The 72089-nt window shown below is 38.4% G+C and overlaps 1 protein-coding gene across 2 annotated transcripts; it reads left to right on the top strand.

Moving 5' to 3' along the window:
- The first annotated feature begins 15132 nt into the window (after window positions 1-15132).
- On the top strand, window positions 15133-69105 carry MACC1 (MET transcriptional regulator MACC1). 2 transcript variants are annotated; one of them, XM_053655111.1, is made up of 6 exons: window positions 15133-15252; window positions 47638-47760; window positions 49416-51454; window positions 53503-53691; window positions 68057-68278; window positions 68470-69105. In XM_053655111.1, the coding sequence occupies exons 2-5, from the start codon at window positions 47646-47648 to the stop codon at window positions 68267-68269; spliced, it is 2556 nt and encodes an 851-aa protein (XP_053511086.1). In that variant the 5' UTR covers window positions 15133-15252; window positions 47638-47645; the 3' UTR covers window positions 68270-68278; window positions 68470-69105. The 2 variants fall into 2 exon arrangements, with proteins under 2 accessions (XP_053511086.1, XP_053511087.1); XM_053655112.1 differs by lacking the exon at window positions 68470-69105 and adding an exon at window positions 58823-58857 and having other exon boundaries at window positions 68057-68142.
- The last annotated feature ends 2984 nt before the right edge of the window (window positions 69106-72089 follow it).

Here is a 72089-nt window from a genome sequence, read left to right as displayed (position 1 = left end):
TTCCCAAGTAAAATGTCAGCAAGCTGGCTTTGCCTCGGGAGACATTTGATAGTGGTGATGATGACCATGCCGTTCCCCATGCAGTGAGCACTTACGACACATTAACCATGGGATGCACCAGGGCACAAGGGGAAGGGGGACCAATTTATGTGTCCCCACCACCGAGACACATTTGGCATCATCTGTCTTCTTATGGCTTACACTTTTCCTCTAGTCATCAAGGCCATCAAGTAACCCCCTGATTTTTGAGCAACAGCAGTTGTCTCTGCCTCCCCTGGCAGGAGATGAGGCCAGAACTGATGGGAACCTTCAGCTCACCTCCAGCTCCTGGTTTAATCTGACTGCACCCATGGAGGCTCGGCCTTGCCCAGTGGCTGCCCAAAGGTTCCAGGCAACACATTTCGGAGGTATGGGAATTAATGCCCTGTGGGGTGACTTGACTCATGAAAGAGAGAAGAGGGGAATAGAAAGATTCATTATTCACCTTTCTTTTTTTTAGATGGCCTGGTCTAATTCAGTAACAAATCACATGATATTTGCTTCACTCTTTTTCTACAATCATTTTACTTTCTCCTTCACTGTAGCTTCTTTGAGATTATGCTTCCAATTAAATATTTGTAGGTTACCTTTGCCTCAGGCACTGTATCTGAGAATCTAGGGCCCAGACGCAAGAAACACCATTTGTCCATAATAAGCTGATAATGTAGCTTAATAAACATAAACACTTTAACAATAATTTTATTTTTTTAAAGTATGTAACATTTTTAAAGGTTTTATTTATTTTTAGAGAGAGGAGAAGGGAGGGAGAAGGAGAGGGAGAGAAACCTCAGTGTGGGATTGCCACTTACATGCCCCCTACTGGGGACCTGGCTTGCAACCCAGGCATGTGCCCTGATTGGGAATCGAACTGGTGACCCTTTAGTTCACAGCTCGCACTCAGTCCACTGAGCTACACCAGCCAGGGCAATGATAATTTTAAAATAATGTGGTAATGGCTATTCTATTGCTGTGACAGAACAGAAATGTATTCCTCAAAAAGGAAGGAAACGTCAAGTAGATTTCCCTGAGAAGGAGACTTTTTAGAAGAATGAATAGTTTTTGAAGCGTGAATAAAGATGGGAAAGAAAGACAGAAAGAACAAATTGAGCAAGGACGAAGTTGTATGAACAAATGCAAACTTACATACTAGGACTAAGGGGTCCCGTATGATGGAAGCAGAGGGCAGGTGGAGAGAACCGGTCGGATGGGCAGGAAGTGTGTGCTGATTCAGACTGCGAAGTGTCTTGGATGCCACACTGAGGAGGAACTTCAGCATTATACTCTGTGTAAGAGGGAGCTTTCAAAACCTTTGAGCAGGGAGGTGATATGATCAGAATGTAAGTTATTACTGGCATAAAGTATTAGGGAAATTTTTCTTGATGGTCCAAGACAGAAATCATAAAATATTCCTAGGTTCAAAAAATACAGCTGATTTTGCTCTGTAGTACTGTTTTATTTGGGCTTAATAAAATAATGAAATATTTTTTAAAAACTAAGATAAGATATTGAAGGCAAGTAGCCTACTTAGGTGCCACTTACTACAGCCCACAGGTGGCCATAAGCACCTAATCTGAAAAAGTGGAGGGACTGGAAAGTGAAGGATGAAATATATGGCAGCAGTATCAAGAGGTCTTGTGGAGTGAGAGAGAGGAGTCGATGATGCTCAGATGGTAGCCACACAACAGCGTGAATGATGGGATCATTACCAAGATGGAGGCCAGAGGGAGACACAGTTTTGGAAAAGAAGCTAATGTTATAGTAACACAGTTAAGTTTCCTAATGACCATCTAGGTACTCGTTCCTAGAAATACTTGGAAATACCAGTTCAGACATAAAGAACATTGCTAATCTACAGATAGAGTTGACTGAAGACACTCACTGGTGATAGATTCCAAGGCTTTTTAGAAAGACAAATTTGAAAATATCAATTTAGCATATTATCCAAGCCTCCATTTGCCCCACCCTCCTAGCTAATGCATGAGACTGCAATGGAAAGCTCTAATAAGTTTGAATAAGGATGATGAATTGTATGATTAAGATGTAAATTCTCTAAGTCATTAGGTTCACTCTCATCTGAGCATCTGGGTTCTTCATAGAACATGGGAACAAAAAAAGAACAAAATTACTATGTTTTTGAGAACTTAAGGGTCCTTTATGAATATTAGAAATTGAGATGATTAAGAGTTATTTATAAATGTAAAAGACATTCATATTCAGATGATGAATGAAGGCAAAAAAAACAGGAAGAGTTTACAGAATGAAAATATTTATTAGGGATGGAAGGAAACCTCATAAACATTTATATTTAAGTAATGTGTGTCAATTTTATAAACAGCAATTAGCATCTTTTAAGACATTGTCATAACATGCTAGACACCATTGTAGGAACATTCCATGTGTTAACTATCTTCACCTTTGCAAATGTCTGATGATAAAGTATTATTGCCATCACTTTTGGTTACAGGAGGGTCTGAGATCATGTGGATTATGAGCCAGGTTTGGAAAAGGCAGTGCTGGGCCTGCCCCCTACCTTTCCCCACTATGTCATTTCACCTCCCTCAATGTCTAAGAGAGCACTGATCTTATTTACATTTGCCTAGCAATTTATAGTTACTGATGCATTATTTCACACTGACACAGAACAGACCTCTAATTCAGAAAATACAATTATTATTAAGGAAACTGAGGCTGAGAAGTTTGTATTTGGTAAGGCCAAATACAGCTTTTTTCACAGCTGACCTTGCGGGCAAGTACTGTCAAGGCCAAAGAGTCCCTACCTCTTACTAGAGAAAGTGAAAAATCCAAAGGTGCGTGAGCCTGCAGAATGGCAGTGGGAGAATACAATCTAGAAAGTGTGATTTTTTACTTCCTAGATTTGAAATGAGCTCCAGCAGCTTCCTTGGGGTCTGCTCCTTGGGAGAGAGAGCCCCACGTGCCAGACTCGTCTGTCGAACATGGTTTACTCCCACAGCTTTACCAGAGGCATAAGACAAATGAGTTCTGTGGGGTTGAACTGGAGGAGAAAGTGCCGAAAGTCATTTTATCCAGAGCCCACTGACTCAGTGGCAACCCCTTTGCCCCTCACTGCCCTGTGTAACCTGGCCTCAGGCATGCTTAGAAAATGGGCTCATTTTCTCTTTAATGCTCCAAGGAGGTTTTCTTGGTCTCTTTGTATAAATGCAAAAGGAATTGATGACCCTTCTTCATAAAATGAGCTTAACTAACATCATACTCTTAATGGTTTTCTGGTTTAGCTATTGACAGACAATTATAGAAGAAGATGGTTCATTCATTTATTCAACAAATACGTATGGTCAGTAAATTATAGCCTTTAGAAGAATGGACTCTGGAGCCAGCCTGAGTTCAAATCCTGACTCTGCTCTTTGCTGGCTGTGAGATCGATCAATGCCACAGGTTCCTTAACTGTAAATTGAGGCGAATCACAGCACCTAGCTCCTGGGTCATTATGGAGATGAGATGCCTGGCGTGGGCATGCTATGCAAGGATTATTGTATTACTGAGCACCAGACACTGCTGCAGGGACTGGAAATAAAATCGTAATGAAGGTAGACAAAAACCCTGACTTTGCATGGCCTAAATTCAGTTATTGTAGTCAGGCACACAGACTGCAAACAAGCATCAAGTTCAGTCTACATTATGATTTCAAGTTGTGATCTAAATTGCATGATGGCTGTACGTATTCATATGTTTAACTGTACAACACTTTGTATTCACTAACACTCTACCATTTTGAAGCACCTTCCACATCTCTTATGATCATTGCAATTATTCATTGTCCCAGAACTTATTCGGCACAATAATATTTTGAATCCTCCCCCAAATCCTGAAAGGTAAAGAACTGAAACTCATGCTTGTTTGCTAACATGGTAAATGGGGGAGTAAACGGCAAACCTCCATTTGTCTCTTTATGAAGTCAATGTCTTGTAAGTGTACTCTGCTGCCTCACAGCCAGAGACATGGTGGGATGGGAATCATACCACTTCCAGCTGAGAAAGGTGTGGCTCAGATGAGCTACCTTGAGTCAAGGTCATATTACGTAGGAAGTGGAAGAGCTGGGATGTGAATCCAGGTGTTTTGATTTCTATGCTAGTGTTTTATCTACTATAGCAAAATTGTCAAATTCCGCAAGTTTTTGAAGAATGGTCAGAAATGCCATCCACTCCTTCGAGCCACTTTCACACCTTTATTGCTATTATTCATATATTCCTTGAGCTCAAACTACATATACTTTTAAAAATCCTTATGAACTGTGTAAGTCAATTTTTTGGAACTGGGAATGCAACCTCTCAAACAAATAATATTTGAAATAGTTGTTAGGTTCTTAGACCACCCCACGAAAGTCTACTTAACATTCAGGAGCTTGGAAACACAATGTTAATGGAAGCCACCTGACACTGGTGATTTGCTAGTTTCTCTGGATCCATGTCAGTAGAGTTTCCCATCTAGGGCAATCTGAGAGCCCTGGGGCCAGTGCCCATTTGGGAAAGGAAAGATGGAGGGTGACTGTGGGGGAGAATCACCCTGTCATTCAGCGGTTCCTCTGTTAGTCAGGGAAAGCTTGCATTTTCATCTTCTGGAAAATGCTGTAACAGCATGAGCATAGATGATTTTTCTGTGACAATAGTCATATTCTCTATAGTTTTTACTTGTTAAAAAATAGCATGACAGTCTACTCAGACAGGGGTCTGTCCATCCCCCAATACCACTCCACAGTCCCCTCAAATAGATTATGTGTGAAAAGAATCTTTGAAAATTACTTGCAAATCTAGTATTTCACTGATTCACCCACATTCTCAGTGGTGTTGGGAAAGTCGATCAGGAGAGAGACAAATAGGCAAATCAATATTAGCAGCATGAATATAAAAGGAAATTGTGTGGTGACACCACAAACTTTCCTCCTAAGACCATTAAATTGTCCAGAAATATTCTTTTATATTATGTGGTTTACAGGCAAATGTACCCAAATGAGCTCCAGAGCTCTTTCAGATTTCAGAACTTTTACTTTCATCTACCCACCAATGAATATGAAAGGGACTTTTCTCTGTTGAATTTCTTCTTTGGAATCCTAAAGCATTTCCCTAAAGTGTTTTTGATCCTCAAATACTATTTTTGAAAATTATTGTTATTTTTTTACTGAATAGTTCCCCCTAACTACTTATATAAAACATTTATTTTAAAATAGGTGGTATTATTGTGTCCAGAGCGTTGGAACATTGATTATTCCAGAAATAAGATTATATTAAATGGCATTGTGTTAAAGTAGAAAAAACAGTGAATTAAAAGCCTGAGACTCAGGGTCCAGCCTGGTTCACTCACTAAATCCTTTGAGTCGCATTTGGTTGCAGGGCCTGCAGCATTGTTGTGTGTTATATAAATAAACAATATACGGATTTGCAAAATGAAGGTAGTCTTAACCTGAGAAATTCTAAGTAACCTGATGGTAAGAATGTCTCTTTAGATTGTACCTTAGCACCTTTCTAATAACTTTCATGATACCTAGGAGTGTATCATTAAAATGTTGTTCACTAAGGCCTTGCCTAGATAATGAGGAAATGATTTAGTCTTCTGCAAAAATGAATGGAATAGGGGCAAATCAATTTAATAAATTTTGACATCTATTTTATAGGCAAAAATATAGAGCAAAAATGTTTTTATAATAGCACCAAAATTCACTAAGGTATCTGCAAGAAGTTAATGCTTTAAAGTGCAAAAGAAAGTTCAGAATAATTTAATTACACAGAATAATTAATGTAATAGCTCTCTGAATTTAGTATGAAACATATTTGATATTTTGTCTCCCTTCGATATATTGAAATTCTTTTTGCCATGTCCATTTTAAAATGCTTTATTGATCATGCATAGACCTTAAAGATGGATTTACATCTAAAAATGTAAAATTTCCACTTTGTCCATTATTGAAAACTTAATTACTCAATTTCACATGCAAATTATCCCTTTAAGTGTGAAGAAACATTGATGTAGAACAGCATTTAAAATTCCACCAGAGGAACCTTGATAACTTAAAAGAGTTAATATATGTCCAAATTGAGATAAATTATTTCCTTTATACTGGCAGCTTCAGTTCTTAGGATGACTACCTTAAATTATCAGCCTGAAATGTAGGGTGACACATGACTGTAATCACTTGTGCAAAGCGTTACTTAATTCCATTTCCCAGAAATTCAGTGAAATCTGCCTTTTCAGGAAACACTCAACACTTGAGGGATGTGTGAGTAAGGAAGGATTCCAATGAGAGAAAGGACAGAATAGGAAAGAAAATAAAGTGATGATCGATGTTGAGTGTTTCCTGAAAAGGCAGGAAGTGTCTAATACAGGACAGGCCTGTATTAAATATGGCATTCATGACTTAAAACTCTTATTTTAGAAATTTACAAATTTCTTCTGAACTGTGTAGGGAAGAGAGCACTGCAACAGTGTTCCAGTTACTTTTTGTAAATAGAAATGGTTGTCTGGAATTGTGTCTAGTCTCTACCTAAAGTATCACCTTAGGAGATGGCCCATGAGAGATACAACTGTGCCTCTTTTATGAGGGAAGTTATCACTAATAATCTCAAAGCAAGTACATTTTAGCAAAATTCTCATCTATTCCTGAAAAAATATCTATTGATGTATTTTCTAGTGGTAAGGGCCTCACTCCCTCTTCTATCTTTTGCTTTTTGAGCAACTTTGAACAAAGATATGAATATGGACTCCACTAAAATTGAATAAACAAAGAAGTAGGAAATTTTCCATTCATACATTTACACTGTGTTTGACACACATGTGCCGTATCCCAGCCACTGTGCCGGCTGCTGGGAAAATAATGATGAAGACACGCAACCATAGGCTCCTGCCTGGTGGAGCTCGCCTGAACAACACAAAAATGGCTCATTCACAAAATTCATCATGGAATTGAAAACTTTGTATAAATGCTCAAAGGAAGGCTTGCCTGCGGATGGGCAAGATATAAAGGGAAGGAGCAGAGAGATGATTCCACTTAGAGGAAATGTGCAAAGACTCTGGTAGAAGAAGAATACTTGGAAAATTTCAGGAACTACAAGAAGTTTCCTCTGGAGAGAAGCAAATTATTGAGAATGGACAGATAGGAAGGGGGTTAAGGATCATGGAGGGCCTTACTGGCCAAATAGGGATTTTAGCTTTACCCTGACAGCAGGGGAAAGCTACTTAAGAATTTTAAGGTAGGGCATTATATTTACATTTTGGAAAAAAAATTCCATGTTCAACACAAAGAATGGATCTAAGAACATTAAAAGTGAGTAAGGAGAGGTCAGTTAAGCTATTGTTTAATTCCAAGAGAGGGATGTGGGTAGTTTGGAGTAGGGCAGTGACGGAGAATGTGGAGAGAGGACTATGGGATTAGTTACATGTAGGAGGGTAAACCTGACAGGGACTGATGGTAACACTACTTCCTAGCTGACCATGGGTACATGTGGCCATGTGTTTAGTTTGGGCTGAAGACTTATGTGCAAAAAGAATGTGTGTTGATTCTGGGCTGTACTTACCTATATGAAATTTATCAGGTACTCCTTCTACCAGGACAATGGGCAATGTTCCAAATAGAGGGTTCTCTGAAGGTCTAAAGCCCTGAGTGATTAAGATAAGCAAAGACCTTCTGCAAGCCCTTCTACAAGTCCTCAGGCAGAGTGAGCAAGAAAGAAACTTTTGTCATGGTAAGTCTGAGGTTTTAGAGTTGTTTCTGTTCTGCAGTATAATCTAGGTCATTCCGACTGACTTCAGTGTTAAAATGTACTGAGAGATGGAGAAAGATAAAGCTTGGAAAAAATCCATTGACAGTAAGGAGAGCTGGATGGAAGCAGAAGTCAGAGTAGAAACGGCCGTGAGGAGTGAGAAGATAAGGAAACTAACAGCAAGTGTATAGAAAGAGATTCTGTCAAAAGCTTATCAGTGATGGAGAGCAAAGGTTGTCATGGTTGCTGGAGAATGATGTAAAGGGTTGTTGTTTTTGTAAAATGGGGGAGACTTGAGGGATGTGTAAGGAAGGATTCCAATGAGAGAAAGGATAGAATAGAAGAGAAAATACAGAAGAAAATAAGTGATGATCGCTGTTGAGTGTTTTCCGAAAAGGCAGAAGTGATCTGCAGTGAGAACTACTCACAGAACTTGGCAAATTTTGACTAATCAGTAATTCTTGGTTCTTTAAAAAGAGAATCATTTATTGGGACAAAAACAAGTACATTAATTTAAAACATAACTAAATAAATAAAGAAGTCTCCTGCAAATAAGCAAATCAGAAACAGTGATGAAACCTTGATCATATTTAATTTACCTCAGTCTTTTTTTGTTTCCAAAGCTATCTATCTGCAGTAAAGGAGGTGCTCTTACTTCATCCCCTTCCAAGTGAGATTTCTTTTTTTTACATTTAGAACCAGCCTTTGGCAAAACTCTAAGTCATCATCTTTTAATGTGGGTCACATTAATTAAGCTCTTTCATGTCGCAAGAAATACAATGATGAGGATGTTGAAAGGACAGAGAACAAAGTATGGGGGCACAGGAAGTCACTGTGACATTTATATAGTCAGAAAGAACTCAAACATAGTTTAGGGTACAACTCGGTAGAATGTAGACTCCCTGAAGGCATGGATTTGAGTCTGTTTCCTTCACTGCAGTGTCGCCAGCTCTTAGAACAGTCTCCGGCACCTAGTAAGCACTCAGTAAGTATTTGCAGAATGTGAGAATGACTAACAGCTCATCACGCCTTGCCCTTGTAAATTTATGAATGCTTCTGAACTCTGTGGTTCTGCCATTCCTGTGACTTGCCTTTCTCTCATTCTGCTTCTTTCAGTCTTTTTACAGTCACCACCAATCACCAGCCCTTCACTCTGCTGCTCTCTCCTCCCACGGTCTCTACATATTACTCAGGCTTTTGACTACTTTGTGGTTTCCATTTTCCATCTTGTCAAGGTGTTTATCTTGATTTTGCAGCACTCCACAGCCTGGGAGTCTATTTGAAGGTTTTCGTTTGCAGGCCATAAAAGACATGATTTGATTGGTTAGTTAGTTACTATCCAATAGTAAAAAAAAAAACACACACACACACACACAAAACCCTGACAGTGCATAGCTCTCATGCCAGAATACATAATAAGACCCCAATTTAGCTGTGTAGCTTTTAGATTTGCCCACAGAGATGAAAACATTTTTGTGTTTGACCCAGTATGCAAACAGATACACAAACATATGCACACACACACAGACTGAAACAAACACTCATGAAACAACACTGACCCTTTTTAGTCAAATGCCTTCAAATCTATTCTAACATATTTTTGTTTTATTTGCTCCATTTTACCCCTTCTGCTCTGTTCCATTTCCATATCTTCCATTTTCATTTAGAAATGCTGATGAATTGATTCATGACCAAAAGGCAGGTCTAACATATGGTGTGAAAAATCCTGGTCTAGTTTACGTTTGGCCAACTTTGGTTTAGACATTAAATTTCAATCCAGTCATCTATGATTAATCATCAGTGGTCAATGAAGACAGTAGAGTCCTGTTACAGGCATGAGAAATTCCTTGTATATCTGTTGCTAGTCTTTCGTGAGATAGGAAGACACTCCTTTTTCATGTGGGTATGAGAGGCACTTTTCATACTCTTTCTGATACAGGCAAATTTCTTCTCCTCAATATAATGCTGCCTTTCTCCTTCTCCCACTCTGCCCATTTCACAAACTAACCCCTACTAAAATGTTGGTTGATGAGTCCTTGTACTGGGAACCTTTCTAAGGTGTATTTCGGTTTTAATATCATCTTAACTAACTTAACTGAATTGCTCTTGAGAGCACATCATGTTTAGAAATGATTCATGGGTCTCCTATGAAATAATGGTGACAGATAAGAAGCAGGTGATGTTCTGAGAACACAGGGACTTTTTTTATGCCTCTTTGATTATATATATTCTCCTAATACTGGTTCTCCATGCACATAAAAATATTGTATCTCAACTCTAATGGGAAGTTGGTGCAGGACCCAACTTCACCCCTAAAATACTATATAGAGCATTTCCAAAGGTAGAAATGCAGGGTAGTAGCCAAAATAAAGGCCCCTGAAAGAAGTCTGCATCCTAATTCCTGGAACGTGTGAACACGTTACCTGGTATGGCAAAAGGGACTTTGCAGATGGGATTAAAGGTCTAATTTAAGAGGGGTGGGTAGTATCTTCGGTTACCAGGGGTCCCAATGTAATCAGTGAGCCCTCTGCATGGAGGAAAGGGGTCCAAGCCGAGGAGCGTAGAGAAGTGGGCGGTCTAGCAGAAGCTGCACAGAGGGTTCTCTGTTGTCGATTGGCAGCGAAAGGGCAGCACAGAAACATCTCTAGTCATGCAGAATTGGCACATATTTCCTTGTGTTATACTGAAAGCAACGAATGAAAGAGAACACCGATGAACTTTTACACTGGGGGTCAATTTAGGATGATTCATCCTATGGTTCAGTAAAGAGCCAGAAAGATGTAATGAGGGAAAATAGGAAATTGTGAGAACAACTTGGCTCACTTTCATAATCCAGGAAAACAAGATCATTCTGACCTAAATTAACTTTGGCCCTAACATTTCATTATGATTTGAGCTATTCACTGAAATTAACTGGTAAATGGCACAGTTATTAACTATTTTTAGAAAGTCACAGTGTGATCATGACTCAGGGACAAAGTGAACCAGAAAACGGATGTCATCGGCAGACAGCCCAGGGGTCTGAGGGCCGATACATACTGAAACAGGACAGAGAAAAACTCCAAGGGGAACTTTCTTTTAAGGTTGCAAATGTGGCCTTTCTCTTTTCAAGATAAGCTCACACTGGGAAAAATCTGAGCACGCAGAGGGTATGGCTGCTTCCTATTGCTCTTTCTGGTATATTTGTACTGCAGGGACTGAACATGAGTGACATTTAACATAGGTCATTGAAGGATACCAGGAAAATCCCCTTTTAATTATTAAGTAACACCCTGGGCATATTTAAACCACTGCTTGTGTGTTTGATTTCCCCCTTTGGGTGCAAATGGTCACTTGCTTTGCTCGCTACTGGATAAAGATAGGGGATAAAGTCTAAACTTTCAATGAGCTCTGGCATTAAGAGAAAAAACCTGCCTCTGCATTAATAAGCAGCTGAGAGCTTCTGTGTGGTCAGAGAATTTTTAAGTTAGTAGGAAGTGTAAGCAAGACTTCTTTATTTTACTGGCCATTCCAATTTAGATCAATGCATATGTACTCTGGCCAGGCACTGTGGAGCTTTTGGATAGAAATTAAGTAAGATCCAGTCCTTGATCTGAGGGAATCTAAATATAGTGGGGGGGGGCAGAAGTGCTATCTGTTACAATGAGGTAAGGGCTATGTTAGATGTCTCAGAGTTTTTAGCTCCAAGCAATAGTAAATGATTTTGGCTAATATAAATCAAAAAACAGTACATCAAACTGCAGTTCCACAACTGCTGGGAAGGCTGGAGAATTAGGCAGAAAGCTTGGGAAGCCAGAGCAGCTGCCCAAATACTGTAAAGCTACTGGATAAATTAGTTGTTTCTGCTAAGCTCTAGAAACCACAGTTCATATGAGCATCACCCAAGGTCTGGGACTGGACTCTGCATGGCCGAGACTGCCACATCCAGAGCAGGACACTGTTTGCACAGCTGCCTCTGTTCACCTTGATACTGGGCTCTCTTCTGTATCTGCTTGTTTGTGTGGCCAGTTCCTAATTCCAGGTCCCTGAGAGTTGTGTCTGGTTGACCATTCTAAGTGCTTTCCTTCTCCCTTATCTACCAGGCTGGCCTGACAGTGAGTCACTGGCACTTCAGCTTCCATGCTGATTGTCGCCATTAGAGTGCAGCTGGGTAAAGCAGATTTTTAACTCACAACTTAGTACATTACAGTCTCTTTTAGCTTAAATGATCTTTTGGGTGAGTCCTTTTTAATTCTCAGTCTTTCATTTTCTCCCCCTCCTTGCCTGGTTTCTCTCCAAGTTGGTATCTGAGTATAAGGTGGGACAATGCCATGCCAGTATGGTGTGGGGAGAGAAGGGCGTCTGAAGCCCATGTGATGCCATCGGGGCCCCGGCTGGTCCCCAGCCGTGGAGGAGTCTAGTTTGATTCTGGTGCTGGACCAGTGTGCCTTTCTGGAACATCGTGCATGAGTGCCATCCATTGTGTATGATTTCCATCATTTTCTACGGGGTCGTGAAGGCACAGTGTAGCCTCTTTGCCCTAACCCTTGGCATCGGCAGGTCCACTGGCCCTCTCAGCACCTTCGAATTCCCACACAGGTGGGTGTGGGAGTCTCCCAGCTGGGGCAACGGTGAAGTCTGAGTGGCTGAACACAGAGGCCCTGCTCCCCATAGATCTCACTCTTCAGCACCTGCAGTGTGTTTTGCTGAAGCCCCCATACAGCTCCATTCAAACTCTGGCTTTCTTCTCCTAATGTACTGGGGCGGAGGGGACTGGCTTTCTGTACCCCTTTTATGTCTGTCAGGAATTAACTGATGCCCCTATTTTAGTTATTGTTTAGGCATAATAAATCTCGTGGTTGCAAATCATCATGATTTCAGGGGAGAAATGAACAGTGTCAACCTAGCCAGACAACTGTATAAATCAGTACAAGAAATGTGTAAGGGGCAAGGAAAGGGTCAAAAAAGACTTCTTTAAGGACGTAACCTGGCACCATGTGTTGAGGATGAACCCATGACCCATTTTAGATATCTTAGATTATACTCACATAGGCCAGCTAAGTGGCTAGGAGTCCTCATCATATCACAGAGAAGAGTTGGGAGGACTGTCCAGACAGCAGCCATTTACACCAGCCTGTCTTCAAGTCTGAGGGTCCACAGGAGTCTTGTTTTGAGTCAGCAATGTCTAGAAGGCTTGCTTCTTCTCGGTGGCTGGTGGCTTGAAGGCACAGCTGGGTGATTGAGGCCCTGGAGAAGCCCGTACAAGCCAAGGCCTGAGGAACCAACTGTGGGGAGATTTCCCTTGGCTGGCACGGGGCAGGGGTGGGGAGGTGCCGGAGGGGCTGGTGGGGGAAGATCAGTGATTAAACTATTTAAAGGAGTGCAAAGGGCAGAGTTTTCACATCAGAGCCAGGAGGCTAGATAAAAGGGGAAGGAAACCAGAAATGCTGGAGCTGGTGATCAAAAAATCATGGGCAAGGTCAAGGACAGTTCTCCAAGATGCAGCTGAGGTACTGAGGGCCATTCACTGAGAGGCAGAACTGGTGAAACAATTTGTACTGATCCCTGAGAACATTCATTTCAGGTGCTTTCAGGTTCAACTGATAGATTTAATACTTTACTTTTCTGCAAATAAAGGTTGTGGAGGCCTTCTCACACTGTGCCACAGGGGGATTGTGGTAACGGTATTCCAAGAGTTTTTAAAGTGCAAATATTTTCTGAGACAGATAAAGGTTGCATTAGGTATTAAAATCCAGCTTAGAGTTAATATCTCTGTTATTGGATCCATTGTTCATCCTCACTAACCCTACATGTAAATTACTGAGTTAGTGAGTTGGGAATAAAATAAGGTCTTGCCTTCAGATAAGAAGGCATCGTTGCCATGTGAACACACATATACACACAACAGGGTCCAAGGTATGAAATCTGTTATAAAAGGACTAGGTAAAATATTACAGAATTTATTAGGAGGGAGGGAATAATTCAGAGCAGGGCCAGAGTGAGGAAGGCTTCATAGAGAAGAGTGTTTATTCATTAAGCATCGATAGACATGAAAGAGCTGAACACTTAAAGACAGGCAAAAAAATGTTCTGGGAGAAGAAGCAGCATGGAGAACAAAAACCTGTAGGGTTTGTAGAAATGGAGATCATTTGTTTTCGAAAGGAATGTCAGTGATGGAAGAGCGCATTATTAGGTTCTAGTAAGGAGACTGAGGGTCCCGTGACAAAGGAGAATGGAGTGGTGCTGTTTGGAGTGGCGCGTGACCCCAGGGGGCGCATTACCGGGGCTCTGGGTAGATCATGTAGGTTGGGCAGCAGGAAGCCCGACTAGTATCGGGAGGTGGCAAGTAGGGAGGGAGGAGAGAACGTACACAAGAGGGAAATAAATGCCTCCTTTGTCATTATCCTGGTACCTCCTTACTGTAGCTGAATCCTCCCATTACATTTTTGGGCCCATCCCAAGCTGAGACCTTGTCTGTCCGATGCGTCTTCTGGGCTGTGTCTAACAGCAAATGAAAGGCTAGAGACAGATCTGATCTGACGAAATGGAAGAAACACTTTTCTTAGTTTTTGTTTCTTTGTTTTAAATACTCTGTGTTCTTGATGTTGCAAAGAAGTGAAACAATTATTGCACCTTTCATTTTATGCGTGTTTTAAAATTTACTTTTCCCCCTCCAAATGCATTTTTCTTAAATTTTGAGCAATCAGAAACAACCCTGGATTATAAAGAAGGAAAATACAAAATGAAGAAATGTCAAGGAAAGTGGAAGGAAATGTCAACAAGCGTTCTGTATTGCTCACATTTTTCAAAGGCAGGTTTTCAAAAAATCCAGGGCCTTTTGGAAGATGAAGGATAAAAGTTCTCCATTGTGTCTGTCGCTCCACTGACAGCAACCGTGCTGATGATGTGGGAGGTTTTTAGTCCTCACCTGGGAAGGCCTCATTCACCTGCCCTAGGCTGGCAGCCATCCTCCGCTCTGAATCACTGCAGTAGAATCTGGTAGGGCTGGTTCCACGGCTGCGCGAGGATTTGCAGGCAGGCATGAAGATTTTTTAGTTCTTGTCAACACTGAGGGTGTCTTTTTACTTCTTTGCAAATATCAAATCACTTCTGTTTCCTTTTATAGAAATAGGTCCATATTTATCAATTGTTCTTAGACATACCCACCTGTGATACATATGTATTTACTAATTGCTTTGCTTTTCCTTGTACTTACTCTTTCTTGCTAGGGTGAAACTGTAGACATCCACCCTCTTCTCTTGGTTTCAGGAAAGGAGTATGAATTGTGGGTGTTGTAGTTCTTGTGCCCGGGAGGGTTCCTGGTTGGGCAGCCTGGAGCTGTACTGGGAGGACTTCTAGTCCCAGGTGGCTTGGTAAACTGCAGTTTGGGTGCTGCAGACAGAGCAAGACACGTTTGGAGAGAGTCCTTGGTTTTCCTAGAGTGACTTCCATTCACTGACATAATGTTCCTGAACTGAAGAGGCTTGAGTTCATTTCCACAATTGTAAGTGTTGTTTTTAAAAATTAATATTTTCTTCACTACTGATATGTGTTCCACATAGGACATTGTGTGATTTCCAGAATAACTGAGGAAACTAAATGCTTCTTCCTTTCTCCCCAAGCTCTGCTTGAAAAGGAAAAAGGGAAGGTAATTGATATTCTATGTTGGTGGGACATGGTTTAAAATAAACTTGGATACATGGAATAGATTAATATTTGGGACATGTTATAAAATAATTTATAAAAAGAGGAGGAAGACATGCAACATTCAAAATCAAATGTAAAGGAAAAACACTTTGATTTGCTTCAAATATGTGGATGGTTGAAATCCTCTGAAAATTTTAAACATTTCAGAAGACAGCCAAGTGTGTTGAGAAGACTGCGGGCATTGAAGTCAGAGGAAGTTGGATTCAGTGGCCCCACCACTTTAAGTAGGTGACCTTTGAAAAGATGCTTCACCTGGTTGAACCTCAGATTCCTCATTTGTAAAAGTGGTATAAAACCTACTTCACTGGGTTACTAGAGTGAAACCAGCATAGTGCATTGCACCAAATAGACGTTTAGACAGTAACTGATGGAGGATAAACTTGGCTTCTTCCTAAATAAGTTTCAGTGGCATTTCAGAAACAGAATTAAGAGACAAAAACAGTGTATGATTCCACTACACGAGATAGCTAAAGTAGTCAAATTCCTAGGAACGCAAAGTAGAAATGAAATGGTGGTAGCCTGTGAGTGGGGGAAGGGAAAATAAGAGATGTTTAATGGCTATAGAGTTTCAGTTTTGCAATTTGAAAATATTCTGGAGTTTGGTTGCACAACATTGTAAATACACTTAACACCATTAAATTGTACACTTGTAAATGGTTAGATGCTAAGTTTTATGTTATGTATTTTTCACTATAATTTTTAAAAAGAAGACCAAAAAAAACTTAATGAAAATGCTGGTGTCTCCCATTTATGAAGGTATCTCTGACTCCTTAAAAATTGCTCAAGTCCATTTCCAATGGACCTAATTTCAGATTGAAATTGGATTACCTGTGTTCATGTGTAGTTTTAACATAAAAATAGTTAGTTGTGATTATGATGTATTTCCGGTTTATTCTTAGTCTTGACCTTGAATGACGGGTCAAGACTAAGAATATAGTCTTGGTCTTTGTGGTAATCCTTTTTATACTTTTCATAACTTAATTTTGTGATTATCTATGATTGATACTAGTTATCTTAGTATGATTTCATGGGTACTGTAAAGATATAGCAATTGTGAAGTCCTGATTAGTAGTTAAAACTTGAAAAGTTGAGATATGACCAAATATATTATTTATTCTGGTTTTCTCACATTCTCTGTAGCTTATTTTTTTTATTTTTAAAGATTTTATTTATTTATTTTTTTAGAGAGAGGGGAAAGGAGGAGAAAGAGAGAGAGAGAGAGGGAAACATCAATGTGTGGTTGCCTCTTGTGCACCCCCTACTGGGGACCTGTCCTGCAACCCAGGCATGTGCCCTGACTGGGAATTGAACTGGTGACCCTTGGGTTTACAGGTCCATGCTCAATCCACTGAGCTAACCCAGCCAGGGCCCTTTAGCTTATTTATAAATAGCTCATTTTTGTGTTGGTGATTTCAAAATAATATAGAGTATTAAGATAGGACCTGTTAAATACCATCTTATCTTAAAATGCATTAGGTAGTCTGGAAGACAAAAGACAATTTAGGGTTTTATTTATTTTAATCATGAAAGCATGTCATTATTGACTTTCTGGAAAATATTTTCTTAAAAAACAATTCATATGCCTGGCTGTCTATTAAAACTAAGTAACCTTTATGGTATTTGGTTACAGAAACCAAATGCCATAAACTTTGAAAACAAAGTTTTGCATATGATCTATTTAAATGAACATATTTAAAAGGCAACTCTCTGAGGAGCTATGTCAACAAGTCCAGGGAAGCATGAGAATGAACACACAGGGGAGGGAAAGCTGCAGAAGCACTTGATCAATATGGTTCTCTATCTGAAGGGGAAGCCCTGGGCTTGCTGTTGAATGTCCTACATGGTGTAGTCTCTCTAGGATGTGTCATTTATTCATTTAACAGTTTCCTTTAGTAATCCTACAATGTTCTTCCCCTTGACTTGGGGTTAAAGAGTGACTGAGTCACATGTAGTCCTTAAGGGTATCCCGGTCCACTAGAAAAGATACATACTCATAAAAAACCTAAAGGGAGGAAGTAGTAATCTGTGCATCACTCATGCCTTTCCTGGCATTACTGTTGGTTAATTCCCACTCCTTAGATGATATGCTCAATGTCATGGGATTAAAAGAAGCCTCCATAAATCTTCACTTGAACTGTAATAATTGGAGACCAGAAAAAGATAAATTTGAAAGCTTGTGTATGAGTCACTCAAAAGCAGAGTGAAGTAACTCCCCAAAACATGGAAGAAATATGTACCCAGCATTTCAGAGGAAGGGGAGGTCATGGTGTGTAAATATCTAGAAGACACTCTGGAAAATTACAGAGATTGAGCCAGGCCTGGAAGGATGTGCAGAGTTGAAATCGAGAGAAAACAATACAGAAAATATCTCCTCTGGAGCGATGCTTCCCAAAAATTTTACAGATGAAATGATTTTATGCAATATTAATAAAATCAACAACTGAGTTGCACAATGAGAAAGTTATATTTTTCATTCTACTTCTTAATTTTTCAAGGACATAGATGTATTGTTGTTCATATGACTTTAAAAGTTTTCTAACACACGTTTAATCCTCTTCGTAACTATAGAATTGTAACAAGCTCAATGATTTTAGCAGGCAAAACTTATTTAGTTGTAACTTAATAACTTTTAGAAAAACATTTTTTATTATAGTCATTGCCTATTTCTGTAATAGATACTGGTTTTTCCATTTATGTTACTGATAGAAATTTTCTATTAAAAGACTTATCTGAGCTAAAATGTGAAGGAATTTACAGAAAATAGTAAGTAAACATTAGTCTGGTACTTGGTAAGAGAAATATCATGAAGTGTTACCAGAAGGCCTGAAGTTTGGAAACCGTCAAAGTAGAGGCAATGTCAAGTACAGAAATTAGGAAGTGAAACTGAATAGGCTGTCTTTATGTACAGCTGGAAAGAAGGGGGGCACTGGTATTCTGTGGAGGGTGTCCTGGGGGCTTTGGATGATGGTGCTGGGATAAGGTTAAGACTGTGGAAGTTTAAAGGGATTCTGACTTCACCTTCCCCATGGTGGGGTTTCAAATGGGTCCCCACCCGGGGACAACATGTGAAGAGTTGTGCTTTAGGAAGATCATCCAAGGATTGGTCTGTAGGTAGGTTGGAGCACAAGGAGTGTGAATGTGGAGAGGGCACTTTGGAAATAGGCTTTCATAATCTGATCATGAATAAGTAACAGGTGCTAGGAATGAAAATGGAAGAGAGGGATGAGGAAGACCTTCAGTAAAAAAGAAAATATGATGATGATGATGATAAAAAATGACAGACAAGATGATCTTGAGTGTTTAAGCTTGGTGGCTTGAGAGAATGACAGGGACACTGAAGCAAAAGAGAGGGAGCTAGTTCTTGTGGGGGCAGATGTTCCTTTAACTTCGGGCAATTTGAAATGGCCTGATGGGCTGACCTTCCAGTGGAAAGGGAAACTGCACTGTTAATCATGTGGGATTGGAGTTAGCGAGAGAAATGCAGACCATGGGCACCTGATTAAAGGGCAGCGTAGTTCTGCTCTTCCCTCGGCCCATTCTAGGAGGAATGCTGAAGGAAGAGAGTGTCCAGGATCTACGGATAGCAAGGGCAAGGAAGAGCAGGTTGACTATTTCCTCCCAAGATTTTACTTTTCCTTTGGGAAGTTCTCTCTTCACTACTGTAGCTCCCACCTTAGTCAGTGGTGAAACATCTTTATAGGGTCCTTCCTCAGATTAAGCAAAAACATTTTTATTTCTATCCAGAATAGCCACCAGGTAGAATTTCCAGGAAGGGTAGAGGGGGCTTTGTGTCTTCTATTTCCACTGGGAAAAGCACTGAATCTAAATGGTTTTCCAAATAATACAATACACAGTAGATAGATATTTAAAGATAGAAAAATACCACAAGACTAGTGTGCTCACCTTCCAGCTTAACAAGTAAAATGTGCAAATTTTTAGATTTTTAAAATTGTTTATGGTATTAACATTTTGTCCCCATTTCTTCTAGAAATTTATTTAAGTGAAGAGCTCCCCTCATCCTGTTCTCCCCCTTTCACTTCAGTGGTTACTGCTATCCTCTCTTTGTAGATTTGCTCTTCTTTGTGTGTTTTTATTCTTTTATCTGTTTTTATTTTTGTCTTAGTCTTTCCATTGCAATCACCACACTGTTGTCCCTGCCTGCGAGTCCTTCACAATTGCCAAGATATGGAAGCAGCCCAAGTGTCCATCTGTAGATGAGTGGATAAAACAACTATGGGACAGTTATACAAGGAATACTCAGCTATAAAAAAAGAAGAAAATTTTTGGAGAACATTATGCTAAGTGAAATAAGCCAGTCAGAGAAAGACAAAAACCTGTGTAAACTTAATTCTAAACCTTCAGGCTAACGTGGTAGGAGGAGCCTCCTTACCCTTTGCTGACAACAACAAAGAAAACAGCAGGTCTCCAGCACAGGAAGCAGCCCCTGCTCGCAGGCATTCTCTTTGTGGAGGATTTTGATAAACTGAAAGTTCAGTAAAAAAAATATTACTTGACCTTGACTGTCAAGAATCAGGCATCATTTTCCAGATGTAAAGTGTTGGAATGTAGTTTTATGTTATGTCCGTAATCCAACCTATTTTTCTGTATTCTCCTGGGAAAAGAAAGCATGTTTGTCACAGGTCACCTACTTACTGAAAAATTTAGACAATTGTTCTGTCCCTGGTGTTTTATTCAAGTTACCAGAGGTCGATGTCACAAATGAGCTAGTTGATGACTTGGAAAGTGCATTGCACATCAACTAGGATTCAGACACAGTTGTTTCAGGATTTTAGGGCTTAAAAAATTGTTGGGGACTGTACCACCTAAAAAGACTTGAAAATAATATTAAACAATACTGAACTGTGGCTGGAGGCCTTAATAGGGACCTAAATCTATTTACAAAGATATTAGATTAAAACTTACGGTCATTCTTATATATAATTAAATAATTCAAATAATATAAAAGCATAAAGAATGAAAAGTAAGCCGAAATGCCAGGTTGCGGATTTCTGGCCGTGAGTCCCCTCCTAGGATGTGCAGTGTGGAAGCTTTCAGTTTCTTTGGAGTGCTTCCAGTGATAAATATTCTTAGCATGTGGAATGTCTAGTGTCTTTATTTTCTTATTTTGGTGATTGACCCATATCATTGCATAGGAAGATACCACATTATTTCTTACCACATGGGTATGGATGTGCCTGAGTTTGTTTATTGGTCTCGTGTTGATGATTTTTAAATGTAACTTCTGGTCTTTAGCTGCTATTAACACAGCTGCAATATAATAAAAGATGTTAAATTGGAAAATTTGGCTTACGATTCTGAGACAAGAGATTTCAGATACCAAAAAGATATATCTGACTAAAACCCCAACTGGGAATATTTTCACAATTCCTGATGTCCTCACCTGCTTCCAGGTTATAGAAAATAAAAAAGAGAAAAAACAAGGCGAGGATTTTGTGAGAATGATTTTGGAGAACTAACCTGATGTAGGGAGGTAGAAATGAAGGATGGTCCTTTTTTTTTTTTAACCTCAAGCTAGAAGAAACAGCTTTGTTGCACACTCCTGGAAAGCTAGGCATGCTTTCTGTTAGATACTCAGAGCCAAGGGAGGTGTAGGTGACAGAGGAATTAGATGCATTGCTCAATGCACAGGCAATTGTAAGCTCTGAGGGTATCCCAGAGCTCGCTCACGTACATAGGCATACACATACACACACATGTGCACACACACTGTATTAGCAATGGACATCACATCGGCCAAGCCACCTTACAATAAGAGCTGTAGCTTAAAAATGTTCTGTTTTTATTTATCCCTTTACTTTCTCATTCTACAACGTCAGAGGCTTCAGCAACAGGAGCTGGCAAATTGGGTGACGGAAGAGGTGGGGAAGAAAATGAGATGTGTCCTGTATTGTCCTCAGAAGGCTGCAGACTTACAGGGCACGCGGGCAATGGAACCTGTCATACACTGGAAGACTCACATGGCGATGGAAATATTGGACGGGGTATTTTAATTTATGAATCAAAACTGCATTTTGCAACTTAAATTAACCACAAGATTTTCTTTCAATCTGTGAGTGACCAGAAGATACATGGGACCAACTGGGGAATTTTCGTCAGTGGCATTAGAAAAAACTCCCTCCAGTGAGTACATTTTTAAGAGGAAAGCGGTGGACAAAAATATAATTGCATTCTGATTCATCTCACAAACTGTGTTTGGAGTGGCTACATACCTATCTTTGCTTACAGATCAGGGAAAAATTCATTCTTAAGCAAGGACAATATACTAACTTAAGGATTTCCAGGCACCAGAGAGTTAATTAACTGCCAGGAGGGATCATTGAAGCTCAAATCATGCTCTAGTGCTACATTTTCAATTTGGTAGTTACTAGCTACACATGTCTTTTACCATTTAAATTGTCCAATAAAAAATTTAATCTCTCAGTTGCACTATCCATATATTTCAAGTGTTCAATAGCTAAGTGTAGCTGCTGATTACCTGATTTGACAAAGGCAGATATAGAATATTCTCCAAACCACAGAACTTTTGGTCTTCATCACAGACATTAAACCATTTAAGTCTCCCAAAACATGGTAGAAAAGGTATATAATTATTATTCCTCATAATAGATGTAAGAATCAAGGTTCAGAGAGGTTCAGAAACTTGATCAAGAAAGTTGGTCTTTCCTCTAAACCACATTGGTTGACCCTCAAGTCACGTATAAAATGTAAAACTAACCTCACTCTACTTTCAAAATATATTGTGGAATATTCTAAAATCTCGAAATTCCTAAGGGAAGGAGGCTTTACTCATCTCTATATTGTTACTGGATTGGTGGGAAACACAGTCTCATGTCTACTTTCTAATGCCTCTATTTTATAAGCCATACAATTTATTCCCAGACGCAGACTCAACTAAAAGACTTTTGGTGAATGCAAAAGGTTTTAGTATGAATAGAGAAATACTAAATAATGGCATTTATCTATTTATCCCTTCACTTTGGTACATGGTTGTCTAAGAAAGTAATCATTGACTTGGTTATACATAGATTGTTTTGAGACCAGATTTATTTTCTGTTGTCTTTTGCAAATGAAGATAAATGAAATTCATAGTAAAACTATCACCTCCCACTGAGTATCTAGTAGTGTGTGGGGATAACTGATTTATTAGAGAGAGAAAACTCAGAAACAATTGAAAAAAGGTAAAGATAGTAGTCACTGGGCTATGCATACCCCCATTTCTTTACAGGAGGCCAAAGAGGTTCAGCGGGTGCTTGGACTAAGGGTGCTGCTTCTGAGTTGTGTGTCTCTAGAGGCTGAAGCTCAAAAATGCAGTCTGAGGGGGTCTTGAGTGCAAGGCCTCAAGGGATGACTTGAAGTCCTTAGGGAGCTTGGGAGTGGATGGCGAGGAACGAGCTGGGCTCTGCCCCTTGTCTCCACTCTCACCGCTACTTCCCTAGTTCAGGCTGCGGCTACTTCTCCTTGTTTCCAGGTCTGCTTCACCTTTTGCTTTCATTTTTCTAAAGTGTAAATCATAGATCGGATCACGTTATTTCCTGACTTTAAACTCTTCTGCGTCTTCTTTCTCAGAGGCTAAAGTTCAAGCTCCTGGGGAGGTCTCATAAGGCCACTCAAGGCCAGTCCCTGCTGGCCTTTGTGTTCTTTCCTCTTGCCACTTCCCCAGACCTCCTACCCCTGTGCCTGCCCCACCGCTGTGACCCGACCCAGCCTTCCTCAACTACTTCCTGTTTCCTGAATGACTGAGGTCACTCCCGTGTCCCTGATCCCTGATCTGTATACAATGTTCCTTTTATTTGAAACACTCTTTACCCTTCTCCCTACAAACCCGTTAGGGTAGAGGTGGCATTTGAACCCAGACAGCTCAACCTCCAGAGCCCATTTCATAAATACTACGTGCCGCCATAGGGCAGACTGGCTGAAGGGCCTCTCCCGGCCTCTGGTACTTCACAGCCCAACTGCTACGCTCATCCTCCCTTTTGTGTAACTGCAGATGGTGCCCGCCTTCCTGCGGGTCTGACCACACCCATTCAGGTCATCTTTGTTCCAGTGACATAGTGTCATTTCTCTCTTGTTAGAATATGTATTTTTAATAAAGAAATAGAAAAATAGAAATTCATCATAACAAATAATACCCAACATCTTTAAGACTTTTAAAAAAAGAGAGATGAACAACTTAGGCTGATACTTTACCGGATGCAGAGTGATATTACAAATATTCAGAAATGGTTATAGCATGGTCACGACCTGCCAGAATGGGTACTGGCCATTAGATGGTACCCAGTGTTCTCACCTAATATCCACTCTGCCGGGAAGCAGGGGATGGGCATGGAAACATTGCGTAGACCCGTGTTTCTGGACAGGCAGGGTGAAGGATGTCTTAACTGTGCATCAGTGGGAATTTCTCCTGGCTCAAGCAAAAAGGGAATTAGGGTCGGATTATTGAGTACATTGCTTCATCCTCCCTCTTATGTAATTGCTTGATCTCCTCACATCTTGAGTTGAGTTTGGCCATTTCCTAAAGTTGAAATTCCCTGTAATTAACCTATGTACTTATCCCTGTTGTGATTTGAGGACAGTTTACTTTCTTTTCCAGAATTGGTTGCTGTTGTCAGTAAATTGATTGAGAATGTTGATACCAGAGGTTTCTCAGTAACCTCCTTTTTTCTTGGATGTCATCGTGTTTTTTTAAATTCAGTTATTATTATTATTTTGAAATATAACTCAGTGCTTGTCAATGAGAGAGATATTTTTGTTTATTTGTAGATGATCATTTCTAGTAATCTTTTAAGTGTGTGTGTGTGTGTATGTGTGTGCGCAAAATGGTATAGTGACTTGCTTTTCCTTCAGTCTCTATCTTGCTAATGATTGTACAGGATGTAGTTAAGTCAAAACTGCTGTATAAAATTCTGTTTGAAAGGCCTTTTTCCTTTATGAAAATATGTATAATTCACAACTTTCTTACTGATTCATTTTATAGTGCATTTAGTATTATTTAATTGTAATATTTTTAAACAGGGCCATAAAATAATTATTTAAAAATAAGGTCCATTTTATCATTCCAAGAAGATGGTAAGGATTGAAAGTGGTTTCCAGAGTATTGTTTTTGAATGACGTTTTACATACTCTCGACTTGCCTCTGTGAGTTCCTCTTCGTTCAGGGTGCTGTTTAATTCTCACATTAGTAAGTGCTCTGTTCTTCCTGTGTGCTTCTTACTTCACTGGAGCAATCTCCCTTATCCCTCCTTTGAATTCATATTTCAGAACATGGTTCTGAAGTGACTGCTTTCCGATGATTGTGTGATGATCCCCCTGGTGGTGTTGGAAGGTGTGGTGGGCAGGCAAGGGGTGGGCTTCAGGCCAAGAACATGCCAGAATGTCCATTATGCCGAGCGAGGCAGGCCCAGGCGCTCACCTGTGTACTTCAGTGGTACCCCCTCCACTGAGTGGCTGCCTTTGAGCCCCCCTGGGCCTCAGACGTCTTCAGCTGGGATACTGCCTGCATTTGCATGCATCCGAATGGGAGAAGGTCAAAGGTGCCAACTCTTTATCTGTGGATCACATTCCCATCTTCATAGCTAATGATTTTTCCTTCTACTCCCAGTTTCCTTGCGCAAACCTTGTGTAAGCTACACAATCCGTCTGTGTCTCAATTCCTTATCTGCAAAAGGAGCTGGTAACATTGGCTACTTTTCCCATGAGTAGGCCTGAGAATGAACAAACTGGCGTTCAAAGCACAAGTGTCTGAGATGATAGGCCCTCCATAAATTTAGATTACTATTATTACCATCCTCCCTTTTTTACTGCCAGCAGAATAATAACTCACACGGGATCTGGTGTTTACAGAGGGTTTTGCATTTTAAACTATTTTATAACAATAATTTAGAAGAGCCTCTCTCTGCATAGTCTCAGCATCATACTTCTATGGACAAAAGATCCCCTGGAATTCTCTGTACATCGCTCTTTTTCATGAACTATTTGTTGTTTTTCCCATTCAGATTATTATTTTTTAGTCTGTTTCTGTGTCTCATTAGAAGGATTTGTTCTATGTCAAGCCTGCTTGGGGTACATGGGGTTTATTCTTCTGATTGAATTAATTGGATAATCTATATGTAATTCAACTTATCAGTTTGTGATCCTTATAAATATCTTGCTTCATTAAAGGGAATTGCAGAGCTTAAGATCAAGGCTGAGGTCAGAATGGAGAGCTCCAGAAGAGAGTGGAAGACTAGGGGCAGAATTCAGGGGCTTATCAAGACATCATTGCCTAACTGAAGGGTGGGGCCCAGACAGAGTATTTACTTGTCTGGATAAGCTGTAAATGTTCATGCTGGCCGTTAGTCCCCTTTCATCCCCTCCCGCCCACTGGGAGACCGCTATCCAATAAATTTGAGTCCTGGGCCATCCTGCTTTGTTCATTGTTTATTTCCTGAACTAATATGATACGCTTGGGCTCTTTATCCTTCTTGATCTCCCATCCAATGCCTAATTCTGGTTCAGAAAAGTCCCTGGGACTTTACCCAGGCACTGGTTTAGTTAGTGCCAGGTTTTTCCCAGCACTCATGAAAGGGGATCAGGCAGCGCTTTGATCAATATCTTCTTGGCAATGGTTTGCTTCTTTTCCCACCATTCTCCTCCAGGCCCCAGGTATCCTGTCAGAGACACCCAGATGTATGCAGTCTTCTTGAGGTTTCTTTGCGAATGCCCAGACTTTAGGCTGTCCTGCTATTCCCTGCTCTACCTGGTTGAGTTAGGGTTGTAACTGGAAGACATTGTGCCTTGAAGACTTTGCTGTTTCAGGATTTCACCATGAATGTGGTGTTTTTCATATGATCCTGGAAGTGTTTAACGTCAACATGGTTTTTATTAAAGAACTATTTCTATAAATGAAAGCACCTGTATATCCCAGTAGACAAAATAAGCCTATGTATTATAAGATATAAAAGTGAAAACAAACAATAAATAGTAGCTTCAGAAGCATTTCTCCTAAAAGCCATGACATTAAGTCTACAAAATTAGAATCAAACTTTTATGTAGTTTTCTGTTCCATCTGAAAAATTGATTGTGAAGAATTGTGACTTTGAAATTTGTAGCTCAAATGTGGCTTTTAAAATCTTTATATGGTATATCCAATGTTTATTTGAAATCTTAGTGCATCATATAATTACCTTCTACTTTTTTAGTTTTTGTCTGGAGACATTTGTAAATTAAGCCATGCTCCCAATCTTATTCAGTCCTCAGTTTGCTGATAGTGTGCACACAAGGACATGTGCAGCCTTTACTAACAAACAAAAGATTTGATATGTATAATGTTAGAAAATTAAAGTCAGGTCAATATTTAAAAATGGCCAAGAAAGAGAAACCATTTTTTCACTAAGACTCCACAGAATCTTTATGTTAGCTGTGCTTATTAAATATTAAAATGCAGGACCACATGCTTCTTTACTGAGATGGTAAAAAATTTTAGATACATTCATTTACTGATGGGCACCTAGGTTGCTTCCAGCTCTTGGCTATTGTAAATTGTGCTACTGTGAACATTGGGGTGCATAGGTTCTTTTGGATTGGTGTTTTAGGGTTCTTAGGATATAATCCTAGCAGTGGAATTCCTGGATCAAAAGGCAGGTCCATTTTCATTTTTTTTAGAAAATTCCATACTGTTTTCCACAGTGGTTGTACCAATCTGCAATCCCACCAATGACGGATTGGGGTCCCCTCTTCTCCACAACCTGTTCAGCACTTGTTGTTTGTTGCTTTGTTTATGATAGCCATTCTGACTGGTGTAAAGTGGTATCTCATTGTGGTTTTAATTTGCTAGGTGCCTGTCAGTAAATGAATGGATCAAAAAATTGTGGTACATATACACAATGGAATTCTATGCAGCAGAAAGAAAGAAGGAGCTCCTACCCTTTGCAACAGCATGGATGGAACTGGAAAGCATTATGCTGAGTGAAATAAGCCAGGTGTTGAAAGACAAATACCATATGATCTCACCTTTAACAGGAAGCTAAACAACAAAACAAACAAGCAAGCAAAATAAAAACAAATACACTGAAATAGAGAACAGGGGGAGAGTGACCAGAGGGGAGAGGGGAGGGAATTTCAGGGAGAAAAGGGGAAGGATTTACAGGAACTAGTATAAAGGACACATGGACAACAACTAAGGGGGGTGGAAATGGGAGGGACGTGGGGAGCACTGGGGGGTGGGGTGGGTTGGGATGGGAGTAAAAAACAGAAAACTGTACTTGAACAGTAATTAAATAAATTTTAAAAAATTAAAAAAAATTAGATACACTAGGTTTGCATAGGGAATAGACAAGGGCCAGAACCAGTTGAAAGCAAACCTGAGAAGAAGACAGGACAGCTCCTCAACTGGATAGGTTTGGAAGGAGAAAGAAAGAGAAAATGATGTTTGCATGCTTGTTGAGTTAAAAAAAAAATCTTAGACTGTCTTTATTTTTAACAAAATCCCAAATCATTTAACTCTTTTCAAACATCACAATTTTAACTTTAAATCAGTATGGGAAATGGCCTCTCTATTGAGTGACAGAAAGAAACATCTGGCCATCAGGGACCCTGAGGTCTGGTGTCGACGTGTCACCCACTGGGTAAGTGCTTTAGGAGATTCACTGCTCCACCATCCATAGTTACGAAAGCAGACGACTGAGGTCGATCAAGAGCATTCACACTCGTCCCTGGGGACACTGAGTTCTGTGCGGTAACTCTGGACCCCATTCTTGCAGTGAAAACGGTGGCTAAAATGGGAGGAATGTCAGCTATTTTCTCCTTACCTTTCAACCAGGTGGACTTGGCATCTACTTATTTATTTCCCAGCTGTATTTCTTTAACTTTTTAAGAAATAGGTTTCCATGCATGAGAGAATTGTGTTTGCAACCATTCAATTAAATTATTGCTAAAGTCTTCTCAGTTTGAAAGGTATGTTTTCTCTAACCATTAATGATAATATGTATTGCATATAGCATGCATGGACACATATTGACACACTTCGTTATACATTTCTATGCCACCTTTCCCCAGTATAACTTCATGCACCCAATCATAAAAATGCAAGAAAACTGAAAAAAGTCCTTAACAATAAAAGCTAACTCCCAATAATGGCAAGGTATGGTGAGATGGGGAGGAGATTAAATATTAAACAAACAAGCAAACAACTGGGGATATGGGAAGTTCATGAAAATGTACAAAAACCCAGCCTAAGCTTCTTTAGTAGCCAAGGTAAAACCCGAAGCGCGCGCGCATGTGTGTGTGTGTGTGTGGGGGGGGATGACGAGTCTTTTAAAAGAGAAAACATTAAAATTGGGAAGAAGAAACTTCCCTCCCCAAACTCGGAGAATAATTTGCCATACATGGCTTTACGTGATAACATAATGGGAAAATCCCCGCATTGCAGTATTACAAAAACATAGAGGAATTTCATATGCAGTGACAGTCCATCTTTATCACGAGGAAGAACGGAGGAGGTAGTGCTAAGCCATCACTCTGTGAAGGCCACTTTGATAGGAGGCTTCAGTAATGTGCTTTACTTTTTTAAAAAAACATTCCCTAAATTTTTAATTGAATTTACTTGGATGACATTGGTTAATAAAGTTTTTGAAGTTTCAGGTGCACAATTCTACAGCACATCATCTGTACATTGTGCTGTGTGTTCACCACCCCAAGTCACGTCTCTGTTCCTCACCGTTTATTGTCCCTTTACCCTCTTCTACCTCCCCGACCCCCCTTTTCATCTGTGATCACCATACTGCGGTCGGTGTCTATGAGGGTTGTTTTGTTGTTGTTGTTGTTTGTTTTTTGCTTAATCCCATCACCTTTTCCACCTAGACCTCCACTGCTGGTGGGAACACAGACCGGAGCAGCCACTGTGGAAAGCAGTATGAAGTTACCAAAAAATTAAAAATGGGACTGCCTTAGGACCCAGTAGTTCCACTTCTGGGAATATATCCCAAAAAACCCAAAACGGGAATTTGAACCCCTATGTTCACTGCAGTGTTACTTACAATAGCCAAGGTTTGGAAACAGCCTAACTGCCCACCAGTAGATGAGTGGATAAAAAGCTGTGGTACATCTATGGGATGGAACACTACTCAGTCATAAAAAAAATAAAAAAAGGAAACCTTACCTTTGCACCATCATGGATGGACCTGGAGGGAACTATGCTAAGTGAAATTAAGACAGTCAGAGAAAGACAAATACCGTATGATTGCACTTACACGAGAAACCTAATGAACAAAGTAAACTAACAAACAAAATAAGCTTAAAGCAGCCTTTTGGTTCAGATTGATTTGGGGATAAGACTAGATAACCTGTATGCTCTGAAGGGGTCACATTTGCATCAGCCTGACATTGAATGGAATCTACATGGTAGGACCTTTTAGAGTCACATTCCGAGGACTTAGCCGAAGGGAGACGTTCCCTATTGTTCTTAAATACAGCACAACAAAGTTTTGTGTAGAAGTAAAGTTCCCCACATGGTCTCGCTTTTCTAGATACCCACCGGCCCTTGGCCTGAGGCGCTCAGAGATTGTGCAGGTTCTCGGGCGTCACCTGAGTAGGTCAGATGTAAGGTTTGGGGTACCGTAAAAGGGGCGGGGCCTACTCAAGAGGCTCTTCTCGCCTCTGCTATGGGGCCGGGTTACAATGTCTCTCCCTGTGTTTCTCTCTAGTAGAAACTACAAAGAAAGAAGATGGAAGGCGGCTACAACTGTGTTGTACTTTTTCTTACGTTTGAAGAAGAAAAGAAAATCTGGGTTCCCTGCCCCTGTCACTACTGAGTGGTGTGTCGGAACCTGGCAATCATTTTCAGTTTCATTAATAATACATAAGCATACTTTATCCCTGAAGCTTCATGAGTACTGTGGTTTGTGATTTGATCTCTTGTAGCTGACTTAGCTGGCATAACCAGGTTACATTTTCCATGGAAAATTTGCATTAGTGTGCGTTTCTTTGCTTCTGAGAAAGACAATGGTCTGTTGTCTCTTACTACATAGCAAACTACCCCCAAACAGTGACTCAAAACAAGCATTTTGTTATTATCTCACACCTGGTAGCTGTCAGATTAAGGTGGGAATTGGCTGTGTGGTGTTCTGCCCGTCTTAGTGTGCAGAACTGGCTCTGGGCTTACAGATGGGCTGGCCTGGAGGGTTCGAGATGGCTTCACACTCATACGGGCACTTTGCCGGGATGACTAGAAGTCGGGGCTCCGCTGGGACTGTCGACTGGAACACTTACGGGTTGACTGTACAGCATGGTGACCTGAGGGCAGTAGGAATTCTCAAACAGCAGCTGGTTTCACCTAGAGGAAGTTTTCCAAGAGACCTAGGCAGCGGCTACCAGGCTATTTACAATAGACTTGGAAATCCCAGCACATTGTTTTCCCTGCTTTCTGTACATCAAGCAAATCACTAAAGCCAGTCTAGATTCCCGGGGAATCTCAAGGAGAGGATAGCTAAGAACTGAATCATAGGTCATCTCTAATATACCACAGGCTGGTACCTATTTCTTGGTTGTATACTTCTTGCATAAATGATCTGCTGAACAACATTATCTCTTGAAATTTGAACAGAACTATAAAGGTTTAAGTAGAACATTAACGTGGCTTTATGACAGTAAAAAAAGATAGATGTCATTTAGTAACTTGCATACAGTAACTAAATGCTTCATTATTAAAGTTAAAAATATAATTTCTTTACTAGTAGGCTTAAATAAGTACATTGGCTTATAGTTATATATTATATCTATTATATATTATATTCTCATCTTCTATTTGTATCTTATCTACTTATTATTTTATTCCTTTAGTAAAATGGATAAAATGAGATGCCCAGTTCTTATGAACACATTTAGGTGTTAATGTTAAATCCTACAGAAAAGCTGGCATAGAGGATAGGAGATACGCCAGCCATTGGCCTGTTTGCTCTCAGCCTGATCCTACAAGCTAGTGCTCCTGTGTGTATTTTGGGTTTTCCATACCCCACAGATTACCTTTCCATGTTTCTTATTGTCATCAAGATTCCAGTTTGGTTTTGCAGATGAGAGGTCCTGGTAAGAGACTGAGAAATGACGGAATGGGGAAAGTGACTCACTTCCTGTTTTTAGCTTCTGGGCCTCTGTCCTCAGCAGCAAAAAGCTGTGAACTTCAGCATCTTCTGTCTATTCCAAGAGCCATAGACAGACTTCTGCCTTGGAACTAGCCCCAGCACCTCCTCGGGTACCCCAGCACCTGCCAGGTGGAGCTCCCCTGGGCTGTACCCGCACTCGGCAGCAGAGCCCCTGGGGAGCCTCAGCTCCAGCTGAGCGGTACGTCCTCAGTAGTTCCGGCACCAGTTTCCTAGGTCCCAGTTGTATTTCCCAACTAGTGTCTGTGACACATCTTGTCTCAGCTGTGCGAACGTCTACTGACGTTTGGTACCCCACAGCGGGCCCCATGGTTGGTGTTTCCAGTACTTCCCAAGGCATCCTGGTGATGCAATGGCACGTGGACCTCCGCATTCTACCACTGCCTCTTCCCTTTTGTTTTCCTGGCCGTGGGGGTAGTAGCTGCTTCCTGCAGGCACCCACATCTAGGTTAATTCACGTTCACTTTTTGTTCTTTCAGCCTTCCACTTCCCTCTGATAGGAAGACCTTGTAGGGTTTCTATTTTTCTTACTGCATCCTGAGTGGTATGGTAGGTGCTATGTTGCTGCTAGTCATTTGCAGAGTTGGGTAAAATGGCCACTAAGGAAGAAAGTTTGGATTAGTGGAGCTGGTGTGACAGAGGTGAGCAGGCCATTCATAAATATTGGTTCTTTCTGTTTTCTGAGATTTTAATGCTCCCCCTTGTTTACAGGCTTTGTGTACATAGTCCCAGTTGTACTTTTCAAGGAAAGACTGTATTTACATAAAACAGAAAGGAAACATTACTGGGAGCAATACTTGTTTTGTATTTGTGTCAGTGCCAAATTGAATTTTGCAACAGCCTAAGCCCTAGGAATAGGTCTACTGATCATTCTGTCATTAGCAGTTTGCAGACTCACTCTCAAAAAAAGAAAAAGTGGTTATTATTAGGAAAAGGGTTTGTGATAAAAACCTTTTATCTTTCTTGGTTTGAAAGAACTAACAGTTTTTGGCTTTACTGATGTTTTGAAGCCATGAACTTCTCCAGAATTTTTATGCTTTAGAATTATGTGTACAGGCTGTGGAGTGGAGAAAGGCACAGCCAATTTTTTTTTGAACAGAAGAATCAACAAAGAGGAATGTTTATTTGTTGCGCCTTGGCTCTTCAATTGTCAGCTCTGCAAAATTTTTAGTAAGAAAAAACTTTTATTTAATGTTAAGATTCAGTAACAATTTGTTACTTCATTTTTGGCTTTAAATATACAAATGCTACATAATGATTAAAATATTAGTATAAAAATGTTTTGAATAAAGGTAGCTAGGAGGAAACTTTAAAATTCGACATTGAGTTTGGCATCACTATAATAATCTTTGATATTAAGCTGACAAAAATGATACTGTATACATATATTTGAACAAATATGTAAAATGGCCCTGATTTATTTTTAGCACAGGAAGCCTGGTGAGTTGGGTAACTCTCTCTCTATCTTTAAAGTACCACTTACTTATGGTTAGTCCATATCCTAGATGTTCTTTGATTGTTAAATAACTTTGGGATACAAATGACTGACTTCAATCAAGCTAAGAGTGTATTTGTTAAAGCCAGCTAAGGCTTATTTAGAATATCACTTCACGTGACTGTCTCTGTGAGCTTGGAAAAAAAACAAGTAAATGGTTGAAATTCATACCCATGCTAAGTCAGGAGTGAGCTATTCAAATATTCACGGAATTAGGCTGAATGTAGACTAAAGAATCTAGACATTAGTTAGCTCTCAAGTGTGTGACTCTGAACATAATTTAGAAAAGTAAAAATATTTGTGGTTGTTTGGTTTACTTACTTACAAGGAGTCACTTTAGTCCTTTAATAGAGCATCTATTATAATGTAGATGAGAAGGTAAAAGGATAGAAATCAGAACCTCGTTTACTTTCCTGGATCTCTGTCTATCCTCTTTCTGTTTCTTTCCCTCCATTTTCTACATACAGGTAGCCTCCCTCACTTTGGTTTACAACCGATGATGGAAATTAAATATGTCACTTCTTGGTTAATCTTTCCAGAGCTTTTTTGCTGTGGCTGGCATTTTTGTCTTTTTAATTTTATAGTTGTTTGAGTACAGTTGTCTCTATTTTCCCTAGCACTCCCCCCACTCCCTACCCACCCCACCTCCCACCCTGAATCCCACCCAATTTGGCTTTGTCCATTTGTCTTTTTAAAAAAATATTCTATTTATTTATTTTTAGAGAGAGGAGAAGGGAAGGAGAAAGTGGGAGAGAAACATCAATGTGGTTGTCTCTCATGGGTCCCCTACTGGGGACCTGGCCTGCAACCCAGGCATGTGCCCTGACTGGGAATCCAACTGGTGACCCTTTCACAGGCCTGTCCTCAATTCACTGAGCTACACCAGCCAGGGCGTCCATTTGTCTTTTATATATGTTCCTTGACAACCCTTCTCCTTCTTTTCCCCATTATTCCACCCCCCAGTCCCCTCTGGGTACTCTCAGTTTGTTCTTTATTTCAGTGTCTCTGGTTCTATTTTGCTTGCTTGTTTGTTTTGTTGATTGGGTTCCACTTATAGATGAGATCATATGGTATTTGTCACTGCCTGGCTTATTTCACTTAGCATAATGCTCTCCAGCCAGCCATTCATGTAAACTACCTATGTGGCAGATTTGCAGTAGATTTGCAAACTACCTAGAGCACCTTCACAGACTTCTGTTGATTGGTTGCACATTAATTTTGGTCTGTTAATCCAGTTAGTTCTTTCTTACTTTTCAAGGGAAAATAAAATTCATTTAACATGTACTCTATGTTTATTGAGCACCTACTATATTCTAAAAACTGTTCTAGGTTCTGGGGATGTAAATGTGAATGAAATAGACAAAGAAATAAATCTTCCCCTTATGGAGATTACATTCTGGTGTGGGGAAATAAGACACAACAAAATGAGTTAGTTATACATATAGCATATTTAGCTGCTGTAAGTGGTATGGAGAAAAACAGAGAAATTCAATAATGAGTGTGGATGGTTAATTTAATTTAATTTTTTGTTATTTTTTAATACACAACACCATTTATATTCTGGGAAATCTTTTTTTTTTTTTTAAGATTTTATTTATTTATCTTTAGAGGGGAAGGGAAAAAGAGAGGGAGAGAAACATCAGTGTATGGTTGCCTCTTGTGCGTCCCCTGCTGGGAACTGGCCTGCAACCCAGACATGTCCCCTGACTGGGAATCGAACCACGATTGTCTGGTTCACAGGCCTGCGCTCAATCCACTGAGCTACACCAGCCAGGGCTGGATTGTTAATTTTAATGAGGAGGGAAGTCCTCATCAATGAGGTCGTATTTAGAAGATGTCTGAGATGCTTAGGAAATCACAATAGATATCCAAGAGAGGGAAAACAAGTATAAAAGCCCAGAGGCAGGAATATGTTCTGTGTTTTCAGGGAACAGCAAGTAACCAGTTTAGCTGGAGTCCTATGTCGGGGGGGAGAGACCTCAGACAGGTCATGGGGCCTGACACTGTGGAATAGGGCCATGGGGGCCATGTGACTTTGGCTTTTGCTTGGTTGACAAGCCACTGCATAGTTTTGAACATGGATGAAATAGTATGACCTGAGTGGTATGATCTGACTGTTTTCTGGGGAAGAAAGTGACAAGCTGTATTGCGTGGGTGTTGATAGGTCTGGTAAGATTAGGTATTTACCATTGATTTTGGCAAAGGAGGTCATAGGTGACCTTGACAAGAGTATTTCTGGTGAAGTGGGGGATAGGCAAAAATGATCCCATGGTGTGAAGGGAAGAAAGTATTTGTGGATAAGGAGAGACAGGGTTTTTTTTTTTTTTTTGCATGCTTGTTTCAGCTGCAAATGGAAGGGTACAATGGGGCAAAACAAGGTCATGACACGTTTGGTTGACTTTTTGTTTAAGACATCAGAAGTATCAGCATGTTTTTATGCTGATGGGAAAGATGCGATACAGGGAATACATTTGTAATGCAGGGAAGATGGAGGAGAGTTTCTGTTACATTTCCTTTGAGTGGGTCAGCAGGAATGGGACCAGCCACGCATGAGGAGGGGAAACTTGGTTGGCAGTGCCGACAGCTCATCCACAGTAATAGGAGAGAAATCCAAATATATGGGGCCAATAGTTCAAGGGAAGTATTGGTAGGAACAGGTGGACATTCTCTCTAATTGCTTCTTTTGAAAATCCTTAATAAAATATGAAGCAAGATCATCAGCTAAAAATGAAACCAGAGAAGGTCATTAGAGATTCAACAAGGAAGGAGAGGGGGGTGTACATACCTTCCTCCAGATTATCTTTGGTTCCCAGGCCTGCACCCAATCCACTGAGCTACACCAGCCAGGAAGATTATCTTTAATGACTACATAATATTCCAATATGGGATGTTTAATTATTAATAATTTTGTCTACATTACAGGGTATTTATAATAATTTACTTGGGCATTAAAACTGTATGGTGATGAATGTCTTTGCTCACAATTTAAGAAATTATTATTTAGATTTCCTAAGGAATCTTTATAGGTTTATTCTTCCCTATTTCAAACAGACTAATCCAAATTCTGCAAACCAATTCTTCCACATTTTCTTTATGTGAGTCCTCTCAAAGTTTCCACATAGCATTTTCATTATTTTCACAATGGATTTAACTTAATAGAGATCTTATGTGATAGCATATCGGGCTCCTTTATTTTTTTAATCTATTATTTATTTATTTTATTTTTACTCATGGTTTTACCCATTTATTTATTTATTATTTTACCCATTTTTCAATATGCTGCTACATTTTTTAATGATGCTCCGTCATGACCACAGCCATAAGTTCACTCAGTATACTTACTGCTTTGTTGATTAAGATACTTTATTTTTATGTACTTAGCTCAGTGAATAAATATTTTATATTTATGGTCCAGTTTTTCCTTTTGAAAGTTTTCAGAACCATTTAGGATGCTATTTATCTTAAAACTCAAAAAAATCATCCCAATTAGCAGGTCCCTTTGAGCTGCTTTTAGATTACACGGGGTGTGGAGAGGCAACATATGGAAGTCAGGAAGAGCGACCAAGGAGTGAGGCTTTAATGAACTGGAAGCCCTTGATGGGTGGTGGTAATTCTTGTAGCTGTTCTCCCAGAAGAGCTGCTCCAGGCCTACGTCAGTGTCTCCAGGGACATTGCCCACAGGATACTCTGCATGTAGTTGCAGGCAGTGTTGACGTCAAGGTGATTCCTGAGCCTTGGCTTCTGGCTCTTATTTCCAGCTCCATGATTTTGGGTAAATTCATTAATATCTATGTATGTCAGTTTCCGTAACTGCAAAATGGAGACAATGTCATTTACCCCAGGGCGCTGTTGTGCTGGTGAGAAGAGATAATGGACGTGAAGGACAAAGGCCACAGAAGACTGCCTGGCACAGATTGTGCCCAGTAATTGTTAGCTATTATTAGTTCCTGCAAATCTCAGTGAACCGGCATTAGACAATACCTTTCCTACTTCTACCAGATTTCTCTTGTTTTCTCTTTGTTTCCCATTATCTTATTTTAGTCACAATGATTTTAAACTATCAAAAATAATTATTTCACGTTGTTCTCTATTTTCATCCTCTTCACTTTGTAACTAAGCAGGCTTAATTTTCTTTTTTAAATTTTTTTGTAGATTAAAATTTGTTTAAAGGAATGCTCTTATTTCCTCCTGCAGGTTGTGTAAGTGCCACCTCATTTTTACTTGGACTCCAGCTCAGTCCTAAGAGACTTTCTTATTTCTTACCTTTCTTCTATTATTAGATTCACTTTCACTGTTTATGATATGTTAGTTGAATTTCATTGGATGCTCACTTGGGTTATTGTTTGAATACTAGAAGAAATATTTTGGAAAAATGTTTTAATATAGTCTTATAAAAGTGTATGATAAATAAGTGTCTGGGTTATTGATAGAATTTTAGAGAGCAATTTATCTCTTCTTAGTCCTTACATTTGCAAATTATAGGCCTCTGCACAAATAACAATTTCTTGGTAATTCAGATTCGTTTTTTTCTACCTTTTAGAGAGGACTGGTCCTGATGATCCTTCATAGTCTCACCAGGAGGTTGAAGAGAAATGTGATGTATATTTAGAAATCTGAAATAGGGAACAAAAGGGAATATTGAAAAATTTATCAATCCAAGAGAAGGAAGAGAAAAATAAAAGCAAGTAAAACACCATGTAATGTAGTAGAAAGTAAAAATCATGGGTTTTAAAATACATGTAAAATGATAGCACTCGACTCTTTAAAGGTAGATTAATGATCAGAGGGAATTTTTAAACATCCAACTATTTACTGTTTATAGTGGCATACTTAATAACCCACCAAAAGGGTCGAAACAAAGAAACAGAAAAGGATGGTGGGTAAATACTATATTTCTTTGAATTGAAGACATCATCCATTTTAAGATACACACTTTATGAAATACCAGAAAAGAAACATCTAAATTCTGACACTGATTGCATAATGCATCTTCATTTTGGAGATATTAAACTGTGTAAAATGTGCTTTAAATTGTAAAATACAATTATATAAAGGAAGTTGAAGTGGCAATATTAACATGAATATGTAATTTAGGTCAGTAAACATGTATGGGAATAAAGAGAAACACTACAGAAAATCCAGTAAGAAAACATAACCTTTACATATTTATATTGTCTTAGCAACAAAGCCCTGAGCCTGCTGAAGTGAAAATAGACTAAATTATAAGAAAGGTTGATTTTACAATTTTAAAATCATTGTTAGAAATTTTATTACACCTTCAGCAGAAACTTATAACCAAATGTGTAAAATAATTATAGAGTATACTTGAACGATGTAATTAAAAAACTTCATCTAGTAGATACAAAGGGACTCAGGAATTTCATGCATACAGTTAATAACTTGTTCTTTAATTTTAGATTCTTATTTTTTATGAGAAAAATGAAAAGGTACTGTACATGACCCAAAACCCTCATATATACACTAAATGCCATACAGTTCATATTGTTGTAAAAGAAAATATATTGCTAGTTTTAGTAGCTTCAAAATTTATATTTTCTTTATAATATTTTGATTTTGAAATGACTGATTATGATTCTAATGTTCTACTGGTTAGATTTGAAATGAAACTTTCAGTTTTCTTGAATATTATTTAGCTGAAAATATTCCTTTGAGTTTAGAGAAAATAAATATATATTTTGCTTAGAGACACATTGACCAATAATCAGAGATTCTTATGCCATATAAAGTTTGTATATTAAAAACTAGGAGATTTTTACTAGGGAAATGTTAACCACAAAGATTTTCAGATATACATATATCTGGTGAGCTGGAAAATGTCACATGGAGCAAAAGAAAACTCTTTTTTGCCTGAGCTACATTCAGAACCAAGGCTTATGCTAAAAGCAGGTTTTTACATTATCTTAATATCCAAAAGTGTCTTCATCTACATCTTTCTAAGAGAAAGAAAAGACAAGGAGATGATGAACCCCAACAAAACATACTGAGGGAGGCAGTATTTGCCCCTAAACCATAGAGAAGGACTGGGGTTAGATGTGCTCCCTAGGCTGTCCCAGGGAGGACCACACCACCCACAGGAATTTCCTTTATCCTTTTTCCTTTTCCCTAGAACAGGAAGAGGTTTTCCTTTATCATCCTGAACTCCCATGTCTAGCACAATGTCCCAAAGATGTTTGCCCCTGGAAGGGTTGCCTTGGAGGGATGGCATCTTGAGCTGCCATGTATTTTGTTCTGCCTAGTAATATGTTTATCTAAAACCAAGCCAAATGCAACCAACATATTCTCATCACCTTATAATTGCAATTTGGCAATGTTCTGCCTTCACTACACATCAGAACCTCCTGGGAATTTTTATAAAAATAATGATATCTAGGTTCCACACCAGGGTCTTGGGTAAGACTGAACATCTGTATTTTTAAGTTCCATGGCTGATTTTGATGCAGAGAACTAACTTTCTTAGGACCAGTTAGAGGGCTGGAAGCAAGACCCTCACAAAGTTTGGGTACAGCAGTCTGGGAGGTCCCAACCTGCTCCAGATGGGTACGGCTTCGAGCCTCCTTGAGATTTTCCATCTGGACATGAGGAACCCACCAGCTCCCACAGGGCAGTGTGGCTTCAGCACAGGGACACACTCCCAACCTGAATATTTCACCTGTTGTCAATGAAAAGGGGAGATGGACAGGAAGGGAAAGGCAGAGCTCCTGCTGGGCAGCTTGGAAGTTCCTTTGGGCCTCTGGGTGAGCAGGTTCAATTTTTCAGACTGATGAAGTCTGAAGTACAGACTGTTAATGAAGTACAAAGGGCAGTGATAGACACTTCTATTTATTGCATTCTGGGGGTTCTTTGTATTTAATTTGTCATTTTTATTATAATTTAACACCTGAATAGAATGACAAATAGAATGAATGAATATATATATATATATATATTTTTTTTTTTTTCATAATGGCTCTAAATATTTTTAAAATGTGTTCAAATAAAATGAATTTATATTGAGCATTTCACACTTTCACAACCTCAATCTGGAATCATGTATTTGTACCTTAATATGTATAATTATAGTGACCAACTTTCCTGGTTTTCCCTGGGCTGAGAGATTTTACAGTTTCAGAATGGGGCCATCCTGGGCAAACCCAGATTGATGGATGGTCCCTCTACTTGTTTGTAATTGTTCACTTGAGCAACTCTTTTCCTGTTATTCATGCCTTTGAGTAGGACTCAACCTCTTATTATTCACTATGACTTTTTTCGTCAATAAGTAATATGAATATTTTGGAAGACTGTATGGGAAAGGAGATGTTAGGGTATAACTGCCCCCATGTTCCACTGAGAACATGTTCATTAGTTATGTCTTCTTTTTACCCTTTAGGCTATAATAACCCACAGTTTGAGCCCCCAAGACCCCCAGTAGGTTTTGTTTCTTACACAGGAAAAGTTTGGTCTCTCTCAGTTTCTTTCTTAAGACTTCTTTTGCATTTCATCAATACTTGATACTGTCTTCAAATAAGTGAACTTTTGAAGACTCAATTATCTCTCAGAAAGGAAATGATCTTCCAGTTCTCAGTTTCCAGAACACTGAAGCATTACTACTAATAAAATATTCTTGTTTAGCTACATTATATATGCATATTCATTTATAACTATATCTATCTACTTATCTATCTAAATATATATTCACATGTGAACACATATTGTATTTCTCAAGTTTGTGTTTTGAAAAACATTTCATCCTTTGCACATGATTCTCATTTACAAAATTGACCAAAAAACCCACTGTGATTCCCTGAAATATTAAAAATTAGGCATGATAAATTGTTGAGAATTTAAGGGAAAATCCTGCTTTACACATTGGATGATGTGGCATTAATGTGTTTCTTTCCTTAATATTATAGTTCCACCAAACTTTTCCCATGTGCTCCTTCCCACAGTAATTATTATCTGATGAACACTCTGTTCTCATTTAACAGCGACTCAACATTCATATTTACTGTCTGTCAAGAAGGTAAATCTGCCAGATGATATATAAATGAGTCATTCACACCAGTGTTCTAAGTTCAAACCCAAGGAAAACTGTGGGTGTACGCAAAATGTTTGGTGGGTTTTTTACTCTCTTGGCAAAGAATATTTGGCATCTTATAATTAATTCTATACAGTAGCAGTGAGACAAGTATTGACTAAAAAATTGTATTTTATTGCAAAAGGACTGATAAAACCTAGTTATAAAATAATATAGTAATTTTTCAATTATTCTCTTTAGAGAGGCACAAAGAACATTTTCAGTGTGAACAATCAGTTAAGCTAAGATGGCAATTAAAATTGCACAGTGATTTTTCTTCTTCCTCTTTTACAATATTCCTTATGCATCTTTGTCAGTAGCCACTCATTACTCTTATGGAAACCAGCAGAACTGGCACAGATGGGAAAAATGAAAAAGATAAGAACTATTATTTTAAGCAGCTATTTGGTGTTAGCTGGGGATTTATGTCATTTAATTCAATCTTTACAACAACTTTTTTAAAGAATAAAAACAGTTTCATTGAGATGTGATTCACATACCATTACAACAACTATAAATATTTAGATATTTTATGCTCTGGTAATGAGAAAAGTGAATCTCAGGCCAGAGACTTCCTTTGTAAGCTCTGCTTTGAACCCTCCTGTGTTCCAAAGCCTGCATTCTTCCTATTGCATCTTCAGGCCTCTGTTGCCATGAGCCCAGCATTCTTTTGGGCAGGAATAATGCAAACAGCTGCTACAGTGTCCGGGGAAGAGTGATGAAGAGAAGACAGCCCTGGTTTGGTAAGAGGTATGATTCCAGGGGAGTGTGGGGTTGGAGACTGCTTTATTTCACTCTTAGTGAGTGAATTTTTAAATTATTTTTACTTCAAGCTCTTAAAATCTAAGCTATTGTTGCTCGTGACATTAGATAGCATCAGAATTTTTAAAGGATCTCCTGTTTTTTAGAATTCATGGAATGGGTAGGCCCGCTTAACTTGTACCTGCCTTCTTAAGGGGTTCAAATCAGGAGAGGATAGTTTAATTTCTGAACGTGCTGCCTTGGCAATTCATTTACCCTTCCCTTCCTGCAGCTCACTTTTATCATCTGGAAAATGAGCATTTTTTCATCTTTATGGTAACACTTTTCTCTTTTCTTCATGATGACTTGCAGTCACTTTCCTTGGGTCTGAAGGCTAAGGGTTTCCAACTTCATGAACCAGGACTGGCTACATAATTTGCAGTGCTCAGAGCAAAATGAAAATATGAAGCTTCTTGTTCAAAACATATTAAGCATTTCAAGGTGGCAACAGCAGAGCATTATGCCAAGCATAAAGCCTCTCTGAGAAAGGGACCCTGTGTGACTGTCTGCAGAGGTCACATGTTCATGTGCTGTGAACTTGATGAAGGTCTCCTGGGGTCAAGAATGAGGCTTGATGCTCTCCGGCAATGAGCCCAGGGCGTTGTCCCATCTTACTTCCTTTGGAAGGGAAGGTCTGACCCCATGGTTAGGAAGCATAGTATAGAGTTCGAAACTATGCTCTCAAAAGTCTGATATTTCTAAACTGAAACAATGGCTCTGCTGCTTCACACTTACATAATCTTGGGCAAATAAATCCCTTAAACATTATTTTGTTACCTTTAAAATGGGAATAATGATAGAACCAATTTTCTAGAATTACTACCAGTTATGAATGAGAAAATTAATGCATGGTACTTGGAATGTAGCAAACACTCAATGAATAATAGCTCTTACGATAGATATTTTTAAATTATTTTATTATTGTGTACCTGGTTAAAGTCCTCACACTTTCCCCTTCCCTGAGTGAGGCTTCTGAGAAGGTTCTGTGCTGTGTCATCAAGCTGAACATAAAACAATTTCTGATCTACTGTTCCTCTGTTTTTGATTCTTGCTCACTAATATGATGTTATCCTGAAAAATTATTATAATTTCCCCAAACTTCAGCTCTGCCAGTGACGGAAAAGCCAGAGTATAAAGGAAATGATAGATGGTTTGACATGCTGATATCACCAAGATGACATATTGATGGAATGTTTTGAGTTACCAAGATTGAAGGCATCATTGAAATTATTGTGCATCACTATTACTGCTTAGTGCACTGGTGTCTCTGGAGATTCTTATAAAGCCGTATTTCTTAAGAAAAGTAATTTCTGTCATTTTCCGTGTAGTCTGTTAAATCTTTAGTCATAGTGACTAGGGATAACACTCAAACTATTTATAATTGGGGATAGGGCATATACACTACTGATCAGAGAGTCCTGCTAGCCCATCAGAAGATGCCCCGGGGTAACATTCGATAAGACCGTCACGCCATGATGATGTCCAGTGAAATCACACTGGGCAAGCATCATCTGATGGTTATAGTTCCTTTGTGGCCCATTCGGGCATTTTATACCAGTTCCATACACGAAGGAACGCGAAGTTATTCAGTTAGGTTTGGCCTTTGAGGGATGAAGAAGTCCACCTGCTCAATAATTGCTCTTCTGACATTTTCCATTTGCTGTCACCTCTAAGAGTGATAGCCTGCATGGAAGTACTTTCACTAGCACATAGGTTAAGAGTTAAAAGCAGTGCGGACCATAAAGTTATGAAGGAGGCCTGAGGTTAAGGACTAGCTGGAAAAATACTTTGAGCCTACTAGATGGCTAAAAATAGCAATTTTCACCATCAAATCACCATGATAAACATAATGACTACAAAAGAACACATTTGAAAGGAATAATTCTTTTAAATGGTATTGCTTCTCTGGTTATTTGTTGGTAAGCTCACTTGACCCCTAAAAATCTGCAGTCTTTTGCTAAGTTGTACAGTTAGTAAATGTTCCCAGTTACTTAGTGCCTAGGTTAAACAGTAAACTAAATGAAGAGCGAAACATTATTCATTGACTTCTTAAGGAAAAAAATAATGAATCATGTGGATTCAGATAAGTGTGTTGTTAAAGGCATAGTGACAGCAATGTGTCCCCAATTAAGTGGGTGGTAAACTGCTCTTTTCCCACTTACTCATTCCAATAAAGACTGACTCATGCTTCTTTAGACCAAATTTTAAAAATTCCTATTTAGGACAACACTTGCACTGAGTGTGAAGTTGGACTGGAAGAAAGCACAGGGTAATGATAAATGTGGCTGGCTCTTTGCACCTGTGTAAACAAGCACTGCCCTCCACAGGTCGGCATCAGGGACCTTCCAGCAAGGCTTTGCTCTGATACAGCCTTTCCCTGTACTCATAAGGAAAAAAGATCCAGATTTAGGATCAAGTCCTGTGATGTGTGTGTGTGCGTGTGTGTTTGCTTAAAAAAGATTGGGAGAAGAAGGGGGATTTGTTGAGGGGTAGTGGGAACAACCAGAGAACAGGGAGAAATCCATCTGGCCAGGGAGAGAAATGAACACGATGGTTTTGAGAATGTGGTTCTCAAAACACGCTACCCAGGACTGCAGGACTGCAGCCTCACGTCACTTGGTCACTTTGTTACAAATGCAAGCTCTTGGGTGCTAGATTGGAAACACTGAAGTGGATCCAGCCAACAGCATTTGATCAAACGCTCCAGGTGATTTTGATACAGCTGAGATTTAGGACTACTGGCTTAAAGGGCAGTGAAGGGCCTGCTTGGCAAAGAAGAGGCTACTCCAGAAAGAATTTTAGCTAATCACCAGCTTGTGCCTCTGTTTCTGAGATATTATGGTTCTCTAGAATCAGAGCTGCATAGGCACTGTTCTTGGTTCTCGTGTGGGTGAGAACGTCTAACTGTATTTCACTGGGTTCCATCAAGTGTTTGCTTCAGAGAAATCCTGGGTATAAATTGTTTCTTACTGCTTTTTTCTCTGTAAGAAATTAGAGTTTAGGTAGATCTGTCTAAACTGGTTTCCAATTTAAAATGTACTTTATCTTTTTGAAAACCACCTTTTCGTCTAAAACTTTTAATCTTATTTTATTTTGATTTTCTTAATTTTGTTGAAGAGAGTGAACTTAGTTTTCCTATCTCGAACCTTTAGCTACCTGTGGTGTGCTAAGGACTTTTAGTTTTGAACATGGTATTTGGTGAAATCAACCACAGAATTTTAAAGATCTGCCAGGAAACTTGAGGTTTCAGTGCGAATTGCATGTTGCATAATTCAGCTTTTCACCCAATCTTCCATGTAGTTTCAACCGTCGAAGGAAAAAAAACTGCTATTGCACCATTTGATGTTTTGAAGTGTGGCACCTTATGGGATAATTTTTGCATTTGTTTATTCATCGCGCTTGGAAAATATGCTGGCCTCCCTTCTTTTCTTTCCTTCTTTTTCCTTCTTCATTTAACTTGTTCTTTATACCAGAAATTGTTTTTGATTTCTTTCAAAAATGAAATAGACTTCTCTGAAATAAAATGTCAAGACTTTGGAAGAGGAATATGACAAAAAAAGAAGAGTCAAAGTTTACGGACTTGTGTTAACACAAAAAGAACAAGAAGTAGGGGTTAGCATGCTGGAAATTTGAACTGGAAGATGGGATGTTTCAGAATATTCTGTTAGGAACCTTGAGTCTGAGAAGCGGTTTACAGGACCTGAGTTATAGCTGTACGGGGTGGCAGTAATGTGTATGAGTAATTATTGCTGAGTAAATCACTCACCCGCTCTTTGACCTTGTAGGTTACTTAGGTCTCATTGCTGGTATTCATTTTCATACTCTGTAAAATCTGATTTAAAATGACTTTTTAGCAGGATACAAAATTAATATTCAGAAATTTGTTGCATTCCTATACACTAATACTGAACAACCAGAAAGAGAAATTAAGAAAATAATCCCATTTTCGTTTGCATCAAAAAGAATAAAATACCCCGGCTAAGTTTCAGCAATGGGGTACCTAATTTAGTCCATTTTGATGCTTTTAATTGTAATTCACCTGTGTTCATAGTTACATAGTTCTGCATTGCATTAAAACACAATTTATTTAACTAGTCATATGACAAAGGATATTTTGGTTGTTTCACTTTTTTGTTCATATAATATAATGAACATTTATGTGTATCTCTTTTCATAAACATATGTACAGTTTTACTGGGACAAATAACTGGGATGGGAATCTTTGGGTATTAGGTTGTAATCATCTTTCCTAGATGTCTTTCCTAGGCGTCACCAGATTGATTTCCAAGTGGTTGTACCTGCTGATACTTCCGCTAGGAGTGCATAGGATTGCTTGTCCTCAAATGTCTTTGCCAGTAATTGCTGCTGCTAGTTTTTAAAATTTTTTTCCCATTTGATAGGTAGTAATTGTATCTTGTGGGTTTATTTAACATTTCTCTTATAACCAATAAATATAACATGTTTTAATATGTTAGAGGTCATTTGTATTTATTTTTTGTGAGAAATACTTGTTCAGATTCCCCCCCCCAATTTTTTATAACATTTTTATTTTGCTCAGTAATGGGTAGAAATCTTTTATATATTTTAGAATTTACTCCTTTTTCTTTAGTCATATGTAACAGATATATTTTCTCCCAGGGTTCGCCTTGTGAGGGTAGGTCTGCTTCTGGGGGTATTCTGTGTCCTTAGTCTATTTCTGTTCCAATTTTATGTTGTCTCACTCAGCACTTATTTATGATAAATATCAGTGTATGCAGGTGCAAATTACTCTTGCTATCTTTTACTGGGGGTACCTTGAATGTTAACCTTTGTTTTCCTTTTCCTTTTTTTGTGATATTTTTAAATTTTTATTTTTATTATATGTATTAGGTAATAAGATCACATAGGTTTCAAGCATACATCTGTTTGATATACTGGTATTATCTTTGTATTGCGTTGTGTTATCACCATCCAAAGTCAAATTATTTTCCATCACCATATATTTGGCCCCCTTTACCCTTTACTTCACCCCCGCCCCTTCTCTCTAGTAACCACCATACTGTTGTCTGTGTCTGTGAGTTTCAGTTTTATACCCCACATCTGAGTGAAATTACATGGTTTTCAGCTTTTTCTGACTGACTTATTCCACTTACCATAATATTCTCAAGGTATAATATATATGTTTTAAAATACCTTAAGGACTTACAAACACATCTATATGTCATATATGTTGTGTGTATGTGTATATATGTGTGTGTGTGTGTGTATATATATATATATAAAATGTGATTTTTCTTTGAAGTGAATTGGATGTATTGAAGGTTTTGGGAAAAAATTCCAGTTTTGTGACTTTTAGTCTTCTAGTCACCAAATAGTCAATGTCTATTGATTGAAGTTTTTTTGATATTATTTTTATTATACTTGAGATTTTCATTATTACCTTTTTGTAGGATTCCAAATGCATTTCTAGATTCTCTTGTTTACATTAATGCAGGCTCTGAGTTTTTTTTCCAGTGGAGTGCTGATACACATCTAGCCCAGCATCCTCCCAGAAGGCAAGGATTTATGAAGAGTATTTTTATGTGCATTTTTTCATTTAAATGGGAGTGATTACCTTGAATTTGATTTCTCTGCCAACCTAAATATGCTTACATACATATAGTTGTATTTTTCATATTGTAGGTGGAAAAATGTTAACCAGTGAAAGAGCCCATTTTTGGTCAGGAGGTACTCCACGAAGTAGGTCTGCAGGAAATTTGATTGACATGGAAGCTGGAAAACCCTCCGAAAAGTGCAGTATCACAGGTATGGGAAGGTAAAACTGTTGTAACTTTTTTCATCCATCACCAGCAACTATTGAAGGTCTAGCTCTGAAAAGCCTTACAAAAGATTAAAAGAATTATAAAATCCCAATATGACCATGGACATATGTAAACTATCATTAAAAAGAGGAATAAAATAGCAGATTCAACAGATTATAATATTAAAAGAAGGCAAAAACTCATTAAATGAGTGGTATGGGCAGTAAATATATAATGAATCTGGGGGTTAAAGACGTGTAGAGCTTGGAGTGGGCTACAAAATCTGTATGGAGCATAAAAGAATTAAATTAAATCTTAGAGGAAAAGTAGTTTTGAGAGTTAGATAGAACCTATTGGATGAAAGTATGGAACTGGGAGAAGCACAACTTTTCTTTCCCAAAATGCATCTTCTATTTTTAATATCTGCCACTGAAAACATACTTCAATCAAGACAGTAGTTCTATACACATCAAACAAAAAAAATTCTGACAGTTTACTCAAATACATCTTTCTCTTATGGCTGGCCTCTTGGCTTTCATTTCTCTCTGAAGCAGAATCAGCTTCATGAAGTCCACAGAATCATGACCAATATTATTGAGAAATGACCAAGTATGAGTAGCTCTCAACACAAAAAAAGACTTCAGTACTTTGACATATGTAAAATTCCTTAGAGCTGATATGTTAATATTTTAATGTGTCGCTGATTCTTAAATTATTCATGTTTCAAAGTAATAACATGTCTTCATTTCATAGTGGTAAACCTGTTTTTGTCATTTTTAACTGGAAAAGCTCAGTGAATTCTTACAAGTAGTAAATCTGATGTTTATTATATATGAAAAAATTATAATGTTAAAATTTATCAACACAAAGTCATCAGGAAATAAACTGAAAAATGCATTGTGTATTTGGCCTATTGTATTTATTTAGTTTTATTTTCTGATTTTAGAAAGAGGGGAAGGGAGGGAGAAAGAGAGAGAGAAACATCGATGTGACTGAGATACGTTGATTGCCTGCCTTCCATGTGCATCTCGACTGAATACAAAACCTATAATGTGCCCTGATCAAGAATCAAACTGGTGACCTTTGCACTTTGTGGGACAATTCTCCAACCAACTGAGCCACACCAGCTGGGTGGCCTATTTTTTAAAAACAGTTACTTTGCCTATTAACAGATGTATTTGATATTTTTACATATTATATATTCTTAGAAAAGAAAAAAATGAATAATATAGATATATTGAGACTATTCAATGTTTAGGAAAAATCTAGATAATTGGCTGAATTAGTCTACTTGTTCAGAGATTTTCTTTTTTGAAAATAAAACACAAAACTATAAGGTATAAGTTTATGTAGTGTGGGTCATTTTGAAGGAAATGTATTATATTCATTATTATCTAAATATTAACCATTCATTCATTTTTAAATCATTATCTTAAAATAATATCACATATGGTCATAGTAAACTAGTAAAATAGTTCTTTTTCTCACAGCATGAAAATTTGACCAAATTTAATATTAATCTTGGAGCACCTATTAGACTGGAGATCAAAAAACAAAATAAAAAGTCTTGAGTTTTTAAGCTATAATAAAAATGAATCTTGGTTGTATCATAGAATGATACTTACCATTGTTTTGCTTTGTTTTTGTTTAAATAACCAGAATGTCCAGACCCAAGCTTGCTTCTCAGCTGGCCAGATGCTTTCACACTTCATGGCAATAATGTCTCCAAAGCTACAAATCCATTCTGGGATGAACTGTCTGCTTCTAACCCATTTTTGGATGATATAACTCAGTTAAGAAATAACCAGAAGAAAGGTAGTATTTCCATCTTGAAGGAAGATCCTTTTCTTTTTTTTAGAGAAATAGAACCTGGAAATTCTGTAGATTCCTCTGGTGATGAACTTGATGTGCACCGATTGCTTAGGCAGTCTTCCTCGAGGAAATCAGGGAGATCTAAAAGTGTTTCAGAACTTTTGCACATTTTAGATGACACAGTACATGTCCATCAGAATATACAGAACTCTGACCAGATCCTAGAACAAGATTTGGAATGGCTTCATAATGATCGAGAGGCTTATAAAATGGCTTGGTTAAGTCAACGCCAGCTGGCCCGCTCCTGCCTAGATTTGAATACAATTAGTCAGAGTCCTGGATGGGCACAAACACAAGTTGCAGAGACTGTGGTCGTTTGTCAGTTAAACCACCAAGGAGGGTCAGTACAATTACCTGAATCAGACATCACTGTTCATGTGCCCCAAGGGCATGTAGCTGTGGGAGAATTCCAGGAAGTATCTCTAAGGGTTTTTCTTGATCCTCCACAAATGCTTAATCATGATCTTTCGTGCACTGTGAGCCCACTGTTGGAAATCATGTTAGGCAACCTTAACACAATGGAAGCCATTTTGCTGGAGATGAAAATCAGTGCTGAAGTGAGAAAGGACCCTTTCAGCCAAGTCATGACAGAAATGGTGTGTTTACACAGCCTGAGTAAAGAAGGCCCTTTCAAAGTGCTAAACAGCTGCTACATTTATAAAGACACCATCCAAGTCAAGCTAATAGATTTGAGTCGGGTGATGTACCTAGTGGTTGCTGCGCAAGCTAAAGCTACTCAGTCACCAGCTGTCACCATTTGGGATTATATCCACAAAACCACCTCGGTTGGAATTTATGGACCCAAACATATCCATCCCAGTTTCACTACTGTTTTCACAGTTTGTGGACACAGTTATTTGCCAGGAAAGCTGACAATCTCTGGTATTAGGAAGGGTAGAAAAAACACATCTCCAGTTGTGTTTCAGCTCTGGGGGAAGCATTCATTCTTACTTGACAAGCCACAAGATTTAAATATTTCTGTTTTTTCATGTGATCCTGATTTTGAAGTAAAGGCAGGGGGAGAAAAAGGAATTAAACAAAAGCAGCTGCAAGCGAGTCAAGTAGTTCATCAACAATTTTTATTTTCTTTGGTTGACTCCAGAGAAATGCACTTGTTTGTTTTCCGTGTTCAGCTGCAGCCTGCCGATGGCAGGCCAGTTACACAGTTCGATATCACTACTCCTGACCCAGCTCCAAACCTAAAGAGACACTCAAACCTGCCAGGCGATTTGCAGAAAGGGAAGGAAATCAAGTCTGTTCCTTCATTACCAACAGTGCATGTTAAATATCCCACCTTTCAAGACAAAAATTTGAACTTTACCAATTACGGAGTAACGCTGAAGACAGTGCTAAGAAAAAAGAAGATTGACTACTTACTTGAATATTTCAAAGGAGACACAATAGCTCTCCTTGGAGAAGGTAAGGTAAAAGCCATTGGGCAGTCCAAAGTAAAAGAATGGTATGTGGCAGTCTTGAGAGGTAAGATTGGACTTGTACACTGCAGAAATGTCAAGGTGATTGCAAAGGAACAAGTAATGCCTGTGTCAGATAGTGTCTTCACTACGAGGAGCCTCCTTGAACAAATTGTCCTGCCCTTTAAGAAACTGACCTATATCTACTCAGTTGTATTGACTTTGGTGTCAGAAAAAGTTAATGATTGGAAAGCTTTAGCTGATGTACTGGGTTACTCACATATGGCACTGGAAGATTTTGATCGAACACAAGCCGACAAAGAATCAGAAAAAGTTTCTTACATTTTAAAGAAGTTAAAGGAAGATTGCCATGCAGACAGGAATGCCAGAAGGTTTCTTTATGAACTTGTCGTGGTGAGTATTGCTTGATCACAGTCATTTATTTACCATAGAATATTTTATTGGTAATATTTATAACCGAACATATGAGAGAAAAAGCTAAAACATTCTCAGCAGTTATCAATTAAGTTTAAGTCACTTTACAGCAAATATGTAGCTTTTCCTACAAGGTCATATAAATGGTTTCTTAGACTCAGTTGTGGTTTTCCCAGAAACTAGGCCCACAAGGATCATCTTTTGAAGGAAGATTAAAGTTTCTGTTTGTGCTAGAGTATAACAGTTAAGAGATTCTCTTCCTTTCTCAAATATTTAGATAGCTCTTAAAATATCAGACAAACTCCAGTAACGTGAATAAGAGAACACTGAAATAAAACTAATGAACTTGGCCTTTGCAATAGGTCCACATTTTCATGTTTTTTAAAACATGCAATCAGTCTTTTACTTTAGAAATTTATTCTTCTTTATGCAATTTATCAAAACCTTAAAATAATATTATCTAATCTCTTCTTAATCCTCATGTTTTAACAGTACTCCAAGGATCATTTTTTAAAGATAACATTCACCCCAGTGTAAGACTCCATGGAGAATTATAAAAAAGATGAAGAATAATTTTGCCTTTAAAGTGGAAATTCAGTATTTTATAAAAGTAAAAAAAAATTCAAGAGCATATTTTTAAAATTTTCTAAAATTTATAAATAATAATGATAGCTAGCACTCCTCTGAAGTTCTCTATGTGTTTGGCACTGTGCTGAACACTCTAGTCACACTATCTAATTTAACCATTATAAAAACTCTGTGGGAAAGTATAGCTGGTCTTCACCTTACAAATAGAGGTAACTGAGTCTTAGGAGGTTGGGTTCCACAGTTGTTAGTATTGGAGATGAGATTTGAAAGCTTTTGGTTCCAAAGTCAGGTTTAAAACCACCACGCCTTTCTGAAAGAAACTTGTCTGTGTGTAAAAATGTTTAAGTGTGTGCGTTGGCATGTGTAGTAAATACCATTATAATTGTGCAAGGCTGGTGTCCTTAGGAAAGGAGTGGTTCATATAGATGAGGCAGGTTCATGTTAGAGGAGCAGAGTGTTTTTTTTAAAAATATTTATTTATTTATTTTTAGACAGAGGGGAAGGGAGGGAAACAGAGAGGGAGAGAAACATCTATGTGTGGTTGCCTCTTGTATGCCCCCTACTGGGGATCTGGCCTGCAACCCAGGCATGTGCCCTGACTGGGAATCAAACCTGCCGGCTCACAGGCTGACACCAATCCACTGAACCACACTAGCCAGAGTGAGAGAAGCAGAGTGTTAATCAAAGTGCAAAATGTGGAGATAAATTTATTCAATGACTAACAATCATTTGTATAATAAATAAGTATATATAAAATATTTCTTTTTCAATTATTTTTCTGACTCTACAATGATACTTGAGAGAGGTTCAATTTTGAAAGCCCTCATATGTATTAGGCACAATTCCACTGATGAAGAGTGTTAATTTTTCGAAAGTCATAATTATCAATAGCATTGTTTAAAGTTGTAGGAGTGTCTCATTGTCATGCAATGACAATGATTCTGGAAAGTTTTAATCACATTTTGATGAAAAGTGAAATAATGTTTACCACATTTACGCACTAGTATGCTCACTCCTTAGAGAGATCCTGTAGCTAATCGTCTGGTAAGCAAAGGAATTAGTTTTCGAAGAATAAATTATCATCCTGGGTTGACAAATTATAGGCTGCTGGAACTTCAGGGTGTCTTTAGAAGTGTCTAGTTCAACATCCTCTTTTGCAATTAAAGATATTAAGAAACAGATGAGTGGTTGACCCCAAACCCTATAATTTAGCCATGGAGTTAGTCTTCAATCTCCTCTAATTTTGGTCCAGTTGCATCTGCTGTACTTTGCTAGCTGGATGTGCTTAAGAATAAATCAACTCTTTCAATTTTAAGAAATTCATATATTGTGTGGTGAGAAATGGGATGCCAGTTTCTAGAATATGTAATGAAAAATTGAATTTCTAGGAAAAAGCCCAAATTACTGGCTTTTGATTATTGCTGTAATTATTGCTGCAGGCTCTGCTGAAGATAGATCGCCAAGGTTTGGTGGCTCACATCATCCAAGAGGCCACCATCCTGACTTCAGCTGTCAAGCTGGGCAAGGGCTGGAGAGAACTAGCTCCGAAGTTAGCACGACTCACAAAGAAACAAATGGAAGCATATGAAGTTCCTCACCGAGGAAAGGCTGGGCATGTCGCTGTTGAGGTAATATTTTTCTGTTCGTCTAATTCAATAGTGGAAAAATGCAGACCAAGTAAATTAAATGTAATCAAGCCTGAATCACTTACATGGGTTAATTTAGGGAGTGTTCTAGAAGATCCACTAACTGAAGCCATTGCCTAAAATGATTATCAATGGTGTCTGAAATACACACACACCACTCTTTAAAGGCCTTTAAAATATGTATAGTCTTTAAAATATATTGATGTTTCTTTCTCCTATTGGATTCCATGTTAATATGGCCTTTGAACTAATAAATTGACCAAACTGGATAGCTAACCAATTAGTAAGTAGGCAGGGCTAGAAAATCTTGAGGCAGATAACACACGAATGTGATGGGGCCAAGTCAGGGCATGGGTAAATTGTAAGCATAATAATAATATTTACCAGCCTAAAGCATAGACTTAGTCATTTGTGATAATATTTGGTGATAATAGCACTAAGAGTGTGGATGGTAATGAGAAAGGATTTCTAAGAGCTTCATTGTTTCTTTGACAATTTTGTGTGCAGTAAGAATTACAGGCATCAAATACAGAGTGACAGCACGTAGAGCAAAGTAAATATTCACATTGCAAATGTTAAATTAAATCAAATTTAATTTTTATTAACAGAACAAATGTATACTGTTAGGTATAAGTTAGATACATATTTTCTCTATTTAATGTAAAATAGGAGTCAATTTTTTTAGTTAAATTACAATATTCCAGTGATGAGCACATATAAAATGTCCTGCATCTTTCTCTCACACATCTTATATTCTCTTACGAATGTAAGCATTTTTGAGCCATTTCAGTTAAGGAAAGAGTCTCTCTCTGATTAGGTGATGACTTGGTAGGAGGCAGAAGCTATGGCCTGCACTTCCTTTTGGGGCACAGAGCTGGAGAAAATTTTCTCTTTTTTCCCCCCTTTTATACTGTTATTTCTTTTTTTAAAATTGTTATTCAGCTACAATTGTTCCCATTTTTCCTCCACCACTCTCCCCCAGTCTACCCACCCCCACTTCCCACACTCAATCCTATGCCCCATTGGCTTTGTCCATGGGTCCTTTACACATGTTTCTTGATGACCCTTCCCCTTCTTTCCCCTCTACCCACCTCCTCCCTGCTCTGGTTACTGTCACTTTGTTCTTTATTTCAATGTCTCTGGTTATATTTTGTTTGCTTGTTTATTTTGTTGATTAGGTTCCACTTATAGGTGAGATCATGTGGTATTTGTCTTTCACTGCCTGGCTTATTTCACTTAGCATAATGCTCTTCAGTTTCATCCATGCTGTCATGAAGGGTAGAAGTTCCTTCTTTCTTTCTGCTGTGTAGTATTCCATTGTGTAAATGTACCGTAGTTTTTTGATCCACTCATTTACCGATGGACGCTTAGGCTGCTTCCAGCACTTGGCTGTTGTAAATAACACTGCTATTAACATTGGGGTGCATAGGTTCTTTTGCATTGGTCATTCAGGATTCCCAGGGTATAATTGTAGCAGTGGGATCACTGGATCGAAAGGCAGTTCCATTTTTAGTTTTTTGAGGAAATCCCACACTGTTTTCCGCAGTGGCTGCACCGGTCTGCATTCCCACCAGCAGTGCACTAGGGTTTCCTTTTCTCCACATCCTCGCCAGCACTTGTTTGTTGATTTGTTTATGATGGCCATTCTGATTGGTGTGAAGTGGTATCGCATTGTGGTTTTAATTTTTGTCTCTGATGGCTAGTGATGCTGAACGTCCTTTCATATGTCCCTGGGCCCTCTGTATGTCCTTCCTGGAGAAGTGTCTGTTCAGGTCCTTTGCCCATTTTTTAATTGGATTGTTTATCTTCCTGGAGTGGAGTCATGTGAGTTCTTTACATATTTTGGAGATCAAGCCCTTGTCTGAGGTATCATTGGCAAGTACATTTTCCTATATAATTGGTTCCTTTTTAATTTTGCTAATGTATTTTTTTATCCATGAAGAAGGTTTTCTTACTATGCCAGTTGGGTGTGCAGAACAAAACAATCTTTTCATGAAGGGACAAGAGTCAAACCAAGTCAGTTGAATCCCAGCAGGTGCAGTGGAAGTCACAGCAGACCCACTTCTGGGTGCCTGGAGCCTCGCTCTCCAGTAAGACTACTTTACACAAACTTTTTAGCCAAGAGCAGCCAGAGGCTGAGGGCATGTTTTCTCCCCATGGACTACATTTATCTCCGTACCCTAAGAAGTACCTTACCACCTACAAATCACTTTCTACCAAATGGGCTAAAAGATGAGAAATTTGTAAGAAAGAAGACAACAACAATACTATGGGGGATGTGCTGCTCTAATATTACAGTTAACAGATCAAAAAGTTGTCTAACTGAGGTACCACTACACACCTACTCAAATTGACAAGTCCAGAACACTAATAACACCAAGTGCTGGTGAGGACGTGGAGTAACAGGAGTCCTCACTCATTGCTGGTGGGGATGCTAAATGGTACAGCCACTTGGGAAGTGACATTGGCTGTTTCCTACAAATAAAACATACTCCATGCTTGGCATACATGCTATCAGTTGTGCTCTTTGGTATCTACCCAAAGGAACTGAAAACATATGTCTACACAAAAATGGCACGTGGATATTCATAGCAAATTTGTTTGTAATTACTGAAATTCGAAAGCAACCAAGATGCCTTCGGTATGCGAATGGATAAATGAACTTATGTGCATCTAGACAATGGAATATTACTTAGTGCTAAAAAGAAACAAACTGTTAATTCATGAAAAGACATGGAGGAGCCTCAAATGCATGTTACTAAGCAAAATAAGTCAGTCAGAAAAGGCTCCGTACTGTATGATTCCAAATATATGACATTCTAGAAAAGGCAAAACTATAGAGACAGTAAAAAAAAAAAAAAAACAGTGGTTCCTGGGGGTTGGGAGGGAGGGATAAATAGGAAGAACACAGAGGATTTTTAGGGCAGTGATACCATGATAGATACATGTCACTATACAGTGATCCAAACCCATAGAATATACAACGCCAAAAGTAGACCATAATGTAAACTATAGGCTTTGGGTGATTATGCTGTATCAATGTAGATTCATCAATTGTAACAGGTAGAGCACTCTGGTTGGAGAGGTTGATAATAGGGAAGCTATGCATGTGAGGGGCAGGAGGTGTACGGAAAATGTCTGTACCTTCCTCTCAACTCTTCTGTGAACTTAAAAGGTCTCTTTAAACAATCTTTTAAAATTGTATAATTGAAAGCAAGGCTTTCTTTTCATAATAAGTCTGTTTTTAAAAAGGCTTTCTTGAAAGTGATTTATCAAAGAGTTATTTATTCTCTCAGCTTTGTTAAGTATCTGACTTCTCTCTAATTATGGTTGTTTATAGTTTGTCTTCTCCCAAATCTTGGTGGAGGCCAAGCAGACTACTTTTCCATTATTTACTTTTGCACTGCCCAAATCACCAATGACTAAGTCTGTGCCAGAGGCTAATAAATAAATACTCAGAAGCAGGAAAGGAAAGCCCCTAGGTGTCTTTCTAGGGGCTAATGTTTAATTTATTGTGATTCATGCTCACAGTCATCACTCCAATTCATGTTGCTAAATTCTTAAAAATATCCACGGTGTTGGCCTAAGCCACCCCAGACAATCTGTGGGAACTGCTGCCTGTTAGGCCATTAAACTAAAAAGTATCCTGATTTCCATCCCCCTGAAAAAAACCCAGCTGTATAATTTATTCTCTCAGAAAGGAGCTGATTCTTAAATATGACCAATTTGCAAGTCACGTAGTTGATTTCAAAACACACTGATACTAGTGTGTTTTGGGGTAGGGGATGCAGAGGAAGGGAACCAGGCCTGCTGCTTCCCAGGCTGCTTATATTCCCGTTATATCGCCACCTCGGAGGGCCCACGCTCCCAAAACGTCCTTCTGCTAGTGCCTACAGGCTCTTTCTGCCTCTTTCCTTTCTTTTCATCCTCTCTCGTTCCCTTCATCCTTTTTGTATTGTATCTCATGTTTATCTGACACTCACTCTGTGGCAGGCACTGTTCTGGTAATGTTTCAAAAACTGACTTAATCCTTTCAACAAAAAAACTTGTGGGTCAGGCACTAATATTATCTAAAATGGAGGGAGGCTACGCTACTTGCCTAAACAGGCATCGCTACAAAGGCATGGAACCAGGTGAGGAGTGTAGGCTTTGACTCTGGGGTCCTTGTGCTTTACACTCTGCCCATCCGCTCCAAGTCCAATGTGCTGGCTGAGGGGCAGGGCTGGCAGATGTGGTTAGGATGGGGGTTTAAGCATGACATCTCTCCTTTCCCCCCTTTTAAAGTTATGATACTACTAAAATTGGCCTCAACATCTTCATCAAGGCTCAAGCCAATTAAATAATGCAGATTATTAATAGTATGTCTGTCAGATTTTTGTTGACTATTTTGGCCATTTCTTACTCTTTTATAAGATGAATAAAAGCCTCTCTCTGGAGACTTCTGAGAACATCACTTTTTAAATTAACCATCTCCCTAAATTAAATTTTAAGAAATATTACTCAATTCTTCTAATGACATTGCAATAAAAACAAAACTATAAAACTTGAAATATGATTATGTCCTCTGTTTCTCAGATTATTTCTTTAAAAGAAAAACCCACTTATGCTATACAGATGTTTAATTGTTGCCAGGGTTTTCCTGTGAAAGTGAATAAAAATTGAACTTTTTCTGAGGATATTTATATCTTTAATTTAAATACAATAAGAATTGATAAAATATTAGAAAATGGGCCATTTTTAAAAATGGTTGGGCTTTGCAAGGAGCAATGCTGGGGGTTTTGGGGTTAAGAGACACACCTAAATTAGGGACTCTTCACTTAGCTCTTTGGGGATTATGACCATATATGGCAATAAATTCCCTAGCAACTCTCTCCCATTGGCCCCATACCTAACAATAAAGATTATGGTCTTTCCATCTTGTTCAGTATGGACACATTCACCAAGGACACTCAAGGTTCACTTCCCCCTTTCAGATGCCTTTTACCAAAGCTCACCTCAACCCCAGGCTCAATCAGTAGGCGTGTTGAGGCTGATTTCTTATTGAGCTGCCGAGCTTCCTATGGAAGCCCAACAAAGTCAATATTTCTAATTGTAACTTCTTTTTCTTTCTCAGAAACCACTTACCTATAGAGAGGTAGAGCTGGCAAGGTATGTCTATGTCTTTTTGTAGTCAACACTTACACAGTGAGGGTCTACCTCTCCGTGTCAGCTTCTCACCTTCCTCATTTTTGGCTGCCTGCTGTCGTGTTCAGGGCACTTTATTTGAAGTCTAGATAAAAAAATGGGAGAGTAGGTGATCCTCACACAACTACTTTTTTGTTGTTGTTTAGTAAGTGAAAATTCTGTATGGAATTCTTCCTCCTTGTTTAGTACTTTCTTTCCTCTGTATATTTGCTCTCAGTAATTAATTCATCCATCCTTAACACATTTGTAAGGACTTTGTTCTCAGCACTTGGAGCATTAGGAACTACAAAAAAAATACAGACAGAATGAAAAATATTTTTTCCTCTCTAAAGCCAAATTTTATTCGGTCTTAGATTTGGGATAAACTTAACATTTGAATTGTTATATATTTTTAAAAGTATGTGATTAGATGCTAAAAACATGAAAGTAACTAAAAATGAGAATTGTATTAATTATGTACTGTGAGTGAACTGAGTGTCAGCTAATCATATCGACATTTTCTTTACATATTTCATTTATTTCAACAAACTTTGTAAGGAAGACATTATACCATCTGCTTTTTATAGGAATGCAAAGTAAGAGTGAATTAATTTGTATAAATTATTCAGAGTAACATGGCTATGAAGTGACAGAATTAGGATTCAAATTTGGGTACTTCATTCACAGTCCTAACCACTGTGCTCTACTGGTGATAAGTCCTTTCAAAATTAACTGAATTGAAAAAGACCAAAGTTGGGAGGAACCATTCAGGGGGCAGAGCCCAATCCTGAAAGGTGGGAAACCTTTGAATAATTGGAGAGGACTAGAAGGGGATTTCAGTGCTTTTGGACACCAATGACTTCTAGAAACCACTAAGGAGAATGTGTGGACCTGAGGGTAGAGTTTATCCTAATAATTATTGGGATACATGGATATGTGTGTGTGTGTGTGTGTGTGTGTGTATAGTCTGTCCAGAACATATCCAGCCATGGATATGTTCCCAGTAATTATTGGGATACATGGATATGTAACATGAAAAATAGAGACATGTGTTAAAGAAGATACAAGAAACATTGTATATAGGACAATGACACCTCAGTCCCCTTCAAAATAGGCACCTTGGGACCTCACATAGTTCTCCCAATCGCCATCAGCTGCCCTGTAGTATTTTTCTGAATGTCACTGATGGTCTGAAATCTCTTCCCTTTCAAAGGTGATTTTTAGTTTTGGGAAAAGCCAGGAGTTGAGGGCACCAAATCTGGGCTGTAGTGGGGCCGAGTCACCTGGGTGATTTGATGTTTTGCCAAAAACTCTGCACAAGATGTGATGCATGAGTGGGCACATTGTCTTGATGCAGCTGCCAATCACCAGTTGCCCATAGTTGCAGCCTTCTGAATCGTCTGAGTAGTTCCTTTGGAGGCATGTTCAAGCTTAATGCAAAATTGATGCAGACTCATTGCTCTACATGCTCAGTCAGTTTGGATGGGATGGCCACACAGTACACCTGCTCACTCAATGGAGTCTCTTGCCCCCACTGACTAGTACAGTGAAGTTGTCATTGTTCACGCATGCAAATTCAGTCCACTCTCCTTGGCTGCCAGGTTTTATTGATGTCACACAAACCATTTTCATTATATTAAAAATAGTTGGAATTTTTCTGGATGGACAGATAGATAGACAGATAGATTGATGGAGGACAGAGTCTCTAATGATTGCCAGATCATAGAAATTAGGATATCTTGTCTGGATTCAAGTTCCAGCTTTACCATTTATTAGCTCTAGAACATAGGGAAATTTACTTGACTTTTCTAGGAATCAATTTTTTAAAAATTGAGGTGAATAATCCTCTCCTACTTATTATATTACACGTGAAATATTTAGGAGAATGCTTTGCACATCATAATAACTTAACACATATTATCTGTTATTTTGACTAAGGCAGAGGGGACTTTGGCAACTGTGTGACAGTGAGTGATTTTGGAGAGAGAGTAATGTACCATAGAGTAATTTTTAGTAAAATGGCTGAGAATAACAATAGAAACAGTGCAGGTGGGGAAGAGTCAGCAGTGATTTCAAGCTTCCCCCAAGAAACTGGCAGAATGGTAAAATATGGGAAAAAATGAGAACACGTCTTGGCTGGTCAGCTTTTTCTCACTGGCTTAACAGCATGTCATTTTCCCTGGAAAATGTCTCTTGCAAAAGGTAAAAAGGGTGTCCCTGGGCTCGCGATGTTTTTTGGCTCATGAGGCCACTCCTGAATTCTGCGTACAGAGACAAGTATTGTCTGTTACTCTCTCTGGAACGCACTCAGTTGAAGCCTTGGTTCTTAAATCTGTAGGTTGCTGTTCTTTTTCAGTAAGAAATGTATTTGTGGTATCTTTTACAAGGGAAAAGGATTATATATGGAAATGTATCTAACAGTGGTAAGGTGTATATAATAATTTCTCAAATCTTTGTTGTTTGCACTAAAGAGTTGCTATAGTGACATAGTATTAGATCACCATTGTCTAGTTTTTGCAGTAGTTTATGGCTTGTTGCTATAGTCCTCAATTCCAAAATGACCCCCTTTTTTCTGAAATGATAGAATAAAGAAAAAAGACATCACAGTAAAATGAATGGGGTAATGCATTATATTCCTATGATCTTTGATTTAATTCTATATGTGTCATCACCATTCTGAAAATCAAATAGAAATAATAATCATATTAGGTTAAATATTATAAAAATACTTCAAAATGGATTTTAAGACAATAATATTTGATTCAGATTTTCTTTATCAAGGTTTATTATTAAGGGTCACAGACCGAGAAGGAATTTTAGAAAACCAAAGTCTACCTGAGTATAAAACATAGATCAGCACTTACCAAAACTGTTTAATACTGGGATAGATTCATGGGAATAACTTAGTGAAATTGCCTTATATTTATGGTTAGGCAACCTGGATTCTTTTCCTGGATGTTTGACCATGGTCTTATTCTTTTCAAGTACAAGCTCTAATCAGCATTAATCAAGCACCTAGCATGTACCAGAACCCTCCATACCCTTTTACTTTGTATACTTGGAAATGCTTTTATGGCATTGGGCGTGCTTCCCATCCACCCCCTATTTTACAGGAGAAAATACAGTGCAGAGAAGTTGTGTAACTTACCCAAGATTCTGTAGCTACTAAGTCAGGAGCCTAGATTCAAACCCACAATGTAGTTCTCTAAATCCAGAGCTCCTACTACTATCCAGGCTGGGGCAAAAGTAGGTTTACAGTTGTTCATATGGAAAACAGCACAATAATTCATAAATAGTAATACAAGAATAAACTGTGTCACATTCTCACAACTGTTAACCTGTTTTTGCCACACCCTGTATTTTTCCTCATTTACTTCCATATTGAAAGACTGGGTTGGAGAAGCCCGGTGTTTTTAAACTCTGATGTTCAGGTGTTTCCAGCGGTACACACTTGTGGTAGGGTTGGTGGTTGGATGGCAAGAGGGCAGCCTGGAGTCCTCCTAGATAGAAATTTGTGAGAGGTTTGACCAACAGGTTTTCTTCTGGTATTAGACTGTTTTGAACACATGTACGAATAAGAAATGAGTCTTCTATATATCCTCTGGCTCATTTTGAACCCCTGACATTCCAAGTGGTTGGTAATTCCTAGAACAAAGCTTGGCTGTGTTAGAGCCTTCTCCAAGAGAATCTTATGTCAAGTTTTAACCAAGTATCACCTCCCTTCCGAGAAAATAGGGGCACTTAGTATGTTCTCTTGTAAACATAATGGCAACTTCTTCTTCAACAGTATTAATGTCCTTACCAATTATGGGTGATGGAAGCCCCACCTGAATTGTAAATGATAAATATATGTAATAATCATTCATAAGGCAAATTTGCCTTAATATTTCTGCAACTAATTGTACTTAAAATGAAACCTTGCTTTTATAGTTTTATGAGGAAGTAGGTAGATGATTAGTCCTTTAATGTGGCAAAGTGTAATTATTTAAAGGTCGTTAAAACCAATGGTATTCTTTATGCTATTCATATTTTACAAGCTAAAAAAAAAGACAGAGCTACTATGCTCCAATCTGAATTGCTTTTATTCATGTCACATTTTATTATCTAGTCTATTATCTAATGTCTTATTGGCTTTTGGGAATAAGTACTCTAAACTTGGAAAACTTTATTTTTTTAATCTCTACCCCTGTTTCATTTATTTTATCACTTCATTGATTTCTTTTTCTTTGCTCTTAAGTTTCGTCCTCTGGTACCTAGAAGGCAAACTGAAACAAGACATATTCCTTCCACACAAATGCTGGGACTTTGGAAAACCGCTTAACTCTGATAGATTAAATGCTTACTGATGCTGCTGCCCTTTCTATAAAGAGATCAAAGCATATAGAAGAGAAATGAACAGCTCTGCATTTTGATCAGTATCATGCTGCCCATTCAAAGATGAACTGGTACCACCATGAAGCTACCATTAAAAAATATCTAAGAGTAGAGGGGTCAGAATGATGCCAATATGTCCAACATTTGTGATAGAGATGAGAAGGCTGTGAGAATTATTCTGTGGTTAGGAATAATTAAACAGAAACAAACCCCTGGGAGCATGCTTTCCTTGGACTTATTAAAGCATTAGTGTGGAGTTTCTGCATATTTTACTCTTAAATCATCACATTGAGTAACAGTGGAAGAACTATTTTAAAACCACTGCATAGATGCATCATAAACCTGGGAGAGATCTTGGCAGTTCACCACTCATTTCCAGCTTTTGGAGGACTAACTTAGGTTACCTTGGAAAGGATCTTGTTTACTCTACTCATTTTATTCATTCAAACATTTCCAGAGAACATGACTTCATTTTCTTATTCATTTACCATGCAGTTTAGAATCCTTTGTGGCTTTATGTATGTAGTTTATAACATAATTTTATAAAGTCTGTAGTTAATTAATGTATGCAAGTTGCCTCTGATGTCTCTGCCTTTAATAATGCAAGTTCACTTGCTGAGTAAGAAAACTAGAATGACATAAGATAATAAGAAAGAAACACCCAAAGAACTGAAAGTGTAAAATTGAAGGACTCGGAGTTCAGATGTTATATGTCTGTACACAAATGACAACAAACAACTGATAAGACTATTTATTGTGCTGATGAACACTGGACTTTTGTCAGGTGTTGTTACAGCAAATCTCAATCAAGAAAAAGTTATATTTATCATATTTGGCAGATATTTGCTTACTAAAGGAAAACATAGTTGTTCCAAATTAGTGTTTTTCATCATCGTATCAAGGTACATAACTATAACATTTACTTTTGATCCCATTTCAATTTTTCATGATACTTGCCCCCTAACTACATAGCCCTACTCCATAAGAATTTTTAATATCTGCCTGTGGTTTATGCTTTTTACCTCAGGGAATCCAACTCTTTTTCTTGAGTATTTTATAATGCTACCTCTTTAATTCTCAATAACCCTAAATTCTCCATGTAGTAAAATTAGGATTCAAAACAAATTCTCCATTGTAGAATATTACTTTTTACATATTTTTCTTTTAAAAATACTTTTCTTTTCCACTGCCTTTCCTTCTAGTTTTGTCTCTCTCTCTTTAACTTTCAAATTTCCAATGTGACCCATTTGTTCTTTGGCTCGAATTTCCTTGACACCTGCTCACTCCTGCAGATTGCCCTCCACCACTCTCTTTAAGCTGCCTTCTCCAAGGTTTCCAAAGGCCTACTGACTGCCAAAATCCTTGCCTTTTTCATGTTTCCTCCATGTTTCCACATAACTTGATGTTAGAGGAAGCAGAGAAGGTAACAAAAAAGGGATCTCATCAGCCAGTGGCATGTTGGTACATGTTTAACAACCAGCTCTTCAATAGTTGCTTTTGCCAAATTCCATGGTGTAAATATTCCCAACAAGGATGCTTTAAATGCCCCCAAATGATGTCACTGAATGAGGAGCTGGGAGGCTGTGTGAACAACACCCTCCGGGGGGCCCTTGTGAAGTGGCTCCAGCAAACCCCTGCAGATCTTGTTTGGAATGCTAGTCGGCCTTGGCTTTTGCAATACGAAGCACCTGGTTTCATTTTCTATCACCCTGACTCCAGTGTCCCTCCATGTCTTTATTGCTTTTATTTCTTACGTGGGCCCTAACTGCTGACCTAGTTGAGGGTTAAATTTTTTTTATGTCTTCATCCTTTTCCTTGGCATTTTCTTCTACTCACAAGTTTTTCATCATTACTTTATTTATTGTAAATGATGCTAAACTCTTGCATGCTCCCCATTCAATTTCATATCAGATAGCCCCTCCCTTACCTCACACTCATAGAGCTAAAACCAGACTTCTAATCTTGCCCTCCAGTACTCATTTCCGACTATATGCCAGACACATCATGAGGTGCCTTGGACATATGACTTGGAAGTTAGTACCCATATTTTATAGAATAAAAAATCCAAAGTTAAGATAGTTTGATTAACTTACCCAAATTGACCCATTCAATAGGCAAGAGAATGCCGATGTGAAGCCATGTTTTGGTACTTTGATACCAAAACCCATCTTTCTTTCTATTACCCCACAGTGCTTCTAGCTAGTGGTACTATTCTTTTTATTTACACTGAGTTAAAATATGTGAGTAAGTTTTACATTTTCTCCACTATTACTATTACCAAGTCCTGTGTATTCATACACTGGGCTATTTGTGCAAATTTATCTCCCTTGTATGTTATAAACTAAAATTAAGAGCCACATTCTAGTGATAATTTTATCTTTTATGTGATGAAATTCCTTATAGTTGTAGGTACCCAATAGTTTTTGGTTTAATAAGTGAAATAATTATTTAATGAACAATAACATATTTCAAATACTTTTATTACATTTGTGCTACAATCATGCTTGTCTGTCACCTGTGTTGTGATATACAGAAAACCAAATTTTGCACTAAAGAAATATCCAGGAGAAAAATAGGACATGGAAGATGCTCACAGTTTCCTACAAATCATGATGGTTACCATTATCCTAGTATTTTCGGCCCATTGCTATAGTATCCATTTCTAGGCAGCTTATGGTTTAGACTCTAGGGAATGAGTTTACAGCTATATCCCTCATTGCATTTCAGAGTCATTGAGGTCTCCTGGGAAGTCTTTTTACACTTTCAGAAGTCTTAACTAGGGTCCAGGACTCAGCAATCTATCCAGATTTCTCTAAATTACAAGAGCTGGCCACACTGTTCTGAGTACCAATTGCCAAACGTGAGAGGGTTATCTTGCCCTCTGCTTAAGTAAGTGGATGTATCACTGGCCTTCTGAATTTGAAGTTTCCAACTCCTGCATCACTTGGTGTATTTCCTACTCCCATCGGCACTGAGGAGCTGCTTCATGATTACGTGTACCCCGGGCTTTTCTATACACAGTAATCATGTGCCATAGCAAGCTACCTGATGCAGCGCTTTTCTACCTGAGAAGTCAGTGGGGCTGTTTGCATTGTTTCTGACTAGGGAGTGACTATGACTTTATAGTGAACAAGCCAAAAAGACCTGTTTGTAATTCTTAAGAGAATTCCGTTTTCTGTGATACTATGCTATCACCTTGGTATGAAATGCCCTCAGTTGCTGTTTATCGTACAATATCCTCAAATACATCTTTTGTCAGGCTTGATCACTAAAGGACTTAGATTAAAATTTTAGATGCCTTTGCCTGTAAACACCATTCTGTTAAACAATACATGGCAAATTGAAAAATAATATACCCATTAGCTGAGCATCAGGGACAACTAAGTGAATGCAACATAGAATACCTGTTCTCAAAGCTTTTATATAGGGCTTTCAACTAAAGAATAATCTACTTTCTTGGTGCTTCTTTGTATCTGAGGAGTAACAAGCAAGATTGAGTCGGGCAAAAAGGCTCTATTAATACGTCCAATCCATTTCCTGCTACTGACCTATTAGTGGTGACCTGAACTTTTAGGAGGTTTCATTTCAATGAGTACTCAGAAAAATAGAAAAATAAATGAAAGAAGACCTCATTCACATTCTATCAGAGTGGTAGGTTGGTGAGGGTGAAACTCAGAGAATACGAAAATTTGAGATGACTTCTGTTGTTCTATCAAGACCGCACTGATATGCTATAATTTGGATAATTGCCTTCTCTTCTCTCCCTTGCTGAATGAAACTTTGTCAGAGAGGTACAAAGATACAGGTGTACATGATCCCCAAGGAAGGCCATTTTGGACAAATAACACCAAATTATCTTTTGAGCTAGCCTTTTATGTAGATTGAATTGAAACATAATGATACTCTTTATTCAGGTCTTTCATTCTTTTAACTTAAACTGTAGCATATATTGGGGATATCAGGAGAGAGTGAAAAATTATAAAATTATATCCCAGTGCCCTACTTCATCTGATATTACTGTTAATGGAAGTCCTATTTTAAGAAGGCAGCTCTGCATAACATTTAGCTCAGTCCGTGTTCCTGCATTCTGCAAGTGATAAAATTACACATGAATTAGTTTAGTGAGCCCAAGTAGCAAGTAATAAAGTTTATATTCCAAATATTCCAATTATAACTTCATGGTTCCTTTTGTTGTTTTCCTAGAGAAAATTCATTTTAAGCTGTGTGTGTATTATATAATTTGTCATATTTGGTTGGCCTTTGTCTCTATTCTCTCCCAGCCTGGTTGCCTTGGTTACCATCACATACACTCTTGTACATGAAAATCCTCTTTGACGTACATTTATTTCTATGGAAACAATGGCTTCATTGGTATGGGTGGGTGCTTAGGGATAGCATAATGAAAGGTTGCATATTGATCTTATGGTCATAAAATGTATCACTGAATTACTTTTTTAATTAGAGGACTATATTTTTGCTTTCCCTTTGACTTATGAAGCTACATTTTTCTTTGTTTTTGGACTTGCTTGAATAAAATGACTAACGTGTTAAACATTCTGTACATCCCATTATGATACGTGGTATCTTAAAGCTCAACACAGATATGTGTAACAATAATAGTATTATTACTTTAACATTAAAAGTCTCTCAATGCATTATTAAAATGTTTTCTATCATATTAAATAAGTCCATGTATAATTAATATTTCTCATTTTTTTATGTCTTAAGAGGCTTTTAAACCTTTCTAAGCATCTATTTTTCTCTCTGCTCTACTTTCACACTACTCCAGTTTAATTTTTTGTCCTTACAGATGATGTGGAAGCCAGCCTACGATTTTCTCTACGCTTGGGGAGCTCACTGTGGAAACAGCTGCAGAGATGTGTTACAAGACCTTCAATCCGCCTTGGACAGAATGAAAAACCCTGTGACCAAACAATGGCGAGACTTAACTGGAGCTTTAATACTAGTACATTCTTTAGAGCTTTTAAGAGCAACTGCATTCTCCACTTCTGAGGAAGTATAGAAATGAAGGGTACGTTTTTTTGGAGGCAGGACAATGGTAGAGGGAGATATGTGTGTGTGTATGCGCAAAAGAGAAAGTGCTCAAACGGTACTTATTTTTTATTTATGTTTGAAAAAAGATTTTCCATGTGAAAGCACAGCAGAACCCAAAACTCAGGAGTGGGTTTTATAATCAAACATGTATTTTTGTTTCTATTTCAGATGCAAACATCAGGCCACTTCATTGTTGGGAAAGGAAAGAAAAACCCTCTCTTCTTTCAAGTTACTTTTAATTTAAGTGACAACAAATGGTCATTAGCATAATTACTTCATGCAGATACCCAGATAAACTAGAAGCTCTCAATGTGAACAATGAAGTTTTACCAGGAGGCAGGTGGGGACAGAGGAGAAGCAAACACAGGCTTTGTGGACCGGCCCAGGGCTGCAGGCTTCCTGCCTCCAGTCTCATCTCTCTCTGTGGGGTGTGCTGACATTATTCCCATTTTCCATGATAGTGAGTGTGAAGTAGGTTTTTTCTCTGCAAAACCTGGTTTTATTTTTTTTTTAATCCAGAGTGCATAGTAAAATAGTAAAAAAAAAAATGAATATTAAAACTTAATTGAAGCTCACTGCTCTTGTCCACCATCTCTTGAAAGACAGCCAAATGGAATATGTGACTTATCAGAAATCCGTTGCTACAAATATGAACTGGAGTTTTCACCACATTCCTCTGCCTTCCCCTAGCTGACCCCGGGGCTTTCTTCAGGACCGTAATTTAGAATAATAGTTCATCAACTGTCAAGGATTTTTCATACTAAGGGTTACTTAAAACAATAAATTGGCCTTATCACTGTTGAATATCATAGTCTTAACCAGCAAAAACACTGATATCTGTGTGTGTGGATGCGCACATGCTCACACAAATGTGGGTGTGTGCCAGAGCGTTTGTTTCATAGCAATTTTGGAAGACAAAGATGAGATAGGAATTTGGGCCAGGATAAAGGCTAACTCCTGGCAGAGAGTTCACAAAGGTATGGTTCGTGCTTATGCATATGTCAGTCCTCTGGCCACCTGCCAGCATTCATGTGCTTTGGCCAGTCATTCATTTATTGTCATTTAGTCGATGGAGGGAATGAGTGCTCCTACCTGTGGCAGGCACCGAGATGCTTGAGGTCAGTAATGGGAAAATAAAACCAGCACGATCTCCGACTCCAGTAATGCTAAGTGGTGGATGTAGACAATAATAAACACTTATACAGTTAAAATAAATGGTATCTGTGATAACAGCTACAGTGGAGCGGCTGGGATGCCAAGAGATGTGGAGATGCGGCCACTTTCTGAATCAGAGGCATCAAGTCAGTTTTCCCTGGGAAAGAAATGATGAGCCTGAAGGAGGATCAGGCTTTGCTTCCAGTCTGGAGGTGGTGGGAGACAGCTCCTCAGTGCACTGAAGCCCTCAGGCAGGCGTCAGGCGTGCAGAGAGCTGGGTGGGGCAAAGGGCCTGAAAGGGTGGAGGAAGGAAGGACACACCTTCAGAGGTATTGTGGACAAGCTGAGTAAGGATTTTGTTCTGGGATCCTGAATAAAACATGCCCATTTGGCTGAAAAGTAAAAAGCAGAATCTTTTTAGAGTTTTTAATACATCCACCCTAGGGTATTTGGTATGATGGCAAAAGAAACCTGATTGAGGGTTTAAGAACTATCTTCATGGCTTTCAATATTTATATGTGATGATAAGAGAACAAAGCCTTCCCAAGGAGTTATAGACACACATTCAAGGACAAAATTTATTTCAGTTCAAAATAAATTCTAGGAGAGAGAAATAAAGAAATGACTTGAAGTTTAGGACACAAGTATTTTCATAGTATTTTGCTTTCTTTAGAACATTCTTGGAATCTTATTAACATGTCAGCAAACCAGAGAATTTGGGGAAGGGATGGTAAGGAATTAATAACTGGGTTTCCCCAGGCACCAAGATCTGAGAAGACAGAGATCTCGTTTGCTGATTAGGGTAGTAAGATTAAACAAATCACTTCAGGTTTACATTGTATCATGTGTTGTGAGTGTGGCTGGGAAGTTTAAAAAGAGTTTAAAAATGAAAAACGTGATCTTTGCAATGTAAGAATGAAGCAATGGTTTAAGTAATAATGCACACAAAGATATTTTATAATCTTGTAATAAATCATTTTAGACAAATTTTAAACCCATGACCAAACATTCTCTTCTTATATATTCTAGTATTTTATAAATCATTTCTAGTTTTCTGAATTTTATAGTTTTCTTTTCATAATGGATTTTCATAATCAGAGAAGATTAAGTCAGTAATCACGAATTGCCTTTTATTTTTGGCAGCAAATCAAGGGAATTAATAAGGCACTTAAATCCCATCCTTGACATCATTAAAAGCATCAAAAATGATTAATCTAAAACTTCTTTAAGCATTTTGGAAGTGAAAAAGCATAGAGAATTCTTTCATTTCCTCAGGCTTTTTCGCTAACCATGCCTTAGGATGGGATTTCACTTCGGCGTTCTGTGTTCAGCTTGCAGCGCGCACAGCTTTCCTGTGGGAGCCTCAATCCCCCACTTCCTTCCGTTCAAGTCTTCGTAGGAGGGCCAGTGAAGGAGGTGCACGCCGTGATGGGTACCAGGAATGGATGCAGCACATGGCATGGCCAGCGATGCGTAAAATAGCAGAGGAAGTTTTAAACTTGGGGATGACTAGTTCTTCGGAAGGAGAAGAATGCACTGCATTAATGGATGGTGTTGGTCTAAGAAATATCGTGGCTAGTAAACAACTTTGAATATGTGATATGCAAATACGAGAGAGAAAATACACTAGAAATCATGCAATACTGCAATTGGAAATTTCAAAATTTGAGTTTTCATACTGTAATTTTATTTACAGAAAATATACTGTAAATTATATTTTCTGTAATTTTTGTAATACCTAAGGAATATTTGAAGCAATTCAAAAGAAAAAGGGAATAATGAAAAATTATGCTGCTGGAGGCTTTTCTAACTGAAATAGATCTTTTTTTCTTCTTAAGCATAGAAGTTCTTCCCTGTTTTTCTGCCATTTCTCCCCAGTGCTTCCCCTGTGAGTGACCATCCGGAAGTCATATGTTGCCATTGTACTGGGTGGGGTTAATCCAAAGACATTTTTAAGAATAAAATAATCACCTGGAGAGTGTGTTGGAACTCAGACTGCTGGGACCCACCCCAGGATTTCTGACTCAGCAGGACCTCGAGCGGGGCCTGAGCATTTGCATTTCTGAAAAAGTTCCCAGGTGATGCAGATGCCGCTGGTCCAGGGACCCCAACTAGAGAACCACTGCATTAATTTCCGTCATTCCCATGGCAATAAAAGAATCTCCCATAAACTACAAAAGGTAACTTTTAGATAAATAAAATTCTGTCATTTCATCAGAGAAATCATTTTTAAATTACAAAAAAAAAACCCAAACCCAAATTACATTTATTTATATAAAAGGAACTTTTCCAAAATGAGCCTGAAAATATAATTTTAATTATAAAACTAGTTAAAATAATTAAGATCTGCATCTCATTCCAAGTGTAATGATGTTTGAATGAAAATAGATGCAGAATTTGACACATCCACGCAATGTGTTGAGATTTTGCAAGTGTATGCAATGATGCTCTTTTCACTCTAAAGCTAGAATCTTTGGTGAAAGTCTTGTTTTTATTGATTTGTCACTTGTTAAACGTTTTGTTGAATTAATTTTTCCACACTGAAAAATATGTTTATAACCCATATGATCAGTTAAACCATCTGTATGCCTTACTTTCCTCATAGAATTACGCAGTGATTACAGGTACTCGTT

This window comes from Artibeus jamaicensis, unplaced genomic scaffold, assembly GCF_021234435.1.
Source record: "Artibeus jamaicensis isolate MK-2021 breed Jamaican fruit bat unplaced genomic scaffold, CSHL_Jam_final contig_923, whole genome shotgun sequence".
NCBI classification, from domain to species: Eukaryota; Metazoa; Chordata; class Mammalia; order Chiroptera; family Phyllostomidae; genus Artibeus; species Artibeus jamaicensis.
Note: the sequence above shows the minus strand (reverse complement) of the source record. Positions and strands in the feature narration are given on the sequence as shown.

What these genes read in the sequence shown, in the direction of transcription:
- MACC1 (XM_053655111.1), top strand. Translation starts at nt 47,646, where the DNA reads ATGTTAACCAGTGAAAGAGCCCATTTTTGGTCAGGAGGTACTCCACGA. An exon ending in TTCTTTATGAACTTGTCGTG is followed by an intron (nt 51,455 to 53,502) that starts GTGAGTATTGCT and finishes TTATTGCTGCAG; the next exon opens with GCTCTGCTGAAGATAGATCG. An exon ending in CTGGGCATGTCGCTGTTGAG is followed by an intron (nt 53,692 to 68,056) that starts GTAATATTTTTC and finishes TTGTCCTTACAG; the next exon opens with ATGATGTGGAAGCCAGCCTA.